The sequence below is a fragment of the Lithobates pipiens genome, unplaced genomic scaffold (genome assembly GCF_037356315.1).
Source record: "Lithobates pipiens isolate NorthernLeopardFrog02 unplaced genomic scaffold, aLitPip1_a1.2 Scaffold_28, whole genome shotgun sequence".
NCBI lineage: Eukaryota > Metazoa > Chordata > Amphibia > Anura > Ranidae > Lithobates > Lithobates pipiens.
Genome location: NW_027507789.1, coordinates 168,607,754 through 168,679,842, shown reverse-complemented (window position 1 = coordinate 168,679,842; position 72,089 = coordinate 168,607,754). Strand labels below are relative to the sequence as shown.

At 44.1% G+C, this 72,089-nt stretch overlaps 2 protein-coding genes across 2 annotated transcripts; both read left to right on the top strand.

Moving 5' to 3' along the window:
• Nucleotides 1-39,498: 39,498 nt before the first annotated feature.
• LOC143934804 (uncharacterized) lies at nt 39,499-49,568 on the top strand. The gene is made up of 11 exons (XM_077458427.1): nt 39,499-40,075; nt 41,216-41,344; nt 41,459-41,564; nt 41,871-42,354; nt 42,918-43,000; nt 45,001-45,157; nt 45,444-45,602; nt 45,806-45,931; nt 46,107-46,324; nt 46,696-46,796; nt 49,016-49,568. The coding sequence occupies exons 1-11, from the start codon at nt 39,499-39,501 to the stop codon at nt 49,111-49,113; spliced, it is 2,238 nt and encodes a 745-aa protein (XP_077314553.1). The 3' UTR covers nt 49,114-49,568.
• Nucleotides 49,569-66,344: 16,776 nt separating this feature from the next.
• Nucleotides 66,345-70,787, top strand: LOC143934802 (keratin, type I cytoskeletal 12-like). Its single transcript, XM_077458426.1, has 8 exons — nt 66,345-66,799; nt 67,051-67,133; nt 67,237-67,393; nt 67,556-67,714; nt 67,807-67,932; nt 68,672-68,889; nt 69,040-69,077; nt 70,550-70,787. The coding sequence occupies exons 1-8, from the start codon at nt 66,380-66,382 to the stop codon at nt 70,645-70,647; spliced, it is 1,299 nt and encodes a 432-aa protein (XP_077314552.1). The 5' UTR covers nt 66,345-66,379; the 3' UTR covers nt 70,648-70,787.
• Nucleotides 70,788-72,089: the final 1,302 nt, after the last annotated feature.

Here is a 72,089-nt window from a genome sequence, read left to right as displayed (position 1 = left end):
AAAAGTGTCAAAAGTGTCCAATCTGTCTGCCGGAATGTCGCAATGTCGCAGTCCTGATAAAGGACCAAGATCATGGCCATTACTAGTAAAAAAAATAATAATAAAAATGGCATAAATCTATCCCCTATTTTGTAGATGCTATAATGTTTTGCACAAACCAATCAATATACACTGGCACCTCTTAACAAAAGCAATAGGTAAAGGTCTCTATGTAGCAGTTGTAAGAGCACAGTCTTTAGTCCTAACTCTTCAGCCAGCTAGCATTTAGGCCAAGTTGTACCATTGATGCACATGAGAATAGTCCCAATCAATCGTGCACGCAGCAATAAGGCTACTACTGTATATGGCTCTGTGGTCAGTTCCTAAAGGGCTCAGCCTCATTCTCTCTCTCTCTTTCTTTCCCTCTAGCAGCAGATAGTAAATCTCAACAGCAGCAGCTATCAGCGATATTGCAGTTCACCACCTAGTCACACACAGTGATTAGTCCATGCTCTGCTCTGCACACAAGTTACTCTGTCTGATAGTACCCCCGAACTCAGCACTCTGGATCCCGTTCAGCGGGCATTATGCAGCAGTGATGGTGCACACTGGACAGCGATAAGCACTCTCTGGTCTCCCTCATGACAAGAGGAAGCTGTGCCCTGTAGAGCCTGGGAGAACATAGCCCTTACCCATTCTCTCAGCAATCTCCTCTCTGGGGAATGTAGTTAAAAAGCTTTTAATTACACAGCAGAGTCTCTCCTTAGGACTACAGTTCTCACAGTGCATTGCTGTCTGACTCAGTCCATTAAACTCCTGTTCAGCAGCTCTCTCTCCTGCTGAAACAGCTGTTAACCAGTTCAGCACTGCAGGGCAGCAGCTACAGAAGGCAAACACAGTGTTACTCTCACTCTCATTCTTAGCCAAGCTTCTGGCTACATATATATAGGGATGGCCGAACAGTTCGCCCAGCGGTCGTTTCGCGGCGAATTTCGGCTGTTCGCGGTCCGCCAGTTCGGCGGACTATTGGCGCCGTTCGCCCGGCGGACTTCCGTGTTTTTACTGTGTAAAGGAACTTTGACCTGATGACACATCCATCATGGGGTACAGGACAGCCAATTGAGACATGACAGCACATGGACACTTGGACATTCCCCCTAACTTATAAATACACCCGATCCGGCGGCCATTTTACATTGTTTCTTCTGTCACTATAGGGAAAGGTTGCTGTTTGGAGCAGGGAGAGATAAAACGCTAGCTATTTGGTACACAAATGTGTGTCTGCTGCTATTTTAGGGACAGCCAGATTAGTCATCATCATCATCATCATTAGCTGTTACTATCAGATCCACAAAAGTGCTATTCGAGTAACCAGTTATTGTTCCAGTCTCCTCTGTTTTGCCAGTTTGTATAGGGACAGGAAGGAAACAGTGTGTGAGGCAGTGAGGGTCAGTTTAAACAGTAGCTGTTACTATTAGTTCCACAAAGGTTCTTTTCAGGACTGGTATCAGTGGTATGGTAATAGGCTTGTACACGTATATTATTCTTTCTTCCAAATATAGAAAGAATATTATACTTGACTGCTGCCCTTCTGCTGCAGTCTGCTAATCATTCACAACTCACTTGTTCCACAAAGCTCTTTATCAGGACTGGTAACTTGGTCTGTCTAGGGTGCTACAGTACATAGGGTTGAGTGAGGTACAGTCTGCCGTTCTGTAAGGACCGGTATTGGTCCACAATAGATAGGGTTGAGGTGCACCACTGCTGACCGCTGCCCTATACTGCAGCAGTCCTTCAGCAGTATAGGGACTGACGTACAGTCTGCTAATCAGTCACACACAACCTACTTGGTCCACAAAGGTCCTTATAAGGACTGGTAAGGTCCAGGGTGCTACAGTACATAGGGTTGAGTGAGGTACAGTCTGCTGTTCTGTAAGGACCGGTATCGGTCCACAATAGATAGGGTTGAGGTGCACCACTGCTGACCGCTGCCCTATACTGCAGCAGTCCTTCAGCAGTATAGGGACTGACGTACAGTCTGCTAATCAGTCACACACAACCTACTTGGTCCACAAAGGTCCTTATAAAGACTGGTAACTTGGTGTAGGGTGCTACAGTACATAGGGTTGAGTGAGGTACAGTCTGCTGTTCTGTAAGGACCGGTATCGGTCCACAATACATAGGGTTGAGGTGCACCACTGCTGACCGCTGCCCTATACTGCAGCAGTCCTTCAGCAGTATAGGGACTGACGTACAGTCTGCTAATCAGTCACACACAACCTACTTGGTCCACAAAGGTCCTTATAAGGACTGGTAACTTGGTGTAGGGTGCTACAGTACATAGGGTTGAGTGAGGTAAAGTCTGCTGTTCTGTAAGGACCGTTATCGGTCCACAATAGATAGGGTTGAGGTGCACCACTGCTGACCGCTGCCCTATACTGCAGCAGTCCTTCAGCAGTATAGGGACTGACGTACAGTCTGCTAATCAGTCACACACAACCTACTTGGTCCACAAAGGTCCTTATAAGGACTGGTAAGGTCCAGGGTGCTAGAGTACATAGGGTTGAGTGAGGTACAGTCTGCTGTTCTGTAAGGACCGGTATCGGTCCTCAATAGATAGGGTTGAGGTGCACCACTGCTGACCGCTGCCCTATACTGCAGCAGTCATTCAGCAGTATAGGGACTGACGTACAGTCTGCTAATCAGTCACACACAACCTACTTGGTCCACAAAGGTCCTTATAAAGACTGGTAACTTGGTGTAGGGTGCTACAGTACATAGGGTTGAGTGAGGTACAGTCTGCTGTTCTGTAAGGACCGGTATCGGTCCACAATACATAGGGTTGAGGTGCACCACTGCTGACCGCTGCCCTATACTGCAGCAGTCCTTCAGCAGTATAGGGACTGACGTACAATCTGCTAATCAGTCACACACAACCTACTTGGTCCACAAAGGTCCTTATAAAGACTGGTAACTTGGTGTAGGGTGCTACAGTACATAGGGTTGAGTGAGGTACAGTCTGCTGTTCTGTAAGGACCGGTATCGGTCCACAATACATAGGGTTGAGGTGCACCACTGCTGACCGCTGCCCTATACTGCAGCAGTCCTTCAGCAGTATAGGGACTGACGTACAGTCTGCTAATCAGTCACACACAACCTACTTGGTCCACAAAGGTCCTTATAAGGACTGGTAACTTGGTGTAGGGTGCTACAGTACATAGGGTTGAGTGAGGTAAAGTCTGCTGTTCTGTAAGGACCGTTATCGGTCCACAATAGATAGGGTTGAGGTGCACCACTGCTGACCGCTGCCCTATACTGCAGCAGTCCTTCAGCAGTATAGGGACTGACGTACAGTCTGCTAATCAGTCACACACAACCTACTTGGTCCACAAAGGTCCTTATAAGGACTGGTAAGGTCCAGGGTGCTAGAGTACATAGGGTTGAGTGAGGTACAGTCTGCTGTTCTGTAAGGACCGGTATCGGTCCACAATAGATAGGGTTGAGGTGCACCACTGCTGACCGCTGCCCTATACTGCAGCAGTCATTCAGCAGTATAGGGACTGACGTACAGTCTGCTAATCAGTCACACACAACCTACTTGGTCCACAAAGGTCCTTATAAAGACTGGTAACTTGGTGTAGGGTGCTACAGTACATAGGGTTGAGTGAGGTACAGTCTGCTGTTCTGTAAGGACCGGTATCGGTCCACAATACATAGGGTTGAGGTGCACCACTGCTGACCGCTGCCCTATACTGCAGCAGTCCTTCAGCAGTATAGGGACTGACGTACAATCTGCTAATCAGTCACACACAACCTACTTGGTCCACAAAGGTACTTATAAGGACTGGTAAGGTCCAGGGTGCTACAGTACATAGGGTTGAGTGAGGTACAGTCTGCTGTTCTGTAAGGACCGGTATCAGTCCACAATAGATATGGTTGAGGTGCACCACTGCTGACCGCTGCCCTATACTGCAGCAGTCCTTCAGCAGTATAGGGACTGATGTACAGTCTGCTAATCAGTCACACACAACCTACTTGGTCCACAAAGGTCCTTATAAGGACTGGTAACTTGGTGTAGGGTGCTACAGTACATAGGATTGAGTGAGGTACAGTCTGATGTTCTGTAAGGACCAGTATCGGTCCACAATACATAGGGTTGAGGTGCACTACTGCTGACCGCTGCCCTATACTGCAGCAGTCCTTCATCGGTATAGGGACTAAGAGTTTTGTCGCAGGGTCATTTAAAAAAGGCAGAGGAAGAGGCAGGCCCTTCCGCAGGGGTGGTAGGGGTAGGGCAGGAGCAACAGCCTTGAGCCAAAGTGGGAAGTTGCGTTCAATTACTTTAAAGGACGCACCAGACTTGGTTGAGTGGCTCACTCAGCCTTACTCTTCTGCACCCTCCTCATCCTCTCGATCTGCACCCTCTTCTTCACTCTCTGCTATGTGTACCCCCAAAGACACTACCACCAACAACACCACCACCACCACCACCACATACCTTCCGCTTGAGTCACAGGAATTATTTTCCGATCCATATCAAGAGGACATTTCTGATGCGCAGCCACTCTTGGTATTGGATCAGGAAGAGTAGGTAGCAACAACCGCTACTCAGCAGTCTGACGACAGTACCCAGATCAGCCCAAGGAGGAGGTTGGTCTCCGGTGTTGCTGCCTACTCTGAGATCTCTACTTATAGTGGTGGGGAAGGTGACGTTGATGATGACGTGTCTAGTGATGTCACGTGGGTGCCCACAAGAGAGGAAGAGGAGGGGAGTTCAGAGGGAGATATGGACCAGCAGATAGGGAGGAGAAGCAGGAATAACTTACATTACACAGGAGGGACAAAGCAGACTGCAAATGTATCAGGAGCGAGTCATCGACCATGTACGGTCACATCTGGCGCTCCCAGGACACCGGCACATGGCTCCGCAGTGTGGGCTTTTTTTAACGTGTCCGCTGCTGACAATAGCGTTGCCATCTGCAATCTTTGCAGTCAACGCATTAGTCGCGGTAAGCCCAACACTCACCTAGGGACGACCGCCTTAAGAAGGCACATGGGCAACCATCGCCGAGCCGAGCGGGAGCAACGGAACACACAAAGCCACACTACAGGCTCTCACCGTCCAGCCTCGTCTTCTACTTTTCCTTCTCCTCTCTCCTCACAATTGTCCTCCACTCCACCTTCCATCACGCCAAGCTCACATTTTTCTGCAAAAAGGCAGGCTTCCGTGGGCCTAATGTTCGAGCGTAAAAAAATGATGACGCCGGATAACCCTCTTGCCCAACGATTGACGGCTGGCTTGTCAGAACTCATAGCCCGCCAACTACTGCCATATAAACTGGTGGACTCAGAGGCCTTTCGCAAATTTGTGGCCATTGGAACACCACAATGGAAGGTCCCAGTAAGGAAGTATTTCTCAGAGAAGGGCATCCCAGAGCTATATGGCCATGTTCAGCGGCAAGTGAATGTATCTCTGGCACACAGTGTCGGTGCCAAGATACATCTGACCACAGACACGTGGTCTAGCAATCATGGGCAGGGAAGGTATATCACTTTTACTGCCCACTGGGTGAACCTTCTGACGGCCGTCAAGCATGTAACCCGTGGCACCCGTGTAGATTTGGTTTTACCGCCACGGATTGCATGCAGGCCTGACTCTTCTTCTCCTCCTCCTCCTACTCCATCCTCCTCCCTCTCCTCCTCAGCTGCCTCCTCCTTTTCCGCTGCTAGCGTCTCTTCCGCTGCACCGCCCAAGCTCCCCAGAACCTATTCCACATGCCAGGTGAGACGTTGCCATGCCGTGCTGCGTCTGTTGTGCCTGGAAGCCAAGAGCCACACTGGCCCGGCACTCCTTTCAGCTTTGCGTTCACAGGCAGATCAGTGGCTAACACCGCTCAATTTGACAGTTGGTAAAGTGGTGTGTGACAACGGTGCCAATCTGCTTAGCGCATTGAAACAGGGCAAAATCACGCACGTGCCATGCATGGCACACGTCTTAAACTTGGTTGTGCAGCGATTCGTTGTCAAATACCCTGGGGTCCAGGACATCTTGCGGCAGGCAAGGAAAATCTCGGCCCATTTCAGAAGATCTTACACGGCCATGGCTCGCCTTGCTGACATTCAGCGGCGACACAATCTGCCGGTCAGACGTCTTATTTGCGATTGCCCGACGCGATGGAACTCAACCTTCTATATGCTTGATAGGCTGCTCCAGCAGAAACGTGCAGTTAACGTCTACCTGTATGAACTCTGCGGCAGAAACGGTTCTGGGGAGCTGGTTTTTTTTTCACCGCGCCAGTGGCTACTCATGTGCGATGCATGCAGACTTCTGTGGCCATTTGAGGAGATCACCAAACTGGTCAGTCGCAGCCATGGCGCCATCAGTGACATGGTACCTTATGCCTTCTTTATGGAGCGTGCATTGCGTCGTGTCATTGATCAAGCTGTGGAGGAGCAGGAGCGGGAAGATGAGGAAGTCGCAATGCTGGATGAATTCCCAGGGGGGGCTACTCTATCTGAGACAAGTCAACAACAGGAGTCTGAAGAGGAGTCAGAGGAGGATGGTGCCGGGGCGGATGAGGAGGAGCAAGAAGAGCATGCTTTAAACCTTTCTGTGATCCCTGTTGTGCGTGGATGGGGAGAGGAGAATGAAGAAGACGACATTATCCTGGATGATGAGCAGGAGCCAGGCCACCACACCGCTTCCACTTTAGTGCAAATGGGGGCCTTCATGCTCCAGTGTTTTAATAGGGACCCCCGTATAAAAAGCATAAGGGTCAAGGACCAGTACTGGGTGGCAACGTACTTAGACCCCCGGTACAAACACAAAATGGCGGAAATGTTACCGCCGTCGCAGAGGGCTGTCAGAAGGCAGCACTTCCAGGCCTTGCTTCGAGAAATGCTGCATTCTGCTTTTGCGTGCGCTGGCAGAGGAGCAATTCCCACTCCCAGAGAAGGAGTTGCGGGTACCAATCCAACAGCGCCTGCAAGAAGAGGCCGGTTTGAAGATGTGTTGGTGACTTTGGATATGAGGTCATTCTTTCAGCCGACCCATCGACAGGTGTCATCCGGATCCAGCATCAGGGAACGCCTAGACCATCAGGTGTCCGACTACATTGGGTTAACGGCCGATGTGGACGCTCTGAGGAGTGATGAACCCCTGGACTACTGGGTGGGCAGGCTTGACCTCTGGCCAGAGCTTGCCCAATTTGCAATCGAACTGTTGGCTTGCTTCTCATCCAGTGTCCTGTCCGAAAGGACGTTCAGCGCAGCAGGGGGGATCATGACCGATAAGCGTACTCGCCAGGCTCACGACAGTGTTAACTACCTCACATTTCCAAAAATGAATGAGGCATGGATCTCGGAGGAATTCAACACATGTGACCAGTAGACCATGTATATGTCTATAAACAATTTTTTTAATCAAGCACATAGACCTTCTTTCTTCATTTGGCTCACTTCCTTGTCCCAAAAAAGCACACCGTACTATATGCCCTCCTCTTTGAAGAGGTTGAGCGGTGTCATATTTCTACTGGGGCTGCTTATGAGGGGATCACACCATCCCTGTGCTGTGCTGACTTCCTCCTAGGGGTTCTTATTATGAGGGGATTACACCATCCCTGTGCTGTGCTGATTTTCTCCTGGGCCTGCTTATTATGAGGGGATCGCACTATCCCTGTGCTGTGCTGACTTCCTCCTGGGGGTTCTTATTATGAGGGGATCACACCATCCCTGTGCTGTGCTGATTTTCTCCTGGGCCTGCTTATTATGAGGGGATCACACCATCCCTGGCTGTGCTGATTTTCTCCTGGGCCTGCTTATTATGAGGGGATCACACCATCCCTGTGCTGTGCTGATTTTCTCCTGGGTCTGCTTATTATGAGGGGATCACACCATCCCTGTGCTGTGCTGATTTTCTCCTGGGCCTGCTTATTATGAGGGGATCACACCATCCCTGTGCTGTGCTGACTTACTCCTGGGGGTTCTTATTATGAGGGGATCACACCATCCCTGTGCTGTGCTGACTTCCTCCTGGGGGTTCTTATTATGAGGGGATCACACCATCCCTGTGCTGTGCTGACTTCCTCCTGGGGGTTCTTATTATGAGGGGATCACACCATCCCTGTGCTGTGCTGACTTCCTCCTGGGGGTTCTTATTATGAGAGGATCACACCATCCCTGTGCTATGCTGATTTTCTCCTGGGCCTGCTTATTATGAGGGGATCACACCATCCCTGGCTGTGCTGATTTTCTCCTGGGCCTGCTTATTATGAGGGGATCACACCATCCCTGTGCTGTGCTGATTTTCTCCTGGGCCTGCTTATTTTGAGGGGATCACACCATCCCTGTGCTGTGCTGATTTTCTCCTGGGCCTGCTTATTATGAGGGGATCACACTATCCCTGTGCTGTGCTGACTTACTCCTGGGGGTTCTTATTATGAGGGGATCACACCATCCCTGTGCTGTGCTGACTTCCTCCTGGGGGTTCTTATTATGAGGGGATCACACCATCCCTGTGCTGTGCTGATTTTCTCCTGGGCCTGCTTATTATGAGGGGATCACACCATCCCTGTGCTGTGCTGACTTCCTCCTGGGGGTTTTTATTATGAGGGGATCACACCATCCCTGTGTTGTGCTGATTTTCTCCTGGGCCTGATTATTATGAGGGGATCACACCATCCCTGTGCTGTGCTGACTTCCTCCTGGGGGTTCTTATTATGAGGGGATCACACCATCCCTGTGCTGTGCTGATTTTCTCCTGGGCCTGCTTATTATGAGGGGATCACACCATCCCTGTGCTGTGCTGACTTACTCCTGGGGTTCTTATTATGAGGGGATCACACCATCCCTGTGCTGTGCTGACTTCCTCCTGGGGCTGCTTACGGTGCTGCTGTCCGTGCTGTATATCACGGTGCTGGTGTGAGTGCTTAATGTCACGCTGCTGATGTCAGTGCTCAGTGCCGATAAGCGTACTCGCCTAGCTCACGACAGTGTTAACTACCTCACATTTCCAAAAATGAATGAGGCATGGATCTCGGAGGAATTCAACACATGTGACCAGTAGACCATGTATATGTCTATAAACAATTTTTTTAATCAAGCTCTGAGGAGTGATGAGCTCTGAGGACGCTCTGAGGAGTGATGAACCCCTGGACTACTGGGTGGGCAGGCTTGACCTCTGGCCAGAGCTTGCCCAATTTGCAATCGAACTGTTGGCTTGCTTCTCATCCAGTGTCCTGTCCGAAAGGACGTTCAGCGCAGCAGGGGGGATCGTGACCGATAAGCGTACTCGCCTAGCTCACGACAGTGTTAACTACCTCACATTTCCAAAAATGAATGAGGCATGGATCTCGGAGGAATTCAACACATGTGACCAGTAGACCATGTATATGTCTATAAACAATTTTTTTAATCAAGCACATAGACCTTCTTTCTTCATTTGGCTCACTTCCTTGTCCCAAAAAAGCACACCGTACTATATGCCCTCCTCTTTGAAGAGGTTGAGCGGTGTCATATTTCTACTGGGGCTGCTTATGAGGGGATCACACCATCCCTGTGCTGTGCTGACTTCCTCCTGGGGGTTCTTATTATGAGGGGATTACACCATCCCTGTGCTGTGCTGATTTTCTCCTGGGCCTGCTTATTATGAGGGGATCACACCATCCCTGTGCTGTGCTGACTTCCTCCTGGGGGTTCTTATTATGAGGGGATCACACCATCCCTGTGCTGTGCTGATTTTCTCCTGGGCCTGCTTATTATGAGGGGATCACACCATCCCTGGCTGTGCTGATTTTCTCCTGGGCCTGCTTATTATGAGGGGATCACACATCCCTGTGCTGTGCTGATTTTCTCCTGGGCCTGCTTATTATGAGGGGATCACACCATCCCTGTGCTGTGCTGATTTTCTCCTGGGCCTGCTTATTATGAGGGGATCACACCATCCCTGTGCTGTGCTGACTTACTCCTGGGGGTTCTTATTATGAAGGGATCACACCATCCCTGTGCTGTGCTGACTTCCTCCTGGGGGTTCTTATTATGAGGGGATCACACCATCCCTGTGCTGTGCTGACTTTCTCCTGGGGGTTCTTATTATGAGGGGATCACACCATCCCTGTGCCGTGCTGACTTCCTCCTGGGGGTTCTTATTATGAGGGGATCACACCATCCCTGTGCTATGCTGATTTTCTCCTGGGCCTGCTTATTATGAGGGGATCACACCATCCCTGGCTGTGCTGATTTTCTCCTGGGCCTGCTTATTATGAGGGGATCACACCATCCCTGTGCTGTGCTGATTTTCTCCTGGGCCTGCTTATTTTGAGGGGATCACACCATCCCTGTGCTGTGCTGATTTTCTCCTGGGCCTGCTTATTATGAGGGGATCACATCATCCCTGTGCTGTGCTGACTTACTCCAGGGGGTTCTTATTATGAGGGGATCACACCATCCCTGTGCTGTGCTGTGCTGACTTCCTCCTGGGGGTTCTTATTATGAGGGGATCACACCATCCCTGTGTTGTGCTGATTTTCTCCTGGGCCTGATTATTATGAGGGGATCACACCATCCCTGTGCTGTGCTGACTTCCTCCTGGGGGTTCTTATTATGAGGGGATCACACCATCCCAGTATCCAGATTACGTGAAGAAAAACTTTTTTATTACCAACTCTTTTATTACCAACCTTTTTAATTATCAACTTTTATTACCAACTTTTCAATTACAGACCTTTTTTATGAGAATTTTTATTACAGCTATTTTCGAAAATATTGGGTTTTATTGGTCACCCTTGAGTAGTATTACAGAATAATCGTGCCAGGTGACTATACATTGAATTTATAAGTCGTAAAGGTACATCCCTTTAAGGTAATAGTAGCCCTACGTCGAGAGAGGGGATTAGTTACATTTTATATTATGTAGTTGACAAATAGGAAGTATTATTTCATGCAGGTCGTGATTATATGTGAAAGTTAGGTTTCAATATGAGAATTAGCAAAAATAGGTTTGCAGTTATTCGAAATAGAAGATTTAGGGATGGTAGTGTAAATATGGGTAGAATTATACATCCATGCTGAGTACAGTAGAGTTTTAAAATTATTTTTAATTATTTTTAATAAACACAATTTTGGAAAATATTTAATATAAATCCATACGTGCATTTAGGTATGTCGGCCAATATAGGCTGACCGATAAACGCATAAGTTTACGGCTCTTTGATGCAACTGCCCTCTGATATGTGGTAATTTTTACCATAATGAGTTAATTAACGGAGACAGGTAGTAAATTTGTTTCATTATAATTTTAAATGTATTTTATCTTGATCTTAGCCACATATATATATATAATGCCATATATAGATACAAGTCATAACGTCGCATGCACAGTATATAAGCCACAATGTCGCATGTAAGGCAGGTTGAGAATAGCGGCACTGGAATCAGCCAATAACAGTCATAAAAAATCCCCGTCGCATTACAGAGATCGGGTTGTGTATAGCCCATTCATTGTATTAGCGACGGTCTCAATGGGAGCCTTGTGGTGGACGGTTTGCCTCTATCTGCATGAAGAGCGTGAGAATACAAGTCATTTTCAGTTGAGGCTGCTGCTTGATCTTATTAGCAGGAATAAACAGGAGACAGGCCATAAAAGGTTGCGAATCCTTTTTCTTTATGTATTCTCTGTATAATAAAGTTGATCGTCTAAACTTAGAGCATCCAGATCAACGGGATGTGAATTCCCTTTGTCAAAGAAATATAAGTTATTGGGATATATGCACTGGATCTTGTGAGCATCGTGATTGTTAGCATATTAGCACATTATCAGAAATCCGACATAGCCGTATCGGTGTAGTGTGTGAGGGGAATAAGATAGTTTTTGGTTTTTATTTGTAATTCTGTTTTCAACTCTCCTGATTTTTTAATCTAATTTTTGAATTTTTTAATCTAATTTTTGAATTTTTCTAATTCTTAATATTTCATTTTTTAACCCCTCTGTGCAATGAAATGGTTTTCTCAAAAACATCATTTATGAAAGCCTCCGACAGGTAGCCTGTAAAGAGAGCAGCGTATATAATATAGGTGGATTATTCACTATACATTTATGCAGGTCTACGAAGGGTTAATACCATACGTATTAAAGAGTAGTCAGGACTGATTGCCTCCACCCTCAGATGATGTCAATACGACGAAACGCGTCAGGGTGGTAGCACATGTTAGCAGCATAGAGGAACTGACAGGAGGGAGGAAGAGACGCACAGCTTTAACCGTGAGCTACTAAGTGGTGACGGCCATTGGCGGCTGATGCTATCACTTCTCCCGAGACTGTGATAAAGAACTATGCACGCTGAGTGAACCAATGCTTTAAAGAATTGTTTTTGTGTGAGTGCAATATTTTTATTTAAATAAATTGTGTTTTTACAAGACAGTATTACGCTATGTTTGTTTCCCGTAATTGCTTCTTTCGGAGATCTTGAATCACCCGGCACTTATGAAGTGGATGAGATCCAGCCGATGAGTAATATCTGAGAGCCCGTGTAACCAAGCACATCTGATCGTGTATTACCTGGCGCTTATGAAGCGGATGAGATCGAGCCGATGAGGAGCAATATCTGAGAGCCTATGTAACCAGGCACATCTGGTAAGAATATTACTAAGGGGGGTCACCTCATTTTTGAGATTGCACCCCAGCAAATTCGGGATCACTGCATTTTACTGTTGGAAGTTTAATCATGTTAAGGAAGGATTGCATCGTACACTCCTTATGATCTGTACCAGGACACTTTGTTTCAGTTTTGCCTTTTAATTTTATTTTCTGTTGATGGACTGAAATAGATATTCCGTTTCACTTTGTTCTCTGAAACCATCCTGATTACTCAGTATAATTTGGATATATGGACAGTGTTCATGGACAATACCTATTTTGTATGACTACATTTGGGAAGATATACATGTTTTTCCGTAGAATAATAGTCTGCACTAGCACAAATCACATATAATTTCTTTTTTTCTATTGAGTATTATGCGCAGTTTTTTCTACGGGTGAACTGATTTATCCATTCACCTCGCAGATTTTTGTTTAATATCCCTGTGCTGTGCTGACTTCCTCCTGGGGGTTTTTATTATGAGGGGATCACACCATCCCTGTGTTGTGCTGATTTTCTCCTGGGCCTGATTATTATGAGGGGATCACACCATCCCTGTGCTGTGCTGACTTCCTCCTGGGGGTTCTTATTATGAGGGGATCACACCATCCCTGTGCTGTGCTGATTTTCTCCTGGGCCTGCTTATTATGAGGGGATCACACCATCCCTGTGCTGTGCTGACTTACTCCTGGGGGTTCTTATTATGAGGGGATCACACCATCCCTGTGCTGTGCTGACTTACTCCTGGGGCTGCTTACGGTGCTGCTGTCAGTGCTGTATATCACGGTGCTGGTGTGAGTGCTTAATGTCACGCTGCTGATGTCAGTGCTCTCTATCACGGTGCTGCTGTCGGTGCTGTATATCACGGTGCTGGTGTGAGTGCTTAATGTCACGCTGCTGATGTCAGTGCTCTCTATCACGGTGCTGCTGTCAGTGCTGTATATCACGGTGCTGATGTCAGTGCTGTATGTCATGCTTCTGATGTCAGTGCTCTCTATCACGGTGCTGCTGTCAGTGCTGTATATCACGGTGCTGATGTCAGTGCTGTATGTCACGCTTCTGATGTCAGTGCTCTCTATCACGGTGCTGCTGTCAGTGCTGTATATCACGGTGCTGGTGTGAGTGATTTATGTCACGCTGCTGATGTCAGTGCTCTCTATCACGGTGCTGCTGTCAGTGCTGTATATCACGGTGCTGGTGTGAGTGATTTATGTCACGCTGCTGATGTCAGTGCTCTCTATCACGGTGCTGTTGTCAGTTTACTCTATCACGGTGCAGGTGTCATTGCTGTATGTCACGCTGCTGGTGATCATCTCCTACACCCTCTTCTTTGCCTACCCTGGTCCCTGACCTTCCCTCTCCTCCATTGCCTTCATGCGCTCCACAGTCCTGAATTGTCACAACAATTTCCCATATAAAAAAAGAATGCTTGTAGTTGTCGATCCCAGATTCACCTCATACATGTGTTATGTCATTGGTCATGTGGTGGGACTATGTTTGCCCAGCTAATAATTATTTTGTGGCTGCAAATTTGACCTATAGGTTTGCGAAGTTCGCCTCCCATTGAAGTCAATGGGGCCCGCCGCGAACGTTCCGGTTCGCGAACTATCGGCCGCGTTCGCGAAACGTCCCGTCGGAAGTTTGTCCATCACTACATATATACACTACTGTGCACAAGTTTTGGGCAGGTGTAAAAAATGAATTGATTTCATCATGGAAGAGTAGAAGAGGGCTATAGTGGCAACCTGTGAAGCTCTACTGAACTCCACACCCAAGAGGGTTAAAGCAGTGCTGGAAAATAATTGTGGCCATACAAAATATTGACACTTTGGTCCCAATTTGGACATTTTCATATAGGGGTGTACTCATTTTTGTAGCCAGCAGTTTAGACATTAATGGCTGTGTGTTGAGTTATTTTGAGGGGACAGGAAATTTACACTGTTATACAAGCTGTACACTCACTACTTTACATTGCAGTAAAGTGTCATTTCTTGTTGTCATATGAAAAGATATAGTAAAATGTTTACTGGGTTTTCAGTTTTCTCCAGGTTTTGTAATCCTGTATCAGGGTCCAGAGTCCAAAGGCTTTACAGATTTTTGGGTAGGATGAAGCCTTCAATCTGGTGTCCAGGTCTTATTGGAGACCTGCAGGCCGTGTGAGTGAACAGATGTGCACACTTGTTATAAGCAAGGACCTGACCATAGCTCAGGGCTCCTTTTTGGAGACAGGTGTGTGCTCCTGTTAGAAGACAGAGGTGCTCTACTTAAGGGACAGCACTCCATGCTGAAGAAGAGATTTCATGTCCATCGGATTGAGAGAGTCGAGGCAGCTAAGCGAGTCTGGGAGACTGAGGGAATCCAGAGGTCTTGGAGGAGTGAGAAAGCCCTGGGTGCCAGGGAGGCCAAGGAGTGGGCCCATACAGCAGGGTGCTGTAACCACAGGCTAAGTGAGCCAGCGGAACCCAGAGAGCCAGTGAACCAGTGGACCAGTGAAAAGACCAGCAGTGCTGCTGAAGATGGAACCAGGTGTCTCATCCTTTTTGTTATCTCATTTGCTGATCCCTTGTGTGGGCAACTGTTCTGTTTCATACCTTTCTTTACGTTTGTTTAATAAAAGCAGGCAGGCAAGTCCTAAAACTACAGTTCTGACAAGCATTGACTACAAATGCTTTTATCACTGAGCTACTACATATACTGTACACATTGAGGTTAGAGAGAGAGAGAGAGAGAGAGAGAGAGAGTGGGGTCAGGTTTGTGACAGTTTTGGTGAGAAGGCTAGGGTCAACATCATAAGGGGAAATTCCCATGTTGCAGCCATTAAGTATTTTACTAGGGTTAATAGATAAGTAAACCTGATAGAGTCCACACAAAACTAAATTTGTAATTTCATTTAGTTTACACTATAACAGCTCAAAAAAGCTATAGCATATGGCTTGTTTTATGAATTTAACGGGTGAATAAAGCTAAAAGTAAACAAGGTGGTTTTCAAGCAGAGATTAAAACCTTCACGTCCGGCCTATAGCAGATTGACAGCCGGACGGTACTTTTCTCCTTTGGAGTGGACGTCATATGACATCCTCTAAGAAGGCGTCGATGATTGCTATACCAGCCTATCTGTGTCATGTGATCCCTGTGACCAATCACAGCAGATCACGTGACAATTGTAAACAAATCACGTCATCCATTGTATACAATTGTGTTGCTAGACTGTGATTGGTCACAGTGATCACATGGTACAGATACGGCCAATCACAACCCGTTAGTACCATGTGATTAGCTTTGTCCAGTCACCACTAATCACAAGAAAATACAAAATACAACAAACTGATTCAGTTTCATTCAGTAAAAATGGTTGCTTATACCAATGACATTCATTGGCATTAGCAATCATAATGTGTAAAAAAATAAAATAAATCCTGAGCATTTATCCAGAGTAGTACAGTGTTGCTATGGTAACACTGTATTGCTCTGGTCACAGTGTGTTAATAATAATCATAAATAAAATTAAAAAAATAATAATAATAAAGAAAAAAAAGACAAAATTGAAAAAAATTATATTTAATAAGTTTACATACTGTCACCAGCCAGTGTCTCTACCAGTTATAGGATAATGCTTTACTGCACTGGTGACATTATGTAAAAAAAAAAAGAAGTAAACTTTTTTTGAATTTCTTCATTTCCACCAAAAAATCTAACAAAAAAATACAACTTCAAAAAACTTTTGCTATGCCTTTTCCTGAATACCCTGGACTGACTATTTTCCAAAAATGTGGTCATTTGGAGGATATTTGTACTGTCCTAGTGTTTTCAGGCCTCAAGAAATCAGATTTCAGATTAACCACTTAACCACTTCCCACCCGGCCAATGTATATATACGGCCGGGTGGGAGCCGCCTGCTCCTGATAGGACGTTCAGGAATGTCATTCAGGAGCAGCGGGATCGCGCGCGCGCGCGCCCGCGCAGCGGCGCGATCCCGATGTGCTCATGTCACCCGGACACGGCACATCTCAGATCGGCAGGAGGGCTCTGTGATTGGCCCTCCTGATCACATGACGGCCGTGTCCAATCACGGCCGTCATGTGATGTAAACAAACAGCCGGTTTCTAGGCAATCGGCTCTCCTCTCCTCACACGGAAGTCACCGCTGAGAAGAGGAGAGCAGAACGCTGCAGCCGGCTGATGATCAGTGAGTATGGGCTGCTTTTCACAGCTTTTTACTCACTGATCATCAGTGTAGTGTAAACACACAACACACCACACAGTGAAAACACAGTCCCCACATATGTCCCCAAAACACACATGTCCCCAAAACATACATGTCCCCAAATAATAAAAACACATGTCCCTAATAATAAAAACATGTCCCCCACATATGTCCCACTAAAATCACATGTCCCAATGATTATCTGCACACATATGTACGTGATCACCTGCACACATATGTACATGATCATTTGCGTACATATGTCCGTGATCACACAAACCAATTATTATACACTTAACGGAATTTTTTTTACCAAAAACATGTAGCAGAATACATTTTGGCTTAAATTTATGACAAAATTTGATTTTATTGGATTTCTTTTCAAATAGAAAAAAGAAAATATTGTTTTTTTCCCAAATTTCCGCTTTTTTTGCGCTTATATCGCAAAAAAAAAAAAACGGAGTCGTGAATAAATAACACCAAAATAAAGCTCTATTTGTGCGAACAAAATGATAACAATTTCATTTGGGTACAGTGTAGCATGACCGCGCAATTGTCACTGAAAGCGCTAGAGCGATGAAAGCTGAAAATTGGGCTGGGAAGGAAGGGGGTGAAAGTGCCCTGTATTGAAGTGGTTAACAACCGCCCATTGCCGATTAACAGCTTCAGGGCGGTTGTTTAACTCTGAGAGGCCGTTAATTAACAGCCTGCCAGAATTCTGCTCTCGCGCGCCCCCTGGGGCGCGCACTCGAGGGCATCCGTGACCGCCGGGTCCACAGGACCCGGCGCATCACGGATCACGGTAAACGGCCGCTCGTCGCGGCCGTTTACCACGTGATCGCTCCGTCAAATGACGGAGTGATCACTTGTAAACAAACCGGCGTCATATTATGACGCCGGTTCCTCCCTCCCCTCTCTGTACCGATCGGTACAGCGGAGGGGAAAGAGATCGGTGTCAGCAGCGATGTGGGCTGCATCTGCAGTGCCCACATCACTGCTCACCGAATTTAACCCCTCAATTCCCTGCCAATACTCTGCAATACCAGTGCATACTCTGCAGTACCCTGCCATTACTCTGCAGTACCCCCCATTACTCTGCAGTAACCCCCATTACTCTGCAGTACCCTGCTATTACTCTGCAGTACCCCCCAATACTCTGCAGTACCCGCCATTACTCTGCAGTACCCCTCCATTACTCTGCAGTACCCCGCCATTACTCTGCAGTGCAGTACCCTGCCATTACTCTGCAGTACCCCCCAATACTCTGGAGTACCCCCAATACTCTGCAGTACCCTGCCATTACTCTGTAGTACCCCCCAATACTCTGCAGTACCCCCCAATACTCTGCAGTACCCTGCCATTACTCTGCAGTACCCCCCAATACTCTGCAGTACCCGCCAATACTCTGCAGTACCCGCCATTACTCTGCAGTACCCCACCATTACTCTGCAGTACCCCGCCATTACTCTGCAGTACCCCGCCATTACTCTGTAGTACCCTGCCATTACTCTGCAGTACCCCCCAATACTCTGCAGTACCCGCCATTACTCTGCAGTACCCCGCCATTACTCTGCAGTACCCTGCCATTACTCTGCAGTACCCCGCCATTACTTTGCAGTGCAGTACCCTGCCATTACACTGCAGTACCCCCCAATACTCTGGAGTACCCCCCAATACTCTGCAGTACCCTGCCATTACTCTGTAGTACCCCCAATACTCTGCAGTACCCTGCCATTACTCTGCAGTACCCCCCAATACTCTGCAGTACCCGCCATTACTCTGCAGTACCCCGCCATTACTCTGCAGTACCCCGCCATTACTCTGCAGTACCCCGCCATTACTCTGCAGTGCAGTACCCTGCCATTACTCTGCAGTACCCCCCAATACTCTGGAGTACCCCCCAATACTCTACAGTACCCTGCCATTACTCTGTAGTACCCCCCAATACTCTGCAGTACCCTGCCATTACTCTGAAGTACCCCCCAATACTCTGCAGTACCCTGCCATTACTCTGCAGTACCCCGCCAATACTCTGCAATACCCTGCCATAAATTGCCATACCCAGCCATACTCGGAGATACCCAGCCATACTCGGTGATACCCTGAAATACCCAGCCATAGACGCCCCCCACCCCTCACCGCCCTCCGGTGCTTCTACCAACTCGCCAGTACGATCAAAGCCAGAATCTTTTTTTTTTTTTTTTTTTTTTCAGGCTTCCCAGCCTAGAGGTGAGATGTGGGGTCATATTGACCCCCAGATTTCACTGTAAAGAGGACCTGTCACCCCATATTCCTATTACAAGGGATGTTTACATTCCTTGTAATAGGAATAAAAGTGATCAAAAATGTATTTTTGGGGAAAAAAATGTCAAACTAAAATAAATAAAGTAAAATGAACAATAAAAAATAAAATAAAATTTAAATCGCCCCTGTCCCCATGTGCTCGCATGCAGAAGCGAACGCATGCGTAAGCCCCGCCCACATATGAAAACGGTGTTGAAACCACACATGTGAGGTATCGCCGCGAACGTTAGAGCGAGAGCAATAATTCTAGTCCTAGACCTCCTCTGCAACTCAAAACATGTAACCAGTAAAAAAAATTTAAAGCGTCGCCTATGGGGATTTTTTAAATAGCGACGTTTGGCGCCATTCCACGGGCATGTGCAATTTTGAAGAGTGACATGTTTGATATCTATTTACTCAGCATAACTTCATCTTTCACTTTATGCAAAAATTGGGCTAACTTTACTGTTTTTTTTGTTTTTTTTAAGCACAAAACTGTTTTTCCCCCAAAAAAAGGCGTTTGAAAAATTGCTGCGCAAATACCGTGTGAGATAAAAATTTGCAACGACCACCATTGTATTCTCCAGGGTCTTTGCTAAAAAAAAAATATATAATGTTTTGGGGTTCTATGTAATTTTCTAGCAAATAAATTATGATTTTTACATGTAGGAGAGAAATGTCAGAATTGTCCTGGGTGCTCCAGAACGCCTGATCCCGCTCCCTGCATGTTGGACCTCTGTATGTGGCCACGCTGTGTAAAAGTCTCACACATGTGGTATCGCCGTACTCGGGAGTAATAGCAGAATGTGTTTTGGGGTGTAATTTGTGGTATGCATATGCTGTGTGTCAGAAATAACCTGATAATATGACAATTTTGTGGAAAAAAAAAAAAAGGAAAAAAAATCTTGATTTTGCAAAGAATTGTGGGAAAAAATGACAACTTCAAAAAACTCATCATGCCTCTTAATAAATACATTGGAATGTCTTCTTTCCAAAAAGGGGTCATTTGGGGGGTATTTGTACTTTTCTGGCATGTTAGGGTCGCAAGAATTGAAATAGGCCGTCAGTACTTCAGGTGTGATCAATTTTCAGATATTGGCACCATAGCTTGTGGACTCTATAACTTTCACAAAGACCAAATAATATCCACCAATTTGTACTTATTTTTACCAAAGATATGTAGTAGTATAAATTTTGGCCAAAATGTATGAAGAAAAAATTACTAATCTGCTAAATTTTATAACAGAAACGAAGAAAAATTCATTTTTTCGCAGAATTTTCGGTCTTTTTTCTTTTATAGCACAAAAAATAAAAAACTGAGAGGTGATTAAATACCACCAAAAGAAAGCTCTATTTGTGTGAAAAAAAGGACAAAAATGTCATATAGGTCCAGTGTTGCATGACTGAGTAATTGTCATTCAAAATGTGAGAGCACCAAAAGCTGAAAATTGGTCTGGTTATTGTTTAAGTGCCCAGTGGTCAAGTGGTTAATATACCATAGTTTACAAATTCAACATTTTCTGTTTTTTTTTTGTTTTTGTTTTTTTTTGCAAAAAATAAAAAATCCAGTGGTGATTGAATACAACCAAAAGAAAGCTTTATTTGTGTGAAAAAAAATGTTAAAAATACCTAATGTGTACAGTGCTGCACGACTGCGCAAGTGTCATTCAAAGTGCGACAGCGGTGAAAGCTGAAAATTGGCCTGGGCAGGAAGGGGGTAAAAGTGCCTGGTATTGAAGTGGTTAAAGTATCAATAAACCCACATCATAAAAAATATCAATAAATGCTGTATTACATGCTGTTCATACTCACTATGAGATTTTGTTTTCTGTATTCGGTTGATTGTGCTGCTCTCTATTTCCACCTTCTAAACATGTCCCCAATTCAGCTAGGGATTTTGCAGCTGTGGTAACAACTCTGCACATGCTCAGTTTTCAGTGTGTTTCTATGCTGAGCATTTCCTCCCTATCACATCTGAGCAGTCCATGTGACTATAAAGTCACACATGTAGGCGTATGCACAGTGGAAAATGACAGCCCACTCCCTCCATCCTCCTCCATGCCCACTGACCAGCTAAACACAATGGGGGTGGGATATTACATGTGGATTAATGGTAACTTCACCTCTCTCTTATTCTAAGACGCAAGCTAGATCAGTGCGAAACAGCCTGTGACTGGCAGAAATCCATCCACACTATGTTATTGCCAAAAAATAATAAAGATTTAATTTCAAATATATGTAGCATGCTAGAAGTGTAAATAGTTTTTTTTTTGCACAGAGTAGGTCAATTGTCAGGCTTGGCTGCCAAGCCTGTGTTTCTTTTATCTGGACCAGGGGAGTGACTCTAGGAGGGTTTGTGTGACTCACAGGCAGCATCTAAGACCTACTTCTAGAACCTAGTAGAAGATTCTAGAAGAATGGGAGTGGAGGGGAGGAGGAGCTGCCTGGAGTATTCATGGAGGGCCCTGACCAATCCCCAACAGATGGGTTGGCAGGGTGAGCCCCATCAATTACTCAGGGTCAGCCTAGCTGGGGCAGTGGAGTTCGCTTGGGAGATGGAGTGTAAGTCTGTCAGTGCCCTCTAGTCTGGGGGGGGGGACTTTGGGCCTGGGCTCGGGTGCGGAAGGGACCTTTTTCATGACACACAGAGGTGTCCTGACCAGGTGGCACGGGAGCAAGGTTGAGGACAGCAGGAGAAGACTGCTGGGCAAATCTCCATGAAGGAAGACAGCCAGGAGTGCGCTGCTTACATATGTTTGGTTACGTACTCTGCCTCTCAACCCTAACAGTCTCAGCCCCTCGTGTCACACCTGGCAATAGTGTAAATGCAAGGACCAATGAGAAACACACACGTTATGATAAAACACAGAAATTGTCTTTACTGCAATATTTCTGTGGAAAAAAGTAAAAAACAGTAACAATATATATATAACAAGTAATGCAATTAGAGAGCAATAACTGAGATTAAGAGCAGTATAGCTCAATACTATATTCAGGCTGCTTTCAGGGGAGTCAAAACCTGAGGATAACCCCAAGAGCAGAGGCAAACCCTTCAATAACAATAAATCACAATATGGCAATCTGTACCAGATTGGTTACCTTTACTCAGGTCTGCTCTTTGAGCCCAAGCAGGAGGAGAGCAGAGGAATGACCCTCTTTATGTCAGACCTCTCTCTTCTATCCCCTGGCACCACAGTCCCAACTTCAAACACTGTATTCAAATCAATATTTAATGGCTTAACTTCGCATATAAACTGCCCCACACACCCACTGCATATACAGAGCCCTGAATATGTGTGTGCAAGCCCATATGGCACTAGTAGCTTCACTCCTTTTGAAGAAAGATGAGGCTTTGTATCTTCAGTTAGTCATTCTTTGCACTCAAATTCCTGAAAAGCAAGGCCAAACAATACAACTGGCCTGGATTATCAAGTAAAGAATGAAGGATCTTCCTCAGCAAGGTGAAAGGACAATGGTGTCTGTATACAGTGTCTTGTGAATGAATGGCCTTATCCTTTATTCCTGTGGCACTACAAGTGTCAGCAAGATGACTAACAGTAATGATGTATGGCTACAGTGTCCATTTAACTCTGTTTGGGTGTCCTTGTTTCCTGCAAATGCGCAAAAGCCCTCTCACCCAACCCTGCAGTCAAGGGCCAAATGAACATCCTGGAACAGGCAGTCTCTTCTAGTGACCCAACTGGTCACCTCACACTGGAACGCTTCACACCGTTGGTGCAGCTGCATCTATCTGTATGTGCACCTGGGATCTCTCAGGCTGGATGCCCCAACTGGCTGTGGATGCCTGAAATCATGCAGTGGACTGACCTGGGAGGCAGCACCTCTCCTCTAGGTCTAATCTCTTCCTCTCCCTCGTGGAATCTGCCTTTCCTCAGAAAATCAAAATGGAGTCTCTCATCCTCCCCTCCCAGAGTATTCTGGACTTTTGTAACTCTTGTCCCCATAAAAGCCTATGGGGCCATTTGATATGGGTCCCAGAATCCATTGCGGTTGCTCCTGCAGCTTGTCACTAGTGATGGCCGAACGGTTCGCCCGGCGGTCGTTTCGCGGCGAATTTCCGACTTTCGCCGTCCGCGGGTTCGAACGCCTTTTTCCGTCGTTCGCCCCGGCGGACTTACGTGTTTAATGTATACAAGAACTTTAACCTTTCGTGACACGTTTATCATGTGTTACAGGACAACCAATTGAGACATGACAGCTCATGGACACTTGGACATTCCCCCTAACCTATAAATACACCCGATCCGGTGGCCATTTTACATTCTTTCTTCTGTCACTGTAGGGAAAGGATCCTGTGTGGAGTAGGGACAGAGAAAACGCTAGCTATTTGGTACACAAAAGTTCTTTTCAGGACTGGTATAGGTGTTAGGTCAGCAGCCTGAGTTTCTTTTGTCAGTTTAGATAAAGGGACAGAGCGCTGTATGCTGCTATTTTAGGGACAGCTCAGCCAGATTAGTCTTTCTTCATCATCATCATCATCATCATCATTAGCTGTTACTATCAGGTCCACAAAAGAGCTGTTCCAGCTAATCGTTCCAGCCTACTCTTTTTTGCCAATTTGTATAGGGACAGGCAGGAAGCAGTGTGTCAGGCAGTGAGGATAATTTTAAAGACTTGCTGTTACTATTAGTTCCACAAAGGTTCTTTTCAGGACTGGTATCAGTGGTACGGTAATAGGCTTGTACACGTATAATATTCTTTCTTCCAAATATAGAAAGAATATTATACTTGACTGCTGCCCTTCTGCTGCAGTCTGCTAATCATTCACAACTCACTTGTTCCACAAAGCTCTTTATCAGGACTGGTAACTTGGTCTGTCTAGGGTGCTACGGTACATAGGCTTGGGTGCGGTACAGTCTGCTGTTCTGTAAGGACCGCTATCGGTCCACAATACATAGGGTTGCCGTGCACTACTGCTGACCGCTGCCCTATACTGCAGCAGTCCTTCATTGGTATAGGGACTGACGTACAGTCTGCTAATCACTAACACACAACCTGCTTGGTCCACAAAAGTTCTTATAAGGACTGGTAACTTGGTATAGGGTGCTACGGTACATAGGCCTGAGTGCGTTACAGTCTGCTGTTCTGTAAGGACCGCTATCGGTCCACAATACATAGGGTTGCCGTGCACTACTGCTGACCGCTGCCCTATACTGCAGCAGTCCTTCAGCGGTATAGGGACTGACGCACAGTCTGCTAAACACTAACACACAACCTGCTTGGTCCACAAAAGTTTTTATAAGGACTGGTAACTTGGTATAGGGTGCTACGGTACATAGGCCTGAGTGCAGTACAGTCTGCTGTTCTGTAAGGACCGCTATCGGTCCACAATACATAGGGTTGCCGTGCACTACTGCTGACCGCTGCCCTATACTGCAGCAGTCCTTCATTGGTATAGGGACTGACGTACAGTCTGCTAATCACTAACACACAACCTGCTTGGTCCACAAAAGTTCTTATAAGGACTGGTAACTTGGTATAGGGTGCTACGGTACATAGGCCTGAGTGCGTTACAGTCTGCTGTTCTGTAAGGACCGCTATCGGTCCACAATACATAGGGTTGCCGTGCACTACTGCTGACCGCTGCCCTATACTGCAGCAGTCCTTCATTGGTATAGGGACTGACGTACAGTCTGCTAATCACTAACACACAACCTGCTTGTTCCACAAAAGTTCTTATAAGGACTGGTAACTTGGTATAGGGTGCTACGGTACATAGGCCTGAGTGCGTTACAGTCTGCTGTTCTGTAAGGACCGCTATCGGTCCACAATACATAGGGTTGCCGTGCACTACTGCTGACCGCTGCCCTATACTGCAGCAGTCCTTCATTGGTATAGGGACTGACGTACAGTCTGCTAATCACTAACACACAACCTGCTTGGTCCACAAAAGTTCTTATAAGGACTGGTAACTTGGTATAGGGTGCTACGGTACATAGGCCTGAGTGCGTTACAGTCTGCTGTTCTGTAAGGACCGCTATCGGTCCACAATACATAGGGTTGCCGTGCACTACTGCTGACCGCTGCCCTATACTGCAGCAGTCCTTCAGCGGTATAGGGACTGACGCACAGTCTGCTAAACACTAACACACAACCTGCTTGGTCCACAAAAGTTTTTATAAGGACTGGTAACTTGGTATAGGGTGCTACGGTACATAGGCCTGAGTGCGTTACAGTCTGCTGTTCTGTAAGGACCGCTATCGGTCCACAATACATAGGGTTGCCGTGCACTACTGCTGACCGCTGCCCTATACTGCAGCAGTCCTTCATTGGTATAGGGACTGACGTACAGTCTGCTAATCACTAACACACAACCTGCTTGGTCCACAAAAGTTCTTATAAGGACTGGTAACTTGGTATAGGGTGCTACGGTACATAGGCCTGAGTGCAGTACAGTCTGCTGTTCTGTAAGGACCGCTATCGGTCCACAATACATAGGGTTGCCGTGCACTACTGCTGACCGCTGCCCTATACTGCAGCAGTCCTTCAGCGGTATAGGGACTGACGCACAGTCTGCTAAACACTAACACACAACCTGCTTGGTCCACAAAAGTTTTTATAAGGACTGGTAACTTGGTATAGGGTGCTACGGTACATAGGCCTGAGTGCAGTACAGTCTGCTGTTCTGTAAGGACCGCTATCGGTCCACAATACATAGGGTTGCCGTGCACTACTGCTGACCGCTGCCCTATACTGCAGCAGTCCTTCATTGGTATAGGGACTGACGTACAGTCTGCTAATCACTAACACACAACCTGCTTGTTCCACAAAAGTTCTTATAAGGACTGGTAACTTGGTATAGGGTGCTACGGTACATAGGCTTGAGTGCGGTACAGTCTGCTGTTCTGTAAGGACCGCTATCGGTCCACAATAGATAGGGTTGACGTGCACCACTGCTGACCGCTGCCCTATACTGCAGCAGTCCTTCAGCGGTATAGGGACTGACGCACAGTCTGCTAAACACTAACACACAACCTGCTTGGTCCACAAAAGTTTTTATAAGGACTGGTAACTTGGTATAGGGTGCTACGGTACATAGGCCTGAGTGCGTTACAGTCTGCTGTTCTGTAAGGACCGCTATCGGTCCACAATACATAGGGTTGCCGTGCACTACTGCTGACCGCTGCCCTATACTGCAGCAGTCCTTCATTGGTATAGGGACTGACGTACAGTCTGCTAATCACTAACACACAACCTGCTTGGTCCACAAAAGTTCTTATAAGGACTGGTAACTTGGTATAGGGTGCTACGGTACATAGGCCTGAGTGCGTTACAGTCTGCTGTTCTGTAAGGACCGCTATCGGTCCACAATACATAGGGTTGCCGTGCACTACTGCTGACCGCTGCCCTATACTGCAGCAGTCCTTCAGCGGTATAGGGACTGACGCACAGTCTGCTAAACACTAACACACAACCTGCTTGGTCCACAAAAGTTCTTATAAGGACTGGTAACTTGGTATAGGGTGCTACGGTACATAGGCTTGAGTGCGGTACAGTCTGCTGTTCTGTAAGGACCGCTATCGGTCCACAATAGATAGGGTTGACGTGCACCACTGCTGACCGCTGCCCTATACTGCAGCAGTCCTTCAGCGGTATAGGGACTGACGTACAGTCTGCTAAACACTAATACACAACCTGCTTGGTCCACAAAAGTTCTTATAAGGACTGGTAACTTGGTATAGGGTGCTACGGTACATAGGCTTGAGTGCGGTACAGTCTGCTGTTCTGTAAGGACCGCTATAGGTCCACAATAGATAGGGTTGACGTGCACCACTGCTGACCGCTCACCTATACTGCAGCAGTCCTTCAGCGGTATAGGGACTAAGAGTTTTGTCACAGGGTCATTTAAAAAATGACATGCAGAGGAAGAGGCAGGCCCTTCCGCAGGGGTGGTAGGGGTAGGGCAGGAGCAACAGGCTTGAGCCAAAGTGGGAAGTTGCAGAAGGTGCGTTCAATTACTTTAAAGGATGCACCAGACTTGGTTGAGTGGCTCGCTCAGCCTTACTCTTCTGCACCCTCCTCATCCTCTCGATCTGCACCCTCTTCTTCACTCTCTGCTATGTGCACCCCCAAAGACACTACCACCAACAACACGACCACCACCACCACCACCACATACCTTCCGCTTGAGTCACTGGAATTATTTTCCGATCCATATCAAGAGGACATTTCTGATGCGCAGCCACTCTTGGTATTGGATCAGGAAGAGGAGGTAGCAACAAGCGCTACTCAGCAGTCTGACGCCAGTACCCAGATCAGCCCAAGGAGGAGGTTGGTCCCCGGTGTTGCTGCCTACTCTACTTATAGCGGTGGGGAAGGTGACGTTGATGATGACGTGTCTAGTGATGTCACGTGGGTGCCCACAAGAGAGGAAGAGGAGGGGAGTTCAGAGGGAGATATGGACCAGCAGATAGGGAGGAGAAGCAGCAATGACTTACATTGCACAGCAGGGACAAAGCAGACTGCAAATGTATCAGGAGCGAGTCATCGACCATGTACGGTCACATCTGGCGCTCCCAGGACACCGGCACATGGCTCCGCAGTGTGGGCTTTTTTTAACGTGTCCGCTGCTGACAATAGCGTTGCCATCTGCAATCTTTGCAGTCAACGCGTTAGTCGCGGTAAGCCCAATACTCACCTAGGGACGACCGCCTTAAGAAGGCACATGAGCAGCCATCACCGAGCCCAGTGGGAGCAACGGAACACACAAAGCCACACTGCAGGCTCTCACCGTCCAGCCTCGTCTTCTACTTCTCCTTCTCCTCTCTCCTCACAATTGTCCTCCACTCCACCTTCCATCACGCCAAGCTCACATTTTTCTGCAAAAAGGCAGGCTTCCGTGGGCCTAATGTTTGAGCGTAAAAAAATGATGACGCCGGATAACCCTCTTGCCCAACGGTTGGCGGCTGGCTTGTCAGAACTCATAGCCCGCCAACTACTGCCATATAAACTGGTGGACTCGGAGGCCTTTCGCAAATTTGTGGCCATTGGAACACCACAATGGAAGGTCCCAGGAAGGAAGTATTTCTCAGAGAAGGGCATCCCAGAGCTATATGGCCATGTTCAGCGGCAAGTGAATGTATCTCTGGCACACAGTGTCGGTGCCAAGATACATCTGACCACAGACACGTGGTCTAGCAAACACGGGCAGGGAAGGTATATCAGTTTTACTGCCCACTGGGTGAACCTTCTGACGGCCGTCAAGCATGTAACCCGTGGCACCCGTGTAGATTTGGTTTTACCGCCACGGATTGCATGCAGGCCTGACTCTTCTTCTCCTCCTCCTACTCCATCCTCCTCCCTCTCCTCCTCAGCTGCCTCCTCCTTTTCCGCTGCTAGCGTCTCTTCCACTGCACCGCCCAAGCTCCCCAGAACCTATTCCACATGCCAGGTGAGACGTTGCCATGCCGTGCTGCGTCTGTTGTGCCTGGAAGCAAAGAGCCACACTGGCCCGGCACTCCTTTCAGCTTTGCGTTCACAGGCAGATGAGTGGCTAACACCGCTCAATTTGACAGTTGGTAAAGTGGTGTGTGACAACGGTGCCAATCTGCTTAGCGCATTGAAACAGGGCAAAATCACGCACGTGCCGTGCATGGCACACGTCTTAAACTTGGTCGTGCAGCGATTCCTTGTCAAATACCCTGGGGTCCAGGACATCTTGCGGCAGGCAAGGAAAATCTCGGCCCATTTCAGAAGATCTTACACGGCCATGGCTCGCCTTGCTGACATTCAGCGGCGACACCATCTGCCGGTCAGACGTCTTATTTGCGATTGCCCGACGCGATGGAACTCAACCTTCTATATGCTTGATAGGCTGCTCCAGCAGAAACGTGCAGTTAACGTCTACCTGTATGAACTCTGCGAAAGAAACGGTTCTGGGGAGCTGGGTTTTTTTTCACCGCGCCAGTGGCTGCTCATGCGCGACACATGCAGACTTCTGCGGCCATTTGAGGAGATCACCAAACTGGTCAGTCGCAGCCATGGCGCCATCAGTGACATGGTACCTTATGCCTTCTTTCTGGAGCGTGCATTGCGTCGTGTCATTGATCAGGCTGTGGAGGAGCAGGAGCGGGAAGATGAGGAAGTCGCAATGCTGGATGAATTCCCAGGGGGGGCTACTCTATCTGAGACAAGTCAACAACAGGAGTCTGATGAGGAGTCAGAGGAGGATGGTGCCGGGGCGGATGAGCAGGAGCAAGAAGAGCATGCTTTAAACCTTTCTGGGATCCCTGTTGTGCGAGGATGGGGAGAGGAGAATGAAGAGGACGACATTATCCTGGATGATGAGCAGGAGCCAGGCCACCACACCGCTTCCACTTTAGTGCAAATGGGGGCCTTCATGCTCCAGTGTTTTAATAGGGACCCCCGTATAAAAAGCATGAGGGTCAAGGACCAGTACTGGGTGGCAACGTACTTAGACCCCCGGTACAAACACAAAATGGCGGAAATGTTACCGCCGTCGCAGAGGGCTGTCAGAATGCAGCACTTCCAGGCCTTGCTTCGAGAAATGCTGCATTCTGCTTTTGCGTGCGCTGGCAGAGGAGCAATTCCCACTCCCAGAGAAGGATTTGCGGGTACCAATCCAACAGCGCCTGCAAGAAGAGGCCGGTTTGAAGATGTGTTGGTGACTTCGGATATGAGGTCATTCTTTCAGCCGACCCATCGACAGGTGTCATCCGGATCCAGCATCAGGGAACGCCTAGACCGTCAGGTGTCCGACTACATTGGGTTAACGGCCGATGTGGACGCTCTGAGGAGTGATGAACCCCTAGACTACTGGGTGGGCAGGCTTGACCTCTGGCCAGAGCTTGCCCAATTTGCAATCGAACTGTTGGCTTGCCCCTCATCCAGTGTCCTGTCCGAAAGGACGTTCAGCGCAGCAGGGGGGATTGTGACCGATAAGCGTACTCGCCTAGCTCACCACAGTGTTAACTACCTCACATTTCTAAAAATGAATGAGGCATGGATCTCGGAGGAATTCAACACATGTGATCAGTAGACCATGTATATGTCTATAAACAATTTTTGGAATCAAGCACACAGACCTTCTTAATTCATTTGGCTCACTTCCCTGACCCAAAAAAGCACACCGTACTATATGCCCCTACCCTCCTCTTTGAAGAGGTTGAGCGGTGTCATATTTCTACTGGGGCTGCTTATTATGAGGGGTTCCCACCATCCCTGTGCTGTGCTGACTTCCTCCTGGGTGTTCTTATTATGAGGGGCTCCCACCATCCCTGTGCTGTGCTGACTTCCTCCTGGGGGTTCTTATTATGAGGGGATCACACCATCCCTGTGCTGTGCTGACTTCCTCCTGGGGCTGCTTACGGTGCTGCTGTCAGCGCTGTATGTCACGGAGCTGCTGTCAGCGCTGTATGTCACGGAGCTGCTGTCAGCGCTGTATGTCACGGAGCTGCTGTCAGCGCTGTATGTCACGGAGCTGCTGTCAGCGCTGTATGTCACGGAGCTGCTGTCAGCGCTGTATGTCACGGAGCTGCTGTCAGCGCTGTATGTCACGGAGCTGCTGTCAGCGCTGTATGTCACGGAGCTGCTGTCAGCGCTGTATGTCACGGAGCTGCTGTCAGCGCTGTATGTCACGGAGCTGCTGTCAGCGCTGTATGTCACGGTGCTGCTGTCAGCGCTGTATGTCACGGAGCTGCTGTCAGCGCTGTATGTCACGGAGCTGCTGTCAGTGCTGTATGTCACGGAGCTGCTGTCAGCGCTGTATGTCACGGAGCTGCTGTCAGCGCTGTATGTCACGGAGCTGCTGTCAGCGCTGTATGTCACGGTGCTGCTGTCAGCGCTGTATGTCACGGAGCTGCTGTCAGCGCTGTATGTCACGGAGCTGCTGTCAGCGCTGTATGTCACGGAGCTGCTGTCAGCGCTGTATGTCACGGAGCTGCTGTCAGCGCTGTATGTCACGGAGCTGCTGTCAGCGCTGTATGTCACGGTGCTGATGTCAGTGCTCTGTATTACGGTGCTGCTGTCAGTGCTCTGTATCTCCTGCACCCTCTTGTTTGCCTACCCTGGTCCCTGACCTTCCCTCTCCTCCATTGCCTTCATTAGCTCCATAGTCCTGAATTGTCAGAACAATTTCCCAAATAAAAAAAAAATGCTTGTAGTTATCGATCCCAAATTCACCTCATACATGTATTATGCTATTGTCCAGGTGGTGGGACTACGTGCTACCCCCTAATAATTACCCCGTGGCCGCAAATTCGACCTAAAGGTTTGCGAAATTCGCCTCCCATTGAAGTCAATGGAGCCCGCGGCGAACGGTCGTTTTCGCGAACGTTTGTGTCCGTTCGCGTTTCGCGTTCGCGAAACGTCCCGTCGGAAGTTCGTCCATCACTACTTGTCACAGTCCCTCAGATTGGCTCCTGTACTCGACTTCTCCTCTTGCCAATAGGAGCACAGGGGATGGAGCAGATTGCAGGCGGGTGTCTGTGTGAGCATTACCAAGGTCAGTGTCAGGGAGGAGAAAAGGAAATCCCCTGCAGAGATGACAGGCGCACTCTCCCTGTCTAGAGAGCCTGTGTACATTGCGGCAGACAGCTTGGGGAGGCCGCTGGGGTTGCGGGGCATCCGTTACAGGTGGATATACTGGCTGTATACAGTTTGTGACACTGAAGAGTTCTGAGTTTGATCAAGTGGGCATCCCATAATCCTCTCAACCCTATCCAAGTTCAATTCCCCTAGTAAAACACAAAAACAAAGCTGCAAGGACTGTTTCTTGTCTCCAGAGTGTGGTGCAAAATGCTGTATGCCTGGCTGTGCAGGGTGGGAGATACCAACATTCACTAGCAGCTCCTGCGGGGGTCATATGACTGCATATCGTTCAGGAAACACGAACCTAGATTTTTTTTTGTTATTATTAAAATAATTACAGTATCATCATCCATATACAGTAATAGAAGAGAGAAAGAGAGTGTAAATTAAACAGTGTGTGTTTAGTATCACTTTAACCACTTAAGGACAGGAAGGGTTTGCCCCCTTAATGACCGGCCCATTTTTTGAAATACGGCACTGAGTTGCTTTATCCGCTTTCTGTCCGCCGCACGAACATATACGTCAGGAGCATGGCACAGACAAATGGGCGTACAGGTATGTTCCTTTAAATTTGCCGCCGCGTGGTTGCGCGCATGCCGCTGGCGGTGCATGTGGCCCTGCTGTGAGCTCTGTGAGTGTTATTGCTGGTCCCGCGGACTCAGCGTCCGCAGGGATACCCGCGATCCTCTCATGGAGAGGAAGAACGGGGGAATGCTAATGTAAACAAGCATTTCCCTGTTCTGACTAGTGACACTGACATGATCACAGCTCCCTGTAATCGGGAGCGGTGATCAGTGCCGTACCACAAGTAGCCCCCCCCACAGTTAGAATCACTCCCTAGGACACACTTAACCCCTGCAGCGCCCCCTAGTAGTTAACCCCTTGACTGCCAGTCACATTTACACAGTAATCAGTAAATTTTTAATTGCACTGATTGCTATATAAATGTAAATGGTCCTCACGATAAAAATCACAGATCGCCGCCATTACTAATAAAAAAAACATATTAATAAAAATGCCATAAAACTATCCCCTATTTTGTAGACGCTATAACTTTTGCGCAAACCAATCAATAAACGCTTTTTGCAGTTTTTTTTACCAAAAATATGAAAATATGTAGAAGAATACATATCGGCCTAAACTGAGGGAAAAAAATGTATATATTTTTTGGGGATATTTATTATAGCAAAATTAAAAAATAATGCGTTTTTTTTTTCAAAATTGTCGATCTTTTCTTGTTTATAGCGCAAAAAATAAAAACCGCAGAGGTGATAAAATACCACCAAAAGAAAGCTCTATTTGTGGGGGAAAAAGGACATCAATTTTGTTTGTGAGCCACATCGTATGACCGCGCAATTGTCAGCTAAACCGGCGCAGTGCCAAATCGCAAAAAACGCTCTGTTCTTTGGGCAGCCAAATGGTCCGGGGCTGAAGTGGTTAACTGAAAATTGCGCAGTCGTGCGATGCTGTACCCAAACAAAATAACAATATTTTTTACTTTTTGCTATAATAAATATCCAAAAAAAACTAAAAAAAAAAAAAAAAAAGTGTCTTCCCCAGTTTAGGCCGATATGTATTCTTCTACATATTTTTGGTATAAAAAAAAAAAACACGATAAGCGTATATTGATTGGTTTGCGCAAACATTATAGTGTCTACAAAATAGGGGATAGATTTATGGCCTTTTTATACTAGTAATGGTGGTGATCTGCGATTTTAAGCGGGACTGCGACATTGCAGCGGACAGATTGGACACTTTTGACACTTTTTTGGCACCAGTGACATTTATACAGCGATCAGAGAGAAAAATATCCACTGATTACTGTAATAAATGTCATTGGCAGGGAAGGGGTTAACACTAGGCGACGATCAAGGGGTTAAATGTGTGTCCTAGGGAGTGTTTCTAACTGTGGGGGGGATGGGACTGCCTGGAGGAGGAGACCGATCGCTGTTCATAATTAGTATGAACGTCAGATCTGTCTCCTCTCTCCTGACAGTTCGTAATGGAGATATCAAGTAAGTCTTGTACGTCACTACATTCGTAATCGTTGTCCAACATTTGTGTGACCGTGTGTATGCAAGACAAGTTGGAGCCAACATCCAAGCCCCAATTTCAAGTGGCTATCCCGACAAAATTTTTTTTTTAAATTTGGGGAAATTGGTTAGAACATCTGTCCAGTTGTTATTGCCATCAGTGACCTGACTGGGGTGATGCCTCAACACTTCCTCTCTCAATGATACAACATAAGATAATGACACAAAAATGGTAAAAAGGAGCTCTTGAGACATTGAGTCCTTCTTCCAACTCCAGTGATGATCCAGCCTTGAACTGAACCCGACACTCACCAAAACACCAAAAAAATGCAAAGGGATTAATTATAGACAGGACAAACTCTTCAACGCTTAAACTGCACGGTGAGATAAATGGAAGAGGGTCACATGCTTTACCATACCAAGAAGAACTGGATTTTTCACAAGGCTGCAGTTTGCAACTAGGTCAGTAGGCTGTCAAGTGAACCTTTTACTTTGCCCTGAATAGAACAAGTGACATGTTTCCAGGAATAAATATAAATTAATGAATTGATAACGTGTGATGTCTGCAAAGCTCAATAGTTTTGAGTAATACAGCATATTTCTGACCAAAAACGAACCCTGTATTAGGGTCTGCCGCAGATCTTTAAAAACGTTATAATGATTACCAATATAGAAAACACCATGTTATGTACACCATTTTTTTTTATTATTACCACCAGGGCCTTTTTGTTTCACAAGGATATGTGCAGGTTCTCCTCCCTTCTGAGTCACCCCTTGTGTCTGCCTCCTACCCACCTTCAAGCTCTGTCCCTTTGTATTAACCCCTACCCAACTTCCAGTACTGCCCCTTTCAGAGAATACAGAACCAAGAAAATAAGAAAAGCAATACAATACATCCTCTCCAGATACAAAATACCCTCCAGCAACAATAGATTCCCTTTCCAGCAACATTAGAACCCCTGCAACAAAATATCCCCCAATAAAAACAGATTACTGCCAGAAACAAAACAGTAGATCTCCCAGCAGCCAGCATAAATAGACCCTCAAGCAGCCAGCAACAACAGACTCCTCCCTCAGCAATAGATCCCTACCAGCAAGAATTGACCCCATAGCCACATAAGATCCTCCAGAAACAATTGACACTCCCACCAGCAACAACAAACTTCCCCAGCAACAATAGACCCACACAACAATGGATCCCCTGGAGACAACAGATCTCCCAGCAGCTAGCATCAGTAGACCCTCCAGCACCACATTCAGTGCTGGAAGTGCCGGTATCCCCCATCGGATAGTGTCCGCCCTGTGCTGCGCTTGCGCAGTATGGAGGACAAGGAGATGCTGAAAGTCTCAGAAGATGAACGACGCCTGCCCACTGAGTTCAGGTTCAAGCCCCACCATGCAAGTGGACATAGAGTTAGCCCCTGTACACACGTTCGGAGATTTCGACAACCAAATCCGTCGGATTTTGTCCATCAGATTTTGTCTGTCGGATCTTGTCCGAAACTGTTGCATACACACGGTCAGACTAAGTTGACGAAAAATCCGATCATTCAGAACGTGATGACGTAATTTCGTTACGATGGGACTACGTTCAGGCTAGTAGCCAATAGCTTTGATGTAGGAATTTGATCTGAGCATGCGTGGCACTTGGTCCGATCAAAATTCTCTACACATGATCGGAGTATGTCCGATCGAACCAGTTGGTCGGGAAATATTTCCAACATGTTGGAAAATTGGGTCCGATGGATATTCCAACGGAATCAGTCCGATGCATACCACACACAGTCGGATTATCCGACAACACGGTCCGATAGGACACATTCCAACGGATTCTCCGACCGTGTGTACAAGGGCTAAGAATAAGAAATTGGTGAGCGAGGCGAGGCCGTGCCCGAAGCGTGGCGAGCGAGGCGAACCCGCGAGGGGCCCTGTTACTAAGTGCTGTTTTACATAATCTATCATATGTCCACTTGCATGGTGGGGCTTGAACCTGGACTCAGGGCAGAAGGTACTATTAAGTGCGCAGTCGCCGTTCATCTTCAGAGATTTTCAGGGAATCCTTGCCCGCCGTACTGTGCAAGCGATGCGCCTGTGCAGTACGGGGCGGAGACTATCCGATGGGAGGACAGTTCTTGGCAGAACACCGGAACTGAAAAAGCCCTGATTACCACTCATTAAAATCAGTAAAAATTAATGTGTTGACAAAATGTTATCACTCACTTTTTTGCTTGTTTTTTGGGGCTTTTTTTAGGGGGGGGGATCCTTTTTGACAAAAAGACCCATTGACTTTAATCCCTTTGCGACTAAGGGTAAAACAAATCTAAATGCCTAAGCAAAAATTTGAAACTTTGACATGTGTTAGTAAAACTATATATATCATCACAACTACTTTGTGCATCCAGGTGGGTTATACCCAGGACAAATCAGGCTTTCTTTTGGTGGTAAATGGTAAAGAAATATTGGCCCAAAATAGTAAAAAAAATATATTTTTTAATTTAGCTGTTTCTTGCTACTACCATAACCTTCCATCAAAGAACAACCCAAGTTAACCACTTCCCACCCAGGCAGGGGCGGACTGACCATTCGGTCACTCGGTCACGGACCGAGGGCCCGGCCACTAGGGGGCCCCATCAGGGTTGTCAGCCATAATAAAAACCAGGGACAGTATGTAAAAAATCTATGTTTTTTTTACTTCTGTCCCTGAAATGTCCCTTACCGACATACTTTTAATGTAAAAATCCCGAGATTGTAGTTGCCCCGCCTCTCCACTGCCTCCTCAGCCAATGGGAAAACAGTGTACCCGCCCCCTTCTTCAGCGCGGCTTATTCGAGATATGAGCAGGAGATGCCGACAGCTGGAGGAGAGAAGAAGAAGAAGGAGGGGGAGGGCACAGCCTGCAGCCTGATAGAAGGTAAGCAACTGATTATGAGTGGTTTACCATTGTCAGCAAGGGGGAGGGGGGAGGCTGTGTTTGCTCAAGCAGAGCTCTTCCTGTCTCTGAAGCAGTTAGATCGTTTGTCTGAGGAGAAGTGAACTGCTTCTGGAGGATGTGCTGAATGTCTCCCCCCCCCCCCACCCCATCTGTGCTACACCTCCCTACTCATTACCTGCCTACCAGTACACAGGCACAGTCCCCTCACATGCATTACTATTCCTGTGTCTGTGAGCTGCTGGGGTACTACAAGTCCCAGCATGCCAGGAGATGGAGGCAGCAGTGTGTTCCATCAGACTTTTTTGGGTAAAAAGTGCTGTACTGTGCATGCATGTGTATACTGTGTGTGTATATATATATATATATATATATATATATATATATATTACTGTGTGTGTGTATACTGTGCATGCGTGTGTGTATATACTGTGTGTATATATACTGTGCAGGCATGTGTCTGTGTCTATAGTGTGTATCTATATATACTGTGTGTGTATCTATATATATATATATATCTATATATATATATATATATATATATATATATATATATATAGTGTGTGTGTGTATATACTGTGCAGGCATGTGTCTGTGTCTATACTGTGTGCGTGTGTGTGTGTATACTGTGCACTAGTGTGTGTGTGTGTGTGTGTGTGTGTGTCTGTAAGTATACTGTGTCTGTGTGTTACTGTGCATGCGTGTAGGTATACTGTGCATGCATGTGTTTGTGTATATACTGTGCATCTGTGTGTACTGTGCATGCGTGTGTGTATACTGTATGATCCATGTGTGCTCACTGCCGCTCAACAGAATTTGATCCAACAATCCTGTGCCCGTGAAAAATGCCCTTGTTGCCATTCGGAGCCATCTGATTGGTGCACTGCTGAGCTCAACCTCGGATCAGGCAGCAAGGCAGGTCTGGGTGCACACCTGTGCAGTGATAACATGGTGCACAGCTTTTATTCATATGCCCCACTGCCCGATCTGAGGCCAAGCACTGCAGTTCACTATTCCGCTGACTCTACGACAGCACATGTGCAGTTCAGAGCCTGCAACATGTGGCTTTATTTTTTTTTTAAAGGCCTTGCCCAACAGCTGCCTACCTCACCAAGCACCAAGGTGCAAAGGTGTGTGTGTGTGTGTGTGGGGATATTCATGGAAGGTGGCACTCTGGGGGCTCTGCCGTAGGGCATGTCAAAAGTGTCCAATCTGTCTGCCATAATGTCGCAGTCCCGCCGCCATTACTAGTAAAAGAAAAAAAATTATAATAAAAATGCCATAAATCTATCCCCTATTTTGTAGACACTATAACTTTTGCGCAAACCAATCAATAGACGTTTATTGTGATTTTTATTTTTTAATAAAAATATGTAGAAGAATACATATTGGCCTAAACTCTGGAAAAAAAATGTGTGTATATCTATCCATCTCTCTCTCTATCTTACTTTTTTTTTTATAGTATAAAGTAAAAAATATTGCTTTTTAAAAAAAAGTGTCTGCCTTTTTTCGTTTATAGCGCAAAAACTAAAAATCCCACAAAAGAAAGCTCTATTTGTGGGAACTAAAGGACATCAATTTTGTTTGGGTACAACCTCGCACGACTGCGCAATTGTCAGCTAAAGCGACACAGTGCCGAATCGCAAAAAGTGCTCTGGTCAGGGAGGGGGTAAATACTTCCGGGGCTGAAGTGGTTAAGACTCTCCCATTGACCATGCCCATTGTTCGCCATGGTTCACTATGCATGCCACAGATTATCATCTCCCTGGTAGGGGTCCCAGTGCAGTATTTTGCCCAGGGGACCATGATGTTAAGGTGGCACTGCCCATTAGAGGCTCGTGGTGCCTTTACTGGGTCACCAGCTCTAGGTCTCCTGCCACCCTGCATGTCGCCGAGCTTGGTGCCCCTCCTCTAAAAAAAAAAAATGGCTGCCACGTGGTGGCCATCTGTAAGCCTGGGGGCCCCATAATCTCTTATTGCCCGGGGGCCCCATAAGTTGTCAGTCCGCCCCTGCACCCAGGCCAATTCTGACATTTCTCTCCTACATGTAAAATTCAAACTTTTTTGTTAGAAAATTACATAGAACCCCCAAACATTATATATTTTTTTTAGCAATGACCCTAGAGAATACAAGGGTCATTGCAACTTATTTTGCATGTTTTTTGTGCAGCATTTTTTTCGAACACTTTTTTTGGGGGGAAAAAAACGTTAAAATGCTTTAAAAAACAAAACAAAAAAAAACTTTAAAATGCTTTAAAAAACAAAACAAAAAATAGCATTAGCCCATTCACTGTGCAGGGTTCAGGAGTGCACAACGTACACAGTCCAGAGTTCAGGAATGCGTAGTGCATTTCTGTCTGCATGTCTGTCTTCTGACAAAAGAGAAAATTAACCTGTTGGAATTGGAGCAAACAACATTTTTCCTTGAAATTTGTATGTAGTATACAAACTTCAAGGAAAAATGTTGTTTGCTCCAATTCCAACAGGTTAATTTTATCTTTTGTCAGAAGACAGACATTTAAATACTGTGTTCCTTTGGTATGATAATAAAAATATATAGTAAAAACAATAAACTCCTAAATTATAGCAATAAAGCTCAGACTTAACTCCACCTGCCTCTGCTTTGAAATGTGATCCAGTCTCAAACTACTACCCAATTTTAAAGAAATATTCTTTAAGTCAGTTATTAAACGTTATAAATAAGTACATAAAGATTCTAGGTTGGTAACATTGTAACATTCAATAGTTTATGGAATTTTGCCATGTAACACCCACTTGGGTATAAAATGCCAGAAAGTCATTTCGGTGTTACTGTGTGTTTTGACAATCATCTCTTCTCTAAGAAGTCTACATTTCTCCCTTGAAGAAAATGTCAACCCACCAGGAATCCCATGGAACTTCAACATCAAGCAGACAAAGTGAAGGCTGTGGAGATAGAGATGACCAGCATACATCTTCTGGTGTCCACAATGATGAGCACATTACTGGTGCTAGAAGTAATACCCAAAAGCAGCCAAATGATAGAGAAACTTCTGCTTCAAACTATGGCGAGGAAAACACTCATGGCGGTTCAGGTCAGGAACATAGGGAAACAGCAAATAACACGAACAGAAGTGACCACAGAAGAAACTCTGGGTCTGATCATAGTTCAGGAAATGACTCATTTGGAAATCAGAAAGGTGGTTCTAGTAGTGTCTCTGGTGGTGGTTCTTCTGGTGTTCACTCAAGCAGTGAATCTAATGTAGGCTATGATAGCAGTTCCAGTGGACATGGTGGCATTTCCAAGGCAGGGCAAAGTGGAAGTCAGGGTGGTAGCTCTGGGGGATATACAGGTGGCTCTAGTGGAGGTCATAGTGGAGAATTTGACAGAGGTTCTAGGAAACATGATGCTGTATCCATGGGTGAACAAAGTGGAAGCAAGGGTGGCAGCTCTGGTGGACATACAGGTGGTTCTAGTGGAGGTCATAGTGAAGAATTTGACAGTGATTCTAGGAAACATGATGCTGTGTCCATGGACAGACAAAGTTGTAGCAAGGGTGGCTGCTCTGGTAAATATATAGGTGGCTCTAGTGAAGGTCATAGTGGAGAATATGACAGTGGTTCGAGGAAACATGATGCTGTGTCCATAGGCACACAAATTGGAAGCAAAGGTGGCAGCTCTGGTGGACATACAGGTGGCTCTAGTGGAGGTCATAGTGGAGAATTTGAGAAAGGTTCTAGGAAACATGATGCTGTATCCATGGGTGGACAAAGTGGAAGCAAGGGTGTTAGCTCTGGTGGACATACAGGTGGTTCTAGTGGAGGTCATAGTAAAGAATATGACAGTGATTCTAGGAGACATGATGCTGTGTCCATGGACGGACAAAGTGGAAGCAAGGGTGGCAGCTCTGGTGAATTTACAGATGGCTCTAGTGAAGGTCATAGTGGAGAATATAACAGTGGTTCGAGGAAACATGTTGCTGTGTCCATAGGTGCACAAAGTGCAAGCAAAAGTGGCAGCTCTGGTGAACATTCAGGTGGCTCTAATGGAGGTCATAGTGGAGAATTTGACAGTGATTCTAGGAGACATGATGCTGTGTCCTTGGGCGGACAAAGTGGAAGCAAGGGTGGCAGCTCTGGTGGACATACAGGTGGCTCTAGTGGAGGTCATAATGGAGAACATGACAGTGGTTCTAGGAGACATGCTGCTGAGTCCATGGGGGGACAAAGTGGAAGCAAGGGTGGCAGCTCTGTTGGATATACAGGTGGCTCTAGTGAAGGTCGTAGTGAAGAATATGACAGTGATTCTAGGAGAAATGACGCTGTGTCCTTGGGTGGACAAAGTGGAAGCAAGGGTGTCAGCTCTGGTGGATATACAGGTGGCCCCAGTGGAGATCATAGTGGAGAATATGACAGTGGTTCTAGAAGGCATGATGCTGTGTCCATGGGTGGACAAAGTGTAAGCAAGGGGGGCAGCTCTGGTGGACATACAGGTGGCTTTAGTGGAGGTCATAGTGAAGAACATGACAGTGATCCTAGGAGACATGATGCTGTGTCCATGGGCGAAAACGGTGGAAGTAAGGGTGGCTGCTCTGGTAAATATACAGGTGGCTCTAGTGGAGGTCATTGTGGAGAATATGACAGTGGTTCTAGGAAACATGATACTGTGTCCATAGGCGGACAAATTGGAAGCAAGGGTGGCAGCTCTGGTGGACATACAGGTGGCTCTAGTGGAGGTCATAATGGAGAACATGACAGTTGTTCTAGGAGACATGCTGCTGAGTCCATGGGGGGACAAAGTGGAAGCAAGGGTGGCAGCTCTGTTGGATATACAGGTGGCTATAGTGAAGGTCTAAGTGGAGGCCATGACAGTGGTTCCAGGGGATATGCTGGTGCTTCTAGGAATGTGCAAGGTGGAAGCCATGACAGCAGCTCTGGTGGCTATACAAGTGGTTCTCCCAATGGAGAGCAAAGTGGAGGCTATGAAAGTGGATCTAGAAGACATGATGCTGTATCTATGGGTGAACAAAGTGGAAGCAAAGGTGGCAGTTCTAGTGGATATACAGGTGGCTCCAGTGGAGGTCATAGTGGAGACTATAACAATAGTTCTAGAAGACATGTTGCTGTGTCAAATGGAGGACAACATGGAAGCCAAGGTGCCTGCTATGATGGAAATAGAGGTGGCTCTAATAGATGGCAACATGGAGGCCATGACAGTGGTTACAGGGATTATACTGGAGATTCTAGGAATGTGCAATGTGGAAGTCATGGTGGCAGTTCTGGTGGCTATGGAGACAGCTCTAGAGGACATAGAGCCAGCTCTAGAAATGCTCAAAGTAGAGACCATGTTGGTAGCTCTGGAGGATCTACTGGTTTAGGGGGTGGTCATTCTGGTGGACAGAATGGAGGCCATACTGTTAGTTTTAGCAGCAGGTCAACAGGGGGCTTTTCTAGCAGAGGTTCAGCTAACCATCAAGGCTCTGGTGGAGTCTGTGAAGGAAATTCTGGGCAAAGAGGAGGTTTTAGCAATTGTTCCCTTGGAGAAGTTAGTCTTCATCAAGCTGGAGGAAAGGAAACCATGCAGAACCTTAACTCTCGCTTGGCTACCTACATGGATAGAGTGCATGCTCTAGAAGACTCTAATGCAGAACTTGAAGTCAAGATTAAAAACTGGTATGAGACCCATAAACTTCAAAAAGTCGATTACACTAAATATTACAAGACCATTGAAGAACTTAAAGAAAAGGTACCGTAAGCCTTCCAGCCACTACTATAAGCTTATGCCTATTGAATTTGTATAGAAGAAACATATTTCTATTGGTCAAACCCTATTAGCATAAAACAGGAAGACAACTCTTCAGGGCTGCTAGATGTGTGTTGCTAAAGACAACTGTACATTAGTTGTAGAGATATGAATCATAGTAAAAAAATACATGAGACTTAAATGCACATTGTGAAATTTTAAATATATAGTTAGAAATAAATACTTACGCAGATCCACAATTGCTGTGCAGGACAGTTACGGGCACCTCCTAGGACTAAACACACAATAATATAGTAAGAGTAATGATATACCAACAGCCAATACGCATTAATGCTAAGGTGTTGCAAGGCACGTTTCCTGTGATTACCAAATCAGCTTTCTTTTATTATGAACTAAAGGAGTGATTTATACTATGTTAAATTTGCCACATTATTCTTATGCATTATATTACATACAACTTTTTACATTCTAGATTTATCATTTGAAATCCAGGTGCTTAGACATGTTAAGCTCATCGTATTTTGTTTTTCCCTATATTCTTACAGATATTTTCTTCTATTTTGGATAATAATCATCTCACTGTGGAAAATGACAATTCTCAACTGGCTGCAGATGATTTCAAAGCAAAGTACGTGAAAAAAGTGTACAGTTTTACTATTCCCGTAAAAGTTAATTTGATCTAAAAATAAATCTCTGCTATCAATCAATAACTAAATGCTGTTCTAATGTACGTAAACCCTAAATATGACAAAAAGTGATTTATCTAACAAAGCAGAGAGGCACAATGGCAAAAGGACTGAAAAAAAAAATCCCATTTCTAACCACTTGAAAAAATGTTTAAGGTGTATAGTTCTTCCTTAATGCAATTATAATAGTAGTAAAACAAAATAAATGAATAATGCACAGCTAGTTAAAGCCCATTTTCTAGGTACACAGCACCACCTGCCGGCAACAAATGTGAACTGCAGCTACAAGAGTACAGTAAATTTGGAAAATATTTACAGAATTGATCTCTGCACCAGGGACGTAACTATAGGGGGTGCAGCAGTCGCGACCGCAACCGGGCCCTGTGATGCAGGGGGCCCATGCAGCCCCCTCTACATTTGGCCGGCAGCAGCATAGGCAGCTAGGGGTACCAGTGCACCATGCACACGGGTGGCTGGAGGTGGAGGGTGACTAGCAGAGCTCCATGCTCGACTATCGCACTGGCTGCTCTTTAGTTGTGCATTCCCCGCATGACCTGTGTCCTCGGCCGGCTCCTCAGAGTACCCCTCTCCTGCTCCATGCATTGCCGCTCAGTCCGATGTCTGTTCTCCCCAGCCAGAGTCCCACCCCCCCACCCCCCGGGTCCGTACCACACTGCACTGCATACTTCTCCCGGGTAAACAAACTTTAAGCACACAGATGCAGTTAAGCCCTATGAGAGCCCCCGGAGGACATTGCAGGCTTGTCTGCCAGCCCCCCTCCTCCCCCGTCATACACAGATGATGAATGGTCTTTCTGGGAGATATGCTGATCACCCGTCCAGCACACTGGATGGAGCCCAGGCCAACATGGATGAGTGTGCGGCCTACAGCTTGGTCATGGTGAGTGAGAGGACCCCATCCCCCACACACCATTACATACCCCCTCCATCTCCCCCCGGGGACAGGGACTCCTTCTCACGTGGGGACATGGACCCCCACCTCCCCTGGGGACAGGGACCCCTTCTCCCCTGGGGGCAGTAACTTCATCTGCCCTGGAGAAAAGGACCTCATCTCTTCTGGGGACGGGGACCCCATCCTGCCCAGGGACAGTCCCCCAATGGGGCACCTAAAAATAAAAATAAACTTATAAAAAAAAAACTACTGATACCAGTGGTGGAACTACAGGGCTCACAAAGGTCATACCTGTGACCACGCCCTGGAGTTCCACTGCCGGACTCGGAGGGAAGGGCCCTGGCTGGGGTGCAGGGGGGCCCTTCATGGTTTCTTGCATCGGGGCCCTGAAGGCTCTAGTTACGCCACTGCTCTGCACCAAATCGGATCTAAGCCGAATACTTTTAGGGTGAAATAGAGCAGATTTCTGCTTCCTTTCTTTAGTTCATTCTTTATATAGTTTTATGGAGAATCACTTGAAGGCCTGTGACAAGGTTTGGGGAGAACTTTGAGCAAAGAACGCAAACTGCACAAAAAGTTTGGTGGGGCTCAATCCCTGCCCTACACTACCCAAAAGAAAAAAATGTATTATGAAATGTATTCACTACAAATGTGTGTGTCTTTTGTTGGGTGAAGTTTTACATATGTACTACCATGTTTTCACGAAAATAAGACCTAGCGTGATTGTCGGTGATGGCTGCAATATAAGCCCTACTCCCCAAATAAGCCCTAGTTAAAGTCCTTGTAGGTCTTATTTTCAGGGAAACGGGGTAGGGCTTATTTGGGGGGTAGGGCTTATATTGCAGCCATCAGTGACAATCACGCTAGGTCTTATTTTCGGGGAAACAGGGTATACTAGTATTATATATTTCATGGTAGGGCTAATATTGCTTTGGAGATTGTTGTCATAATCAGCAGTCCTGGCTACTAAAAGAATATTGCAGACAAAAAATATCTCATCATCCATACGAATAATGGTTTGTGTTTTCAGGTATGAAAGTGAACGCAGCCTGTTTCAAAATGTGGATGCCGATGTCTCTGGATTACGTAGCCTTCTAGATGACTTGTCCTATGATAAGTCCAATCTTGAAGCTCAGTTTAAGAGCCTAACGGAAGAACTTGCATACCGTAAGAAAACCCATGAAGAGGTAAGAAATGCATTAGCCGTATACATATGCTGATAGACAGATTTAGGTAGTATAGGTCAAACCAGTAGCATTATTAGAACTCATACTGGCATAGGCACATTATTTTCTTTCCTCTAGTGCTAACCCACCAAAGCTTTATATTAATTTAGATCTGTGCATAAATATAATAGTTATTATTACTGCTTGTAGGGTACACATGGAAGATAACACCAGTCACGTATTTATACACTTAGGAATGTGTTTGTCACTTGCATTAGTTATCCGTTGACTAAGTTATCATTTCTAGGAGATGAAGGCCTTGCAAGGTGTCTCTAGTGACGTGACAGTCCAGATGGACGCTGCTCCTGGATTCAACATTCTTAAAATCTTGAATGATACCAGGTCTCAGTATGAAGAGTTGGCTGAAGCAAATCGCAAAAAAGCCGAGAAAGATTACCAGCAGCAGGTGACTAAACTGATAATATGTATTCCCTCAACACTGAAATGAAACACATACTTTCTTGGAGGAAAATTATCATATTGTTGTGGTAATGGTCTTCCCATTTGTTTAACAGAAAGGGTCTCCAGTTGGACCCCGATGAAATGCTTGTGTGTCCTCAATTTCCTGACATGTATTTTAACTGCAAAATTCTGTACCTTCTGTTTTAGATCAACGAGCTGAAGAGCGAGATATGTGATAGCAATGAACAGATTGAGTCACAAAAGAGTCAAGTTATGGAACTGAGACGCACTGTACAGAATTTGGAGATAGAACTGCAGACACAGTGTGCCACGGTACGGTATTAATCCCAATATTAGATACATTTAGCACCCCCAACAGATTTTATACTTCTAATTTATACTGAAGATTCCATTTGAATTTGGGATTATACCATGGGTGTATTGGTAATGGCCTGTGATGTTTTTTTCTCTTAAATAAAAAGTCATAAATGTTCCCTCAAATAAATAGAAAAACTCCTTGGAGAACACACTGGCAGAGACAGAAGGTCGATACTATGATGAGCTGACTGAAATTCAAGACAAGGTGATGATCCTGGAGGATCAGCTGTTTGATCTCCGACATGAACTGGAAACCCAGTCACGAGAGTACAAGCTTCTGCTGGACATCAGAAGCAAGCTGGAGAATGAGATAGACATTTACCACAAGCTTCTAGAAGACGAAGAAAGGTAGGTGTATTATGAAGATATATATATATATATATATATATATATATATATATATATATATATTTTTTTTTTTTTTTTGGCATTTTGTAAAGAAACACACAATTTACTTGTTGTGATTGACTGGACACTTAAATTGTCATTCAAAAAGCTGTACTTGCAAATATTTAAGGAACCAAGAAGTGATGATTAGTGTTTCCACCATCCCCACATAGCAGTAGTCACTTTTCGGATGCAGATTGGCTAAAGACGATTACGCCAATATCTTAAAATGGATTTATTTATGCCATATAGTATTATTTGTTAAATATTTGAATTATCAACAATTTGTACATTGCCATTTCAGCAATGCCAATTTGTTATTTTTTGTGCAGAATTTCAGTGCACCGTAATGGTTATGGTAACGGTAATGGTCATGGTAATGGTAATTATTCATCAAGACAAGGAGGAAGGTCAGCTTCATCTTCAGTCTCCGGTAAGTACAGAAAAATTTAGAATAATCTTTTTTTTTTGTTTTTAACTATACTAATGCATGGATCGAAATAATATCAAGGTCCTCAACCCCTATGTACTTGATGTCACTACACACCTTTTGCACCCATAGTGTATTGATCTTCATATTATCAGATTTATTGGCTGGCATCTCCAGCTTGAACCACCACTAATCACTTCAGCATGAGCCAAGGCAGCTAGTCATATTCATTTCACAGCGACAAAAGCAAACGGGTTTTGCTGTCTAATGTAACAGACCGTATGGGTCAGAAAACTTTTCCCGTTCCAGCACCAAGAAATATTTGGCACACAGCAGCAACATCTACTAAGCTCCATCTTTGGTGATTTATGTGTATATGCAGTTAAAGGGTCAGCCCAGCCAATGGATGGTTGCTGGCAGGTTGACTATGTTTTAATATATCTCTGGAGACTCTGATGGAAAGAATCCCATGATCCCATACCTCCCAACTGTCCCTGATTTGGAGCAATGTCCCTCTGTCCCTCATTCCTCCTTGTTTGTCCCTCATTTTGGTCTGATCTATATAGATGTATATAAAATGCACTTTTTATCTATCAAAAAGTGTTTCTCAGTGCTAAACCTTTCATCTGATTTCTAAATTGCTACATTTGTAAATTCCAAAAGCCAATATAAAGGAATAGTAGTGGTAAAAAAAAGCACTTGTTGGTTTAACCAATCTTGTTTTTTTGTAGAATTCCTCTTTCAGGGGGCATGGCAAGGGGTGTGTCCTATGCCTGCATTCTTTTGCTGATAGGTGTCCCTCCTTACCATCTCAAAAAGCTTGGTGATATGTGATCCTACTTAGGCCAAAATGCTGTGACCATGACCCGAACTGGGGTGTACAGAAGTGCTGGTTTTAAAAAGACTGGTTACAATATTTTGCCGTTATTCTACTACAAACTTGCCTTGTCCTGTCTGTTGCAGGCCTCTGTACTGATAGCATGCAGTCTTGCACCAAAAGCTTGTGTGTGGCAACCCTGGCACCAGAATACTCTAATCTGAAATATTGATATTGAATCAGCACTTTAAAATATTAGTCTTTGATTGGTTTCCCTGGGTTTCTGTATGCCACTATTCCTTGTTCTTCATATCAGACATTAATAAGCAATTAAAGAAGAACTGTAGGAAAAGCTTTTTTTTTTTTGTTCATTTTAGATATACTTTTAGAGTCATGGATGGTTACAACCCATGTCAAATTTTTTTGCCATCTGTGGGAGATCTACCTCTACTTTCCATCCCTTCACCAAAACAGGAAGTGAGGGTTTTTTTTGGCATGGGAGTACCAGGGATAGTTGCTTATACTAATCCTCTGGGTAATTCCCACCCAAAAATAAATGAAAATTGGACTATATCGGTACTATCAAGAAAAACAAATAACATTTAAAATATTATCTTATTTAATAAACATATGTAAAAACACAAAGGACAAACATCACCCTTTTTAAAATACAAAGAATACATATAGCAATAACAGCGTCTTTGACAATTTCTCCACAAAATGGGGAATTCAAATGAAGAGCGCATGGGGGTCTCCTCTACTAGTTTCGCGGTATAAAGACTGCTTCCTCAGGAGGATATCTATACAAAACATAATAATTAATTAATACAGGACAATTAACAAACAACAGCAAAATATCATGAAATATTGTAATCAATAATCAATCAAAATTTTGGAAAGAAAGGGGAAAGAATCAGCTCACCCCGAATTCAGAAGGATGGGTTACAAACAACGGGATTCCAAAAACTCCCATGCCAAAAAAAACCCTCCTTTTTTCTTGATACTATGACTTGTGGATGCTGGTACTAATTACTAACAATACCAACTACAGGCGATACTCTTAATTTGTGAAAACAGGAAGTAAGATGAAATGCCTGCAAATTAAGGGAATCCATTGGGGGCCCCTGAGGTCAGCAGAACTAGAGTCCTCATTGGAAGATATCCCCTCTATTATTGTTCTGGAGACAACCCCAAATTGGGGATTTTCTTTTACTTTCACTTTTGATGATGATGGTAAACAGGACAAATGCAGAGGGTGAATCTACCTAACAGGGAAAGGGGGGGGGGGGGGGCAAAAGTAACACTAAAAACAGATGTACTAATCCATCTCCGCTCTGTCCAAAACTTAAAAAAAAATCCTTTCATTATACTCTAAGCTTTATGATTTTCTCTTTCCTATTCTCAGATCACAGAAAAAGTGGTGCAGGGACCGCATTTGCTGAAAATAGAATGGACAGCAGAAATGCCTCAACCAATGTGAATGAGATCCATCAACAGAAATAAACCAGAAAGATCCAGTTGCTATCTTACTTTTGGTATACGACAGCTTAAAATATCAACCTGTTAGCGATTAGATATCTTTCAGGTCACAGTGAACCACATACTGGTGGGTGAAATAGTTTCACTGTAAAAAAAAAAAAAAAGTTAAAAAATAGGTGAAAGGAACCATTTATTTGCATATTCCAACCAAAAATATCTATATTTTAACTTTTCTGCTTCAATTAAATGAAAGGGGACATTCTGATTGGTCAACAAAAAAAAATGTAATTTGTAAAAATGTGTAGAGCTGTTTTATTCCTCTATATATTATCCCTAACAGTCTAATGTGTACGCTTAAAAAATGATTTTCCTACCCCATTTGTCTTGTGTGCTTTTCTATCTGACAGCATTGGCTCAGTGAATGATGTAAATATCCAATGAAATAATGCATTTTCTTCTTCTCATTTAATAAATGCTACTATGCGCAATGACATAAATCTGACTTTCATGTACCGTATTTTTCGGACTATAAGGCGCACCGGATTATAAGGCGCACTAGCAACGACCGGCTGATAAAATGGATATTTCCATATATAAGGCGCATCGGACTATAAGGCGCACCGGATTATAAGGCGCACTAGCAACGACCGGCTGATAAAATGGATATTTCCATATATATAAGGCGCATCGGACTATAAGGCGCACGGTCGATTTTGTGAGAAAATTTAGGCTTTTACGTGCGCCTTATAGTCCGAAGGTTAACGTCAAGAGACCGGGTGGCTTTTTCCACGAATCTCCATCCCTATTGATCTGTGACTCCATGCGCGCCCATCTGACAGATACTGTTAACAAAGAACTCCAGTGATGTCAACAGGTCATATATAAGGCGCACCGGATTATAAGGCGCACGGTCGTTTTTGGGAGAAAATTTAGACTTTTACGTGCGCCTTATAGTCCGAAAAATACGGTATGTTTTTAAGTAGTTACGTGTGTGTGTGTGTGTGTGTATAGAAAATGTACCAATGTGGGTGTACAGATGAAGTACCTATGTATATTTGTGTGTAGATGGAACACCTAAGTGTGTAAACAGGGTACCTATGTTTGGGTGTGTCTCTTGATGGTATACCCTTCTTCCATCCCAGAAAAAGAGAGGGCAGAGTAACTAGACCACACTCTTGAAGATGTGGCCATTACATTGTGCTTTTTGGTTCTAATATACACTTACTGTATTTCCTAGTCAGGTCAGGTGAACCAGAGACCCCACTCCCCAAAACCTTTGTTGATTAGTATAGGAACATTTTAGAGATATTGAAAAGAGTCTGCTGATACACTGTATTGTCAAAAGTATTGGACACCTGCCTTTATACGCACATATACTTTAATGGCATCCCAGTCTTAGTCCATAGAGTTCAATACTGAGTTGGCCCACCCATTGCAGCTATAACAGCTTCAACTCTTCTGGGAAGGTTGTCCACAAAGTTTAGGAGTGTGTCTATGGGAATGTTTGACCATTCTTCCAGAAGCGCATTTGTGAGGTCACGCGCTAATGTTGGATGAGAAGACCTGGCTCGCAGTCTGCGCTCTTATTCATCCCAAAGGGGTTCTATTGGGTTGAGGTCAGGCTAGTCAAGTTGCTGCACCCCAAAATCACTCATCCATATCTTTATGGGCCTTGCTTTTTGCACTGGTCCAAGTCATTTGGTGGAGGGGGGATTATGGTGCAGAGTTGTTATTCAGGGGTTGGGCTTGGCCCCTTAGTTCCAGTGAAGGGAATGCCTAAGGCATCAGTATGCCAAGACATTTTGGACAATTTCATGATCTCAACTTTGTGGGAACAGTTTGAGGATGGCCCTTTCCTGTTCCAACATGACTGCACACCAGTTCACAAAGCAAGGTCCATAAAGACATCGATGAGTGAGTTTGGGTTGGAGGAACTTGACTGGTCCTGAGCTCAACCTGATAGAACACCTTTGGTATATATTCAGAGCGGAGACTGCGAGCCAGGCCTTCTCATCCAATATGAGTGCCTGACCTCACAAATGCACTTCTGGAAGAATGGTCAAACATTCCCATAGACATACTCCTAAACCTTGTGGACATCCTTCCCAGAAGAGTTGAAACTGTTATAGCGGCAAAAGGTGGACCAACTCACAATTGAACCCTATGAACGAAGACTGGGATGCCATTAAAGTTCATGTGCATGTAATGGCAGGCATCCGAAAACTTTTAACAATTAAGTGTATTTCAAAACATTGCCCAATGATTGAGCTATGACTACTGAATACTGGACTGAAATGAATCTTGTAGCTGCAAAGGGTTTCCTACTGGATTGTACAAGGGCAGAGGACAGTGCTTTAGAAGTGGAAGTGGAAGCATGGATTTATAGCCCTTCTCTATACCGTGTCTGGAATCAGGGCAATTTCCTAAATGCACAGTTGAAAGGCAAACTATTATTTTTAGTTTAAGTTTATAAGAAAAAGAGAGCGATAGACCAGGTTTATAATGTGTTGTTCCAAAGGCTAAAGCCAGCATCATAAAGGGAAATTCCCATGTTGGGGCCTTCAAGTATTTTTATTGAACCTTGTGGAATTCACCCAAAACCAAATTCTACTTTTTCATTCAGTTTACACTATATTATTTCAAAAAAGCTATGGCATTTGGCTTATTTTAAGAAATGAAAGAGTGAAAAAAAGCTTAAAGAAAACAAGGTTGTTTTCATCCAGAGAATACATTATATTAATATTAAACCATCGAGCAGGTCTATGGTAAAATGTTAAAAGCTAAATTCTCCTTTAAGACCATGTTACACCCATATTTAGGGTGACAAATGGACCCGAAGAATCATGTACATTTTTTGATTGGCTGTGCATTAGGAGCTCTTTAGGAAAAAAATATGTGCATCCCCAAAATGCATAGACCATGTCCGTGCAGTGCATGGCAACATATAGTACAATGCATTTTAATGCAAGCAATAATAACCGCATTTGTATGTGAAAGAAGCCTTAATGTATATTTAAAAAAAAAAATTATTTAGTTTTCCATTTCCCTACTCTCTAACAATGCAGACTCTCTTATGCAGTTTATGATTGAGCCATTTCTCATCCAACCTCATTGTGTGGCTGGTGTATTTTTTATAAACATAAGATTAAAACGTTCCTTTCCATTGTTAGTCACAATCCAAGGATTTGTATATCACTATCATATCCCCTCTTATGCTTCACTATCCTATCCCCTCTTAAGCTTCTCTTCTCCAGGGAGAAGTTTAATGTTTGTAGTCATTGCTCATAACTGAGGTCCTCCAGCACCCTTATTAGCTTTGTTGACCCAGTTCAAGGACATACTTCCCCAGGTTTGGTGACCAGAGTTGAATAGACAATTCAACATATGGCTGAATCAAAGTTTTGTTAAGTGTCAGAATTATAGTTTTATCTCTTTTACCCTTTTTAATGCATTCTAAGAGTCTGCTGGCCTTTGGCCTTGCTTGCTGCAGCTTTGTATTGCATGCTATTGCTAAGTCTATCTTCTACGAGGACCCTCAGATCCTTTTCCATCCTTGATTTCCCCAGAGGTTCTCCCCCAACACGTAACTTCAATGCATATTTTTTAGCTCCCAGGTACATTACTTTAAATTTTCCTACACTGAACCTCATCTGCCATTTAACTGCCCAAGCCTCTATTTTCAAGTGGTTGTAAACCCTTACAACGCACTTTGACCTACAGGTAAGCCTAGATTAAGGCTTACCTGTAGGTCTAAGAAATATCTCCTAAACCGTAGCATGCGCCGTAGACAGCGCCGCGCAGGCGCACTGAGTGCGCCGCAGTTAACGTCAATATGCCGCGAGTGGCGGCTCCCGTGCGCATGCGCGAGAGTGACGTCATCGCGGCTCCGACGAATGACAGCGCCGGAGCAGCGAGACCCACCGAGAAGATGGAGGCTCCGGACTACAGGGGACAGCGGTGACTTCGCTGGCTCCTGTGTCAGGTAAGTGACACATAATGGACTACTATGCGATGCATAGTAGTCCATTATGCTTTACCTTTGCAGGGAATCAAAGAGGAAGTAAACCCATCAGGGTTTACTTCCTCTTTAACTAGGTCTTCTTGTAAAGTTGTTATATCTTGTTGTTAAATTATTGGCCTGCTTAGCTAGGTATCATCAACAAACACTGAGATTGAATGTTTTTATATAGTATTTATGTTTTATATATACTTTCAAGTCCTATTTCAAGGAAAGTTTTTTATTTCTTTCTTAGTGACCTCACTGCGGAGATTTCTCAACACCACTTGTCTTGGTGATACAATATGAAAACATGACTTCTTAACAGAGTCATGAATAGAGATGCTCTAAGCTATCTCCAGGCTATTAAAAGCAAGCTGCTGAGATGTTGGGTCCTTCTTCCGCCCCCATTGATTACCCGCCCTGAAATGAACACGACATTCAGGGCACACCAATAAAAATGCAAAGGTATTAGGAAAGGGCAAGCCCTGCAAAGAGATCTGCCTAAAAAGTTGCAGCAACAGGGTTAGCTTAATATTATTTATAGGAACAAACAATCATTAACACAGGATAGGCGTGAAATTACTATGCTGACAACAAAGTAATAAAACACAGTAGAGAAATAAAACCAGAGAGAATACAAGGAGATGTGTCAGCAGATGCACGTGGGGTGTCAGTAAATGTATTTCTAGTGTTGTATTCATTGCACTCTGTAGTTATGCAAACAGTTCAGGCTGCCCAGTATGAGAAGGGGTTAACTGTGCCTAGACTCTTTTCCTTGGCTTTCTTAGTTCTGCCCCCTGCTGTAAGCCACATAAATAGCAGGGCAGGGCTCAGGGCTCTTTTCCCCATGGGATTATCAGAGGAAGAACTGCTGCAACACATAGGCCCCCCTTCTGGGTCAACCTGCTGCGATTCATCCTGGACTAGGACTCACTGTACTTTTCACTGGACTTTTGCTGAATGGACTTTGTTTCTCTAGAAGGTTCCCCCAAAAGTAACTGGGACCAAACCTGTGGTACGGAGACCCCATATACCTAGCTGCATGGTACAAAAGAGCAGGAGTTAAATTCATGCATGCATGTGGACTGCGCTAGGTGCACAGCAGGACCCTATTCTGTCACTGGGAGTAAGGTGGCAGAGGTACGCTGGGAAGGTTAAGTGTGGCCACCCCCTAGCATCAACATTCTGAAAAAGTCACACCCTTTCTATACTCTTGTCACGCATCCATGATTTCACATAAAAAATCCTGACCAATAAAAGGGTAAAGACCATCTATACTACCATTTGAATACCATTGCCATACACTACAATGGTGATATGATCTGCAAAGAGTGTTGTAAAAACAAAACAAAAAAAAACACAATACTAAAATCACAAAATACACAATAGTGATGATTTTGGTTCAAAAAAAGCCCATTTGGGAGCCATGTATTTTTTAAATAGTAAATACTAAACAATATGAGCACTACAAGAGGACTGGAAATGATTGATCTGGTAGGGAAACCCAACCTAACCCTTTCATGGCAAGACCAGATTCCATTGGGTCAAAGAATTTTTACCATGCAAAGTATACTATGAGGTTGCTTTTATTAGTGACCATGAACCATATCAATTTTCAGCACTGGGTCGCATGACATCTCATAGTGACAAATAAAGTCAGTGGAAGACTTTTTTCTGAATCTGCAGTCTTAGCCCTTGTACATACAGTCGGAAATTCTGACAGAAACGGTCCAATCAGATTATATTGTTGGAAAATCCGATCATGTGTAGGCTCTATCGGACTTTTTCCGTCAGTAATTCCGACGGAAAAAGTTTGAGAGCAGGATCTCAAATTTTCCAACAACAAGATCCAGTCGGACTTTTTCCTATCGTTTGTAGAGAATTACACAAAGTGCCACGCATGCTCAGATCAAAGTACGAGAGCAAAGCTATTGGCTACTAGGCTGAACGTAGTCCCATCTGAACGAACGGACATCATCACGTTCCGAACTATCGGATTTTCCGACAACTTTGTCCGACCGTGTGTATGCAACACCAGTTTTGGACACAATCCGTCTGAAAAAATCTGACGGATTTTGTGGTCGGAATTTCGACCATGTGTACAAGGGCTCAGAAGGGGCTGCAGGTAGCTATATAATGTCCACCATTTGCTACTGACTGCAGGTACCTCTCTGATCAATTTCTGAAAGGCCACCAGTCCAACATAACTTTTTAGTATTGGCAAATGCCTTCTTACCCCTAAGCCCAGTCGCCCAGTGTTTTCCTCATGAACATTACCACAACAGATTATAATTTCACCAGCCAGTGTTTAATTTTTTTTTTCCGCCATTTTTAACATTTTTAAGCTTCCTCCACGTTCCAGACTAATTTATCGCAATATAAAAACTATAAGATTTATGCTACGTACCCCTTCCTTCATCAGCCTCAATAAGCCTTTGTCTCTCTTTGGGTTTAATTACCCTTGGAAATGAAAGAGATAGGAAGGCAGAGAAAGTCCCCTATTTTGGGGAACTGTATTCACAGAGCTTCACTTCTTCCACATTTTGTTATGGTGCAGCCTTATTCTAAAATGGATTAAATTCATTATTTTCCTCAAAATTCTACTAACAATACCGCATAATAACAACATAAGTATTCACAGCCTTTGCTCAATACTTTGTTCAAGCACCTTTTGCACCAATTACAGCCTCAAGTCTATTTGAGTATGATGCTACAAGCTTGGCACACCTATTTTTGGGTAGTTTCTCCCATTCTTCTTTGCAGGACCTCTCAAGCTCCATTAGGTTGGATGGGCTGCGTTGGTGCACAGCCATTTTCAGATCTCTTTAGAGATGTTCAATCTGGTTCAAGTCTGGGCTCTGGATGGGCAACTCAAGTACATTCACAGAGTTGCCCCGTAGCCACTCCTTTGTTATCTTGGCTGTGTACTTAGGGTCGTCCTGTTGCAAGATGAACCTTTGCCCCAGTCTGAGGTCCAGAGCGCTCTGCAGCAGGTTTTCATTAAGGATATCTCTGCACATTGCTGCATTCATCTTTCCCTCGATCCTGACTAGTCTCTCAGTCCCTGCCGCTGAAATACATCCCCACAGCATGATGTTGCCACCACCATGCTTCACTGTGGGGATGGTATTGGCCAGGTTATGAGCGGTGCCTGGTTTCCTCTAGACATAACGCTTGCCATCCAGGCCAAAGAGTTCAATCTTTGTTTCATCAGACCAGAGAATTTTGTTTCTCATGGTCTGAGAATCTTTCAGGTGCCTTTTGTCAAACTCCAGATGGGCTATCTTGTGCCTTTTACTAAGGAATGGCTCCTGTCTGGCCGCTCTACCATATAGACCTGATTGATGGAGTGCTGCGGAGATGGTTGTTCTTCTGGAAGGTTCTCCTCTCTTCACAGAGAAATGCTGGAGCTCTGTCAGAGTGACCATTGGGTTCTTGGTCACCTCCCTGACTAAGGCCCTTCTCCCCCGATCACTCAGTTTGGCTGGGTAGCCCGCTCTAGGAAGAGTCCAGGTGGTTCCAAACTTCTTCCATTTACAGATGATGGAGGCCACTGGGCTCATTTGGACCTTCAATGCTGCAGAAATGTTCCCCAGATCTGTGCCTCGATACAATCATGTCTCAGAGGTCTACAGACATTCCTTGTACTTCATGACTTGGTTTGTGTTCTGACATGCACTGTTAACTGTGGGACCTTATATAGACAGGTGTGTGCCTTTCCAAATAATTTCCAATCAACTGAATTTATCACAAGTGGACTCCAATCAAGTTGTAGAAACATGTCAAGGATGATTTGTGGAAACAGGATGCACCTGAGCTCAATTTGGAGTGTCATGGCAAAGGCTGTGAATACTTATGTACATGTGACTTTTTGGATTTTTATTTTTAATAAATTTGCAAAGATATCAAACAAATGTATGTTGTCATTAAGGGGTGTTTATTGTAGAATTTTGAGGGAAATAATACATTTAATTAGTTTTGTAATGAGGCTGTAACATAACAAAATGTGGAAAAAGTGCAGCGCTGTGAATACTTTCCGAATGCACTATATGAAGGAAAAATGCTTTTTGTCACTTAGATTGGATTACTTTACCAATAGAAGATAGGAAGGGGTCTTTGTTCATCCTAAATATTTGCCGTATTTTCTTTATTATCTGATGGATAAGTCCAAAAAAGGGAGAGATGATCGGCATCTGAGAAGGCTTTATTCATTCAATGAGGGTTGGTATGCCTGGTGTCTACTCTGTCCTAGAAAAGGGTATAGTGAGCACTAAAGAGGATTACATGCATAGGCTCTGCCTACCTTATCGGGACAAGAGGTCCCTAAAGTTAGTCTACAGAGAAATAGCCAAATCCAGTGTTTGGACTGTGTGGCTTGTCCTGGGGATGAAGCTCTCCTCCAGCGACTGTGTCCATGTTTATTTCATAAGTTACAAGAGAAAAAGACGTTTGTTAATTTGTTACTGAGCCCTTTGAATACCGTAGTGGTATTTCCCATCCCAGACACATGAGGGAGCAAGATTTCCACTTGGCCACACACTTGCTGTCTTTAATATTACAGTAAAAACCTAGGCTAATTAATAGTAAGAAAAACTCATAAAAAGTATATGATGCAAGATGATGTTCCAGACGCTTGCACTGGCTTCACCCAGTCTGTTAACATTGCAAGTTGATGTTGGGTGCCCGCCATTATCATGTAACAGCGTGGCTTATGAATGCCACAGATAAGCAGTACCTTCACACAAAAAAATAATTAAATCTATAAATTAAGTATGGCAGCATTGTAATTATGATAATTGTTTGCTGTATGACGCTGGATATATAAAAGAATTCACGGTTCATTATGATTTTGTTAAACAATTATTATGTTTACATGCAGTTTAAAGGAAATCATAAAAAATAAAAAAAATACAAAACAATACATTTGTAACAATACTTTGGTAGTAAAAATGATCAGAAAACATAAGGTAGATGTATCAACTTATATTCATCTTATCTGAACTTCTTGATGGTGGGCATGAGCTCTGTGACGTGGTATCTATTGTGCTTATTGTGTACCTTTACTAAGTGTAAGTAAACCCTAACAATAAAACTTTTCTTATTTGCTCACTTTTAGTCTGTTAAATACACCATTAGAAGTATTTTTGTATACTGTACCTGTTTAAAAAGAGCAAAAAATGCCTGATGATCTGGCCAGAAATCCAGTGCTTTCCTGTGTCCTCTGCACCTCTGCAGGGTTATCCCAAGCAATGGCATCAGCAATGCCCAGTTCAACTAAGTGAACTACAGAACACCTTCTACCTATGTTATGGACATGGGCGTCCACAGAATTTTTTTTCCAGGGGGGGGGGGGGGGATATATTAAACCACTTGCTGACCAGCCGCTCTATAATTATACGGCGGCTGGTTGATACGTTCCCGCTAATCACCATACCGCTACGGCAGTCCCTTTAAGAGCTATAGGGTGGGTAGGTGGCCACGATGTCTGCGATTGCTCCACAGTGAGACAGAACGGGGATCTGCCAATGTAAACAAACAGATCCCCGTTCTGACAGGGAAGTACACAGTGAAGGTCTGTTCCTATTGATTAGGAACAGCAATCTCTCTGTACTCTGTCAGTCCCCCCACCCACAGTAATGCCACGTTGACACACGACCAGACTTTCCAGCAGACTGGGTCCGACAGAATCAGTCCGTCGGACAACCCGATCGTGTGTGGGCTAATCCGGTCGTTTTTTGTCAAAAAAATCAGACAGACCTAGAAATAGAACATGTTTCAAATCTGTCCGACGGACTCAAACTCAATTCCTATCGGGAAAACCGTTCATCTGTATGCTGGCTCGTCAAGCTGGGCAGCGGGAATGGAAGTGGGCATATCGTGCTGGGGGCGGCAGGTGCATCAGGCTGGGCGACAGGCTCTGGGTCACATGGCTGGGCAGCAGGCTCTGGGTCATCTGGCTGGGCAGCAAGCACCAGCTCCACAGGCTGTGTAACAGGTACCGTCTCCACAGGCTGGCTAACGGGGCACCAGAATTTCAGGCTGGAACACGGGCACCGGAACTTCAGGCTGGAAAGTGGTCACCGAAAATTCAGGCTGGAAAGCACGCACCGGAACTTCAGGCTGGGAAATGGGCACCATGTCATCAGCCTGGGAAACGGGCACCTGAACTTCAGGCTGGGCAGCAAGCAGAGGAGTATCAAGCTGGGCAGCAGACAGAGACACCTCAAGCGGGGCAGCAGGCAGAGGGCACTTCAAGCTGGGCAACAGGCAGAGGCACTTCAGGCTGGGCAGCGGACAGAGCCACATTAGGCTGGGCAGCGGGTACAGACACATCAAGCTGGGCAACGGCACAGACACATCAAGCTGGGCAGCGGGCACATCAAGCTGGGCAGCAGACTGAGGCACATCAGGTTGGGCAGTGGACAGAGGCACGTCAAGCTGGGCAGTGGGCACGGCAGCAGGCACATCCGGCTGGGCGGCAGGTGCATCAGGCTGGGTGGCAGGCTCTGGGTCACATGGCTGAGCAGCAGGCTCCGGGTCATCTGGCTGGGCAGCAGACACCAGCTCTACAGGCTGCGTAACGGGCACCGTCTCCACAGGCTGGGTAATGGGCACCGGAACTTCAGGCTGGAATGTGGGCACCGGAACTTCAAGCTGGAAAGCAGGCACCGAAAAATTCAGGCTGGAAAGCACGCACCAGAACTTCAGGCTAGGAAATGGGCACCTGAACTTCAGGCTGGGAAATGGGCACTGGAACTTCAGACTGGAGTGGTGTGGAGGCAGTATTGGATATTGGCATGATGGTATGGGTTGGGAAAAACTTCTGCTTCTTTTTGGTTTTAGCTACTGAATATTTGTATGTGGATACAGGGCTGTAAGTAGGGGATGCAGCTGGTAGAAGTGAAGAGCGGAAGTATGGTAAGAGGGAGCAGATTTTGAAGGGAGATTTAGTGGAGCTCATGGAGGCAGCTGAGAAGAACCAGAAAGGTTAAAGGTAGGGTAGGTGCAGCAGGAGGAAACGGGGTACTGGTACTTCTTTGGTAGAAGGTTGTATTGGGTGGAAACTGTGGTCGTTGGGGGTAAAGAAGAGGAAGACATCCCAGCAGGCTGGTATCTAACCACACAAATGGGGGATTGCTGACAGAGGCTGAGCGCAACAAACTTGACCAGGCCTATAATAGTGATTGCACAAAATAAGGTTTGCACATTGCTTGTCTGACCAGAGACTGCACCAAATCAATACATTCTGCAAGCACCTGTTGAGAACAAGCTGAATAACATTCAAAGAAAAAGGCTCCTCCAATAGCCAAACCAAAGACTCTACCTGAGCTGCAGTAAAAGGGCGTGTATAGTCATCACCTCCCCTAGAGGGATCAGACAGGGCCAACTCTGTACAGATCTTAATAAATGGTTGCACGTCTTCAAACAAAAGACTGCCTTGATCAATAAAAACATGAGCTAGACGGATGTATTCTAACAACTGTTCCCTAGTGCATTCACTTAATGTCTGATAACAAAAATCTCTGTCATCTGTTGCCAGGAGTGATAAATACAGAATATCTTCCAGATACATCTTTCAATAATAGCAAGTGCTCAGACCCAATTCCTAGGTGCAACCAATCTGATGGTATGGCTTCAGAATTCTGTCATGGGATGTCATACACAGACATCCAATACAGGCGATCAGATCCTTGGGCTGCACCAAGGAATTAGGAACAAACAAGTAAGTGAAAAAAGTATGTTTATTTAAGATAAATACACACGTGCAAACATAACAACAAACCATAAACGAGTAGTGAGTACAAGACACAGCAAAACCCCAAAACACCTATCTAACGAATATATATATATATATATATATATATATATATATATATATATATATATATATATATAAGCAAAGGAAACAGACATGAAATAAACAAGGCATAGACAAAGCAAAAGGGGAACAGAGGCCAGCTATAAGGAAGCGGACCGTAAAGGGAGGTCTCAAGGACAGGATACACGGAACAGGTTCCAGGACAAGACCAGGTTCAGGCTGGGACAAGGCTAGCAGAGAAAATTCTGAAGCATTTGAGCTTGGTTCAGGGTGGGTTTTAAATAGACCAGCAGACCCACAACAGGTGTTCTTGATAGCTGGTTGGTAATCCAGGCAGTGAGACACCCGCTGGTGGTCACCAGAATTACTCCCTTTGGTGCTGAGCATAACAGTGCCACCAGCAGGTGAAACCAGTAATGACACCATTCCTGACACAGTACTTGACATGGTTGGCACAGTTACAGTACATCACATGGTGGGCACTGCACTGCACACGGTGGGTGGACACAATACATCACATGGTGGTCATTGCACTGCACACGGTGGGCACAATGCATCACATGGTGGTCACTGCACTGAACATGATATGGGGGAAGCAACAGTTTGCCCCCCCAGTAAAACCATTTCACCCCAAAGGTCAGTTTCTGCACAATCCTTCCTGTTTACTAACCTCATTTTAGTAGCATGGTAGAGCTCCTTCCTCCCGGGCTCCTACAGGATGACATCAGCACCCCTCCCCCACACAGCTCCTGGAGACTGAGGACCTGTATGTGCAGATCCTGCCAGGCAGCACTGACAGCTTTAGCAACCCTCCTCGGCCTCAGCTCACAGCTCACCCTGGCACCCGTGTGTGTGTGTGTGTGTGTGTGTGTGTGTGTGTGTGTGTGTGTGTGTGTGTGTGTGTGTATATATATACATAATTTTTTTTTTTTAAGAAAAAAAGGTGGTGTAAAAATGGCCATTATTAGGCTTGGTTCACACTAGTCCATACTCTGAAAAGCTATCCATAGTGGATCACATTCACATTGCATTCAGGAGTTTTTTTTTAGCTTTGTTTTTTCGATAAACAGGAATTTATTTTGTATTTCGTATGCTTTGACATACGAAATGGCACAAGACAAGGGTGTCCCCTATCCCCAATACTGTTTGCTTTGACTCTGGAACCATTTCTGTGCAGGGTGAGAGAAAATAAGCAAATAAACGGGATTAGAATAGGAACTGAAGAGCACAAGGTATCAGCATATGCTGATGACCTACTATTTTATCTTTCAGAACCACAGGGATCAATAATGGCACTAATGGAGGAGGTCCAGAGATATGGAAAAATGTCCAACTTTAAAATAAACATGGAAAAATCCATAATATTACCTTGTCATGTACCACCATTGATGTCAATGTTAATGAAGAATAACTTGCCATTTATGTGAGAAAAGAAATCATTATATTATTTAGGAGTACATATCACGGCAGAGGCCAAATCTTTATATGAACTTAATTATGGATCTCTAATAACAGAAATAACCAAAGATTTAAACAGGTGGAAGGGTCATTCATTGACATGGTTCGGGAGGATAAATACTTTGAAAATGAATATAATACCTAGAATAATATATATCTTATATACTGTACCTATAGCAGTGCCTCAGGTCTTTTTTAAGAGAATACGTAAAATGTTTATATCTTTTATATGGAATGATAAAAACCCTAGGATAGCATATGATATCCTGCGCAGAAATAAGAAGGAAGGTGGAATAGGGCTTCCAGATGTCTTTATGTATTATAAAGCAATGTCTATGGTACGAATACTAAACTGGTGCCATGACTCCTTAAATAAGGCATGGGTTTCGGTAGAAGAAAGTATGGCGGGCAGAAATCTAGCAGGGGCTCCATGGATACAGGCCACGAATAGAGCGCTATCAAAGTGGACATCACCATTAACACGGAACACGTTAGCAGTATGGGATAGAATGAACAAAAATGGAAAATATGCCCCACGCACATCACCGCTAGCCCCATTAGGTGGATACCCATGGTTTCCACCGGGGGAAGAAAAGGGAGCATTAGGTTCCTAGGGCTCAGGGGGGAATACAAGGTGTCTAAGATATGCTCCATTAGGAAGTTTACTCCCCTTAACAGAGTTAGTATCATCACAAGGAGATGTGTCGAGATGGAGATATTACCAAATGAGAGATTTTTTTAACAAACTAGAACCTCAAGTAAGACCTCTGAGCTCCCTCACGACATATGAGAAGATGTGCATGAAAATGGAAAAACCAAGTAATTTACTATCTCAGATGTATAAATTAGTTCTTAGTGAACAAAGTAACACAATTCCTTACTTTATAAGAGAGTGGGAGAAGGAATTAAGATGCACATTTAGACCAACACAAATAAAAAAACGTATGGAAATGATGCACTCGACATCAATAAGTTCAGCAATACAAGAAATGTCATATAAGTTTATAGCCAGATGGTACCGAACCCCAGCCAGAATAGTAGAGATATATCCAACAGCGGATGGGCATTGCTGGAGAGGATGTAAAGATAAGGGGACATACCTTCATATATGGTGGAGTTGCCCAAAAATTTGGATATTTTGGGAGGGAGTGGCAATTTGGATAGGGAGGATAACAGCAAAACCTATAGAAATGACACCCCTACAATATCTGTTTCACGGGACAGAGGGATCCATCAAATCATACAAAAAAGGAGTCATACCACATCTGCTGAATGCAGCAAAAATATTAATACCTAGATATTGGAGGCAGATAGCATGTCCCACCTTATTGGAATGGAAGAGAGAGGTAGATAAAATAATGGAGGCTGAAAAATGGATATACGATATAAAAAATCAACAAGAAAAATATAAAAACATATGGGCAGGCTGGAAGCACTATTCCCGAGAGATAGAGAAAGAGTAAGATATACCAGGTAAAGAATTCTGATCCCTCCTGAACCTCCCAGAGGTCCCTAAAGGGAGAGGGAGGAAGGAAGGGAAAAATCGAGAAGTTGCTGCGTAAGCTCGTGTCCTCCAAAGGTGCATCATAGAAAGGGTAAAGGGTAAAGGGGAAGGGAGGGGAGAAGGAAAGAAGAAAGAGAAAGAAATGAGAACCGAACCACAACCTTTAATTTTTTTTTTTTTTTTTTTGTAGTGTGTTTTAAGGTATATGGGAAGTGAATAAGTGATGGAAATGTTATTAGAGGAGGGGCTTGGGGGAAGGGGGAGGAGGAGAGATAACCATTGGTGGGGACACAAAAATAAATAACACAATTTTTAGAAATTATAAAGGAAGGCTAAGGATCTTCTTAAGCACAAAAATATAAGTAACACACCAAAGTAAGGACACAAATGGAACAAAATCACGTAATAATGACTAATGTTTAAAAATTGGTCAAAGGCCAATAAATATAGAGAAAAGATAAACACAATTTTTCCTTTTTTTTTTAAGAAGTAAAGGAATCACAAGGGCATAATAAAAGCACATAAAGAAGGGAAATAACAATAACAAAAAGGGGGCAAATTTAATTCTCCCCCTTTTTTTTTTTTCTCTCACAGGATGTCTCTCCTCCAGTAACCCCCCCACCCAAGGCCACCATCTAGTACTGTTATAGATATGTTATGGATAAGTATGTATGTAAATGTGAAGACATTGAAGGACTTGTTTAAGCCTCAATGCCTTAGGATTGAATGCAATTGTTTGTTGAATTTTACATACGGAAAATAATAAAGATGATTTAAAAAAAAAAAAAAAAAAAAAACAGGAATTTATAATGAGGCTAATATGAAGGGTTTAGCTCGTGGTGGCGGCGTGGTCCCATTGACTTGAACAGCCAAGTTTGACAGACAGTACTGTCTATCAGCCCGACATGCTGCATTCAATTATCTCCAGCCTTGACAAAACATGCTTATTTCAAATGATCGGAGATGAGCAAACAGTGTAACCTGGCAGTGGAGAAAGCAAAAAGAGTTGCTTCACTGGAGGGATCACCAGCAAGACAGGAGCCCTAATTCTTCTATATAGTACTTTAGTTAGACCTCATTTGAATCACTGTGTCCAGTTCTGGAGACCTCACTTACAAAAAGAGGGATAATGTATATTATATTTATACCATCCCATCTGTAATATAATGCTATGTGTCCTGATGCCTATGCTATATAAAAATTATGTTGATTTCTACCTTATCTCAGAGCATCTCCTGGTGCTCATGTGACTCCTCGGCTCTCTCCCCCCCCCCGGCTGACAGCTATGGCGGGAGAGGCTGAGAACTCCCACTGATGACAGCCGGAGAGGAGGAGCAGGAGCAGTGAGACAAGCAGTCATGTGAGCACTGGGAGACATTCTGAGATAAGGTAGATATTGGCATAGTTTTTATGTAGCACAGGCACTGGGACACATAGAGTTATATATGTCACAGTTGTGATGGTATAAATATAATACATTTTTTTTATAGCAGCAGTAGTGGAGGGGTGGGCAGTGTCTTGAACTGACAGGCGAGGGGAGAGAGAATGGGGGAGAGCAGAGAGGAGAGCTGCAGATGATGGAGGCATAAACTGACCACTGTGTCATGGCTCAGCAGTCATGATAAACTGTGGTCAGTTTACAGGTGGAGGGCAGAACCAGGCAGAATCAGTTAGGTTTTTTATGTATAACATGCTTTAAGGGAACAAGATCTATGTATTTATTTTTTTAGGGTAACAAACACTTTAAGCTATGATCAAAAACACTGGGACATGAACTTAACCTAAAAAGTTCAAAACTAACCTTAAAAGGTATTATTTTACTGAAACAAAGATGCTTGAAAGTAGTAAGTCAGTCAACAGTAAGTGAATATAAACATGCTTAGGACAAGCACAGATCTATACTTAGATAAAATGGTTACTAAAAAGTGACAAACTCAAGGGACCACTTGGTCTTTTTCTGCCATCACTCTTTTATGTTTCTATAGGTTGCCGTTGTGTACACATAAAAAAAAAGTGTAAAGTAATTATGAAGTGTTTTCAATCCCATAAAACTTCTTATACCCATTTGACATTGCTACGGTAGTGATTAACATTTGAGGTATTGTTTCTCAAGAATCAGTCATGCAATCTCTAGATGGCATTTGGCTGGCCAATTTACACATAATTTTCATCTATAAAAATAACTCTGGGAGGGTAAAGAGTTTCAAAACATACATTAATTGTCTAGATTTAAAAGATTAAAGAAAAAAATATTTATCCATGCTCCACCCTTATATCATTTTATCGTAACAAGCAGCCTAAGGCATTCTCCAAAGTAGGCCAAGTGGACACACTAACTTTATCTTTCAATTAACCTTTCATCAAGAATTCAAAAGCCAGAAATGGGTTTGGGAGTTGTAGGAAACTGAACCACCCACAAGATATTGTATATAAAGACTAATGATTTTATCATGGAATAAGCTTGCTATCTCTTTCATATAGCTACTTGGAGGGCTACCATACCAAGAATATGTATTACTCAAATACATCTGCTTCCTCAAGACGCTCTGTCAGAGCTGGAAATTATGGAACAGCCATTTGCTCCTTTCTTGGAAATTCTGGAGCTACATGTGGTGCAGGAAGCTTTAGTGCCCACCAAAGTGGAGGAGCTGTTGGTGGCTTTAGTGCAGGATCCATTGGTGGTGGGTCTGGTGGCTTTGGTGGTGCAATGTTTGGTGGAGATGGCCTCCTCACTGGAAGTGAGAAGGAAACCATGCAAAATCTTAACGACCGCTTGGCTTCATACATGCACAAAGTGCAAGATTTAGAAGAAGCCAACAGTAACCTTGAATGCAAAATTAAGGCTTGGTATGAACAACACAGCAATGATAACAAGCAAGTGAAGGACTACTGCAAATATTACCAAACCATAGAAGATCTCAAGAAGCAGGTATTGACTTTAAAGCATTATTGTGGTAACTGTACATGAAAGCTGAAAACAAAAATGGAGAATGATTGTATTTATTTATTTATTTATTAAAGGTACTTTATATAAATGTTTTAAATGTTTGCCTTCATGTATTCAATATTCAAACAGATGAAATATTTTCCTTGGATAAAGAAACAATGCATTATAAAATTAATTAATTAAATCACATCATCTAAACAGATTTGATTAGAAACATTTGTCATTTTGTATAGATTCAGGTAGCCACTGTGGATAATGCAAGAGTTGTCCTCCAAATTGACAATGCCCGCTTGGCAGCCGATGATTTTAAGCTCAAGTAAGTTTCTGATCAAAAAATATATATATATTTTTTTTAGACAACTAATATGTCGGTGTTGTGTTTACTTTGCACATGTATTATCACATTTTCTGCCCTGCAGGTTTGAAAATGAACAGTGTCTCCGTCAAAATGTTGAAGCTGATATTAATGGCCTGCGCAAAGTGCTAGATGACCTCAGCTTGGCTAAATGTGACCTTGAGTCTCAGATTGAAAGCTTGACGGATGAGATTGTGTGTCTCAAGAAGAACCATGAAGAGGTATCATAAAGTCCTCACAATGTCTTTTACTACACTCTGCCATTTTACATGTACTATTGTATCATACACTGTGCTAGAAGTTTTAGTCTTTCTTGTGAATCGAAAAAGTGACCTAGCCCTTTGAGACACTTCAACTATATCTTTTTTATTTTTTTGTTTCAGGAAATGAAGAGCTACCAAGGAGTCACAGGACAACTTTTTGTGGAGATGAATGCTGCTCCGGGAAATGACCTCTCCAAAATCCTGAATGATATGAGATCTGACTATGAATATTTAGCAGATAAAAACAGAAGGGAGGCTGAAGCTCAATTCCTTGAAGCGGTAAAAAAAGGAAGCCAAATTACTGCCATTATAAACGAAGATTAAACTATTTTCCTGTTCTGTTTCTAAAATCTTTGATGGTTGTGTTTCAGAGTCGAGCCCTAAAACAGGAAATTTCATCTGGTGCTGAGCAGGCCCAATCTAGTAGAAATGAAATTATTGATCTGAAGAGATCAGTACAAGCTCTAGAGATTGAGCTACAAGCTGCCCTTGCAACGGTAAGGCTACAATACTTAACATGTTTCTATTATTACCATTCTCTATCTTCAATTAGTATTTGCTATAGATGTGGTTACCTAGAAAAATCTAGAAAAAAGTTTTCTTTGTTAGGAGGGATTTTTGTATTTCATATAATGGCATTTACCTTTATTTATATATTTTTTGTTTTAAAAAAATATTTTAAATGCTTTCCTCTGTGTATGTAAATACACATAGTCTAAACCAGATGTATTCAACCTTTTTAATAGTATTGCTTTGAAGTTTGTGTTATGTTATGTCCTTTGGTCAAAAATTATTTGGTTCCAGTTGAACATTGCTATAGCCAAGATCTATCTACGGACTCTAAGTTGCGATCACCGCCAACAGGTTAAAGTATATGTAAACCCCACATGAATGACATTTCGTTTTCTAGAACATTTTGTGTATCAAATAAATCCAATTTATGTAAAAACAAAATACAGCATATTAGGACTGTTGATCTCCTACAGCCTCCTTACAGTCCACATACATGCACTCCACCAGCAGCTGCACATCATTGTCCAGTGCGGGTTTTCTGGGGAAATGGGAAATTACTTTTGAAATTATGTTAACACTTATAAGATCTTTGTGTTTGGGTTTGCATGTACTTTAAGCAAAGTAAATAGTAAGTTATCATCCAAACAGTATAAGTCTGGCAATACTGAGCTATCTATTTATATATTAAGGACTAGATACACATTGAATGGTCTCTTTCTTTAGAAAAGAACACTGGAAAGCTCCTTGGCTGAAACAGAGGGTAACTACTGCATGCAACTTGGGCAAATCCAGGCAAAAATAAGCTCTTTGGAGGAACAGTTATGTGAAGTAAGGACAGATATGGAGAGACAAGGTTTAGAGTATGATCAACTTCTTGACATCAAGACTAGACTGGAGAGAGAAATTGAAACCTACCGCTGCTTACTTGATGGACAACCCATGTAAGAAAAGTTTTGTTAAGACATTGTTATCTATACTGTATATATGATTTGTATTGATACTTAACTCTATCAGTATATGGTAATAACAACCCTTAGCAAACTGAGAAATCGGTCTAAAAATGTAATTCCTATTCTCATTTTTTATTAAAGCTCAGTCTACCCCACTCAACACATTCAGGTTCCTAAAGGTAAGCAGATTAAAGTATTGCTCTCTTTATAGTCCTTAGTAAAAGTGAATCATTCAAAAAATATTTTCTGGTGGATTAACAGTCATTATTGATGACTGCTCATGTTAGATAATATATTTTTAGTTCTGTGTTATAATATCTATGTTTACAGGAACTTTGTAAAGACTTACTTTTCCCTTTATTTTGTGTCTGACTTTTGGCCATCTCTGGGCATTTGTGACTAAACCCAGCAAGAAAAGCATAAGTAAAGGGGCTGCATAGGATGTTGAGGAGTCAGAAGACTCTTTAGCTTAGGAAACATGAAACCATTCCTCCTTGCTCTGGATTGGTGGTCTGTAGAGTAGTTCTGAATTTTAAGCAAACTACATGCTGTCTTCGTACAAATAACAATTATTTTGTACCACAGTAGTCACATGACACAAGGGGCAGAACTTTTTTAAATGGACATTATCGTACACGGTCATTTAATACCCCCACCCCAGCAGCATGAACTCACCTTTTTTCTTTTTTTGTGGAGCTAACCCATGTTAGCGCCACACTGACTTGTTGGAGCATAAACAGGACTGAGGACTGTCTCTTCAACCCTATATGACAGCATTGGGAAGATGGGTGAATCAAATAAATGACCCTGTTGCTGGGTCTTGTATCTCCAAAGTAAATAGTTATATTAGCAAAGTGCATGCAAAATTATAACACACATTGCATCATATGACCAACACATCATGCTGAACATTAGAGAGTGGTTTAGATTGAGACTCTCATCCAGGACTGAATGCATACTTATTGTCCCCTATGACAACTGCCATCTACCACACACCCTCCACCTCAGTTGAGTAACATCATACTAACAAGTTCAAAACTTCATTGCTGCACAAGGTAGGAATGAGGATGGAGAGGCTGAAAAAGCCCATTTACTCGTGCTATGTCAGTTGACCATAAATTTGTAAGCATTGAATTGTATTGGTTGAACTAGATAGACTTGTGTCTTTTTTTCAAGCAGACTAACTATGTAACTCTATAACCAGTACACTTGCTTTGAAAAATGTTTAAGCTTTGCAAATGTAGTAATAAAGAGGAACCAGTGTTAGACAAGGAGTCTGGATCCTTTTATATGCATGGGTGGCTGCAATGTGCCCCTTGCAGCCCTAGGCCATAGTCTAAGGTGACCGTAGAAATCCATCCTGGGCCACATCCATACACCCTAGAAAATGTGTGCTCAGTAACCTACAAAACACGAGAACCAACTCAAGAGAAAGACCCAAGGCCACTTTAAGACATTGGTGCCAAAATTGTGTCACACTCACTATGTGTATAGAAGGCACACACCTTAACTATGTTACACATACTCAACATAGCACATTTTAACATATAACATATAACATATGTTAACATATAACATAAAACATATAACATACATAGCACATTCTGTAACTGAAAACGTTCAGTAACTAATGCAAATGCTTTCCTTTCAGAGCCACACAAGGTTAGAAAAATAAGAACCACTGTTGTGGAATTAATTGATGGAAAAACGGTGTCCCAGCAAGTTAAGGAATGCGAGGAGAAGGTCTGATTGGTATCAAGAAGCCCTCCTGTATCATTTACGCCTACAGTCTCCAGAAACTTTTCTGATGTTCTCATGGAGCTAACCTAGAGTTCTGTTTCTTCAATTCTGATATTGCTTAATATAATATGAGTTGCTTCTATCTTCTGTTCTGATTTCTGGTTAATAAAGCTTTTTTCCAATGCAAAAAGTGTCTCTAAATATGGTGATTTGGGATAAATGTTATCTAACTTGGGTAAGAAAGATCTAGTTAGAAGCTAAAAGTAGTTTAGACACTTGATTATTTCTAGTAATAAATTAGCTTTAAATTTCATCTATTTAAAAACACCTTCATTTACAGTGTATTTCATATACAGTAATCGTGCCATGTATTAAACTTCCATTTATCTTCTTGTGTGGTTACTATACACACTAAATATATGAGTGTGTTTTATTTTAAATATACAGGCTCTAACTCTGCAATTCCAGCCCTGATTTCACTGATCTGAATCATGAACCTGGAATAAATTCCTGTTTCAGGTCAGTGACTGAAAGCATAGGACCAGGATGCCGAGTTCTAAACCATGGCAAATGATTTTATTACTATGTTTGCAATTTACCTTTAACGTCATATGAGCTCTAAGTAAAAGGTGTTTGCTTTAAGGGTTGTTAACAAGTAACAATCCAATTCAGAGATTTTTCAGGGACAGAAAGCTCTTCCTTCCTTCATAAGGGGGCTATGAGGTGCCTTATTGCTTCCATTTACTGGTTCTTCCTATAAAGAAAGTTAAACTCTTGGTACAACATAGGTTTCAGGTATATAACAAAAACATACATATTTTTTTATTAAAATATGTCTCGCAACGCATTTCAACTCTGAAAAGGAACAGGGCACGATCTGACTTCATGTACCCTTGCCTTATTTTGTAGCTTAGAACAAGCATAAATGATTTACAAAAAAATGAAAAGAGGAGGGATAGGAAACAGGTAAAAAAAAATCTGGTTTTGGTGGCACACTGTAGGTCCAAAACGTAAGCCATTTTCTGATTGGACTCTATGGACAGCTACAATAATTCAGATCATTACACCATGTCATGTATAAATGTATTATGCGCATATGCAAAAAGATCTGAACAAATGAATGGGGTGGGCAACTAGGGATGAGCTTGATGAGCTCTAACATGGGCTGTTCGCACGTTCAGTGAATACCGAACGTTATGGGCCATTCGCGCCAAATTCGCGTGGCGCTCAAGGCCCACTGCGCCATCGCAGTGCATTGCTGGCTCATGATTGGCCAAGCATGCACTGCGACCCCACATGCTTGGCCAATCACAGTGCCAGCAGCGAAGAAAGCAATAATTGCCCACAGGGAAGATGCCTGTGGCCAATTATAGTTCAGGGGGGTTTAATACACGCCCCACACTATATAAGGCCGCCAGCGCGACGGCCTTGTCTAGTGTGTTCTGGCGTGC

Bases quoted from the DNA above. Each gene is read 5' to 3' on its own strand.
- LOC143934804 (XM_077458427.1), top strand. From the start codon at position 39,499: ATGTCAACCCACCAGGAATCCCATGGAACTTCAACATCAAGCAGACAA. The intron at 45,603-45,805 runs GTGACTAAACTG...CTTCTGTTTTAG, and splicing joins AGAAAGATTACCAGCAGCAG to ATCAACGAGCTGAAGAGCGA. The intron at 46,325-46,695 runs GTAGGTGTATTA...TTTTTTGTGCAG, and splicing joins CTTCTAGAAGACGAAGAAAG to AATTTCAGTGCACCGTAATG.
- LOC143934802 (XM_077458426.1), top strand. From the start codon at position 66,380: ATGTATTACTCAAATACATCTGCTTCCTCAAGACGCTCTGTCAGAGCT. The intron at 67,933-68,671 runs GTAAGGCTACAA...CTCTTTCTTTAG, and splicing joins TACAAGCTGCCCTTGCAACG to AAAAGAACACTGGAAAGCTC. The intron at 69,078-70,549 runs GTAAGCAGATTA...CTTTCCTTTCAG, and splicing joins ACACATTCAGGTTCCTAAAG to AGCCACACAAGGTTAGAAAA.